The sequence below is a fragment of the Nicotiana tabacum genome, chromosome 21 (genome assembly GCF_000715075.1).
Source record: "Nicotiana tabacum cultivar K326 chromosome 21, ASM71507v2, whole genome shotgun sequence".
Lineage (NCBI taxonomy): Eukaryota > Viridiplantae > Streptophyta > Magnoliopsida > Solanales > Solanaceae > Nicotiana > Nicotiana tabacum.
This window is the reverse complement of record NC_134100.1, coordinates 88,084,322-88,156,410: the sequence shown is the minus strand read 5'-3', so window position 1 is coordinate 88,156,410 and position 72,089 is coordinate 88,084,322. Positions and strand designations below refer to the sequence as shown.

At 38.7% G+C, this 72,089-nt stretch overlaps 1 protein-coding gene across 3 annotated transcripts; it reads right to left on the bottom strand.

Annotated features, from left to right (window-relative positions):
* Positions 1 to 35,737: 35,737 nt before the first annotated feature.
* On the bottom strand, positions 35,738 to 66,568 carry LOC107790076 (vanillin aminotransferase-like). Of its 3 annotated transcripts, none has more exons than XM_075242044.1 (15): positions 66,441 to 66,568; positions 66,217 to 66,298; positions 66,059 to 66,131; positions 65,735 to 65,832; positions 65,549 to 65,641; positions 64,882 to 65,138; positions 64,541 to 64,629; positions 63,930 to 64,006; positions 43,092 to 43,166; positions 41,142 to 41,229; positions 40,969 to 41,047; positions 40,283 to 40,373; positions 40,105 to 40,183; positions 39,498 to 39,613; positions 35,738 to 39,160 (listed from the first exon to the last, which is right to left on the bottom strand). In XM_075242044.1, exons 1-15 carry the CDS (start codon positions 66,458 to 66,460, stop codon positions 39,065 to 39,067), a joined length of 1,413 nt encoding a protein of 470 aa, XP_075098145.1. In that variant the 5' UTR covers positions 66,461 to 66,568; the 3' UTR covers positions 35,738 to 39,064. The 3 variants fall into 3 exon arrangements, with proteins under 3 accessions (XP_075098145.1, XP_075098146.1, XP_075098147.1); XM_075242045.1 differs by having other exon boundaries at positions 39,567 to 39,613; XM_075242046.1 differs by lacking the exons at positions 35,738 to 39,160; positions 39,498 to 39,613; positions 40,105 to 40,183; ... (1 more) ...; positions 40,969 to 41,047; positions 41,142 to 41,229 and adding an exon at positions 41,670 to 41,802 and having other exon boundaries at positions 64,882 to 64,920; positions 65,065 to 65,138.
* Positions 66,569 to 72,089: the final 5,521 nt, after the last annotated feature.

The window sequence follows — 72,089 nt, the reverse complement described above, 5'->3', positions numbered from 1 at the left end:
GTCGATACTTATTGGGGGAGCAAGAAAACCAATGTTTCTGAAGATGCGTTGAGGTTGAGGCTATTTCCCTTTTCTTTACGAGGAAAAGCATTGGACTGGCTAGAAAGATTGCCCAATCATTCCATCCATACATGGGATGAGTAGGCTGAAATATTCATTGCTAAATTCTTCTCTCCGGGGCACATGGCTATACTATGAGATGAAATTCAAGCGTTCAAGCAAGAGCCCAATGAGCCATTGCACGAGATTTGGGAAAGATATCGTACCATAGTTAAAGAGTGCCCGAATAATGATATGACCGAGGCCATGATCCAACAAACCTTCTACAAAGGGATCAACACAACAAATCAATGTGTAGTAAATCAACTCGCCGGCGGAAACTTCATGAACACACCTTATGCCGAAGCTTGTAAAATTATGGATGAGATGGCGGATACCTCATCGGCATGGCAAAGTAGGGCCAATGTTCCACAAGGTGAACCCAATGTCATTCACCTACAGAAGGAACTACATGATCATGGGCAAGCTATCGCAGAGTTAACAACCACAATGAACCAATTGGCAAAAGCTCAGCTGCAACAAGTTCAAGGGCCGAAACAAGTGAATGCGATGGAATGCGTAAATAGGATAATGAAAAAGAGATGGCAAAAAGGTCAACAAGGGCAAAGCCGTCTGGAACAATTCATGCAAGATGATAGTGAGTATGACCAAGGTGATTCGTATAATGAGCAAGAATAAGAAGTGCAATACGTCAACAATTATCAAGGTCAAAGAAACAATGCTCAAAATCAACAACAATGGAGATCACAAGGAAATCAAGGAAATGGGAACAACCAAGGCGAGCAAGGCAATTGGAGTGGTGTCACCACCAATCAAGGCAATTGGGGAAATAACAATAATCAAGGCAATTAGAATAATAAAGGAAATCATGGCAATTGGGGTGGCAACAATCAAAGCAATTGGGGAGGTAATCAAGTAGGATGGAATAACAACAACAACCGGGGGTCGGGTTTTCAAACGCCCCCGATGTTCCAACAACCGAGCAATCCACCTCCATATCCTTCTCAAGGCCCGAGCCCTTCGAACAATGAGATGGGACGGATTGAGAATATGTTCAAATAAATGATAGAGAAAAATGCCGACTTTGATGCTCAATTAGCCTCCCACAACACTTCAATCCGCAATTTGGAGGTCCAACTTGGCCAAATCTCACAAGCATTGAACACTCGTCCTAAGGGGGCACTACCGAGTGATATGGTAGTGAACGCAAAGGGTGGGAATAATACGGGACATGCTATGGCTGTGACTACGAGAAATGGAAAAGGTGGAGATGCAACCACCTCAAATCAAAGAAGAATTGTGGATAATGATGTTGTAGTTCAAAAAGATGAAATTCCAAGCAATGTGATTCAAGCTATTGATGAAGTGAGAATTGATATTGATGAAAATATGGAGGAGACTCAAGAAGAGGTGAACCTGTATAGGGAGCACGTGATTGACATACCGGAACCGGTAGTGCCAAAGGCTAAGGCACAAATGCCAAGGCCTCCTCCTCCATACCATCAAAGGCTTGCAATGCAAAATAATGAGAACCAATTCAAAACTTTTATTAACATGATGAAGAGTTTGTCTATCAATGTGCCATTGGTTAAGGCGTTGTAAAAAATGCCGGGCTATGCAAAGTTCATGAAGGACTTGGTCACCAAGAAGAGGTCGATGAATTGTGAAACTATCAAGATGACACATCAAGTGAGTGTTATTGTGCACTCAATGGCTCCGAAATTAGAAGATTCGGGTGCTTTCATAATCCTTTGCACTATTGGGAGCGCCGACTTTGCCAAAGCTTTATGTAATTTGGGGGCAAGTATCAACTTGATGCCCTACTCTGTGTTCAAAACTTTGGGAATTGGGCAACCAAGGCCCACATCTATGAGGTTGCAAATGGTGGATCGGACTATGAAGAGGCCATTGGGAATTATTGATGATGTGTTAGTCCGTATTGATAAGTTCATCCTTCCAGCGGACTTTGTGATCCTTGATTGTGAGGTTGACTATGAGGTGCCTATTATCTTGGGTAGACCTTTCCTTACTACAGGGAAGGCTCTTGTTGATGTGGAAGCTGGTGAGCTCACTTTCCGGGTGGTTAACAAAAAGGTGGTTTTCCATATGTGCAAATCGATGAGGCAACCAAATAGCAACGAAGTTTGTTCATTCGTGGATTTAGTGACCGAAGTAATTGTTGATGATGCTAGTGCCACAATGAATGTTGAGGATAATTTGGAAGCCGTATTGCTCAACCTTGATGATGAGGAGGAGAAAGAACGCTATGTGGAGTGTGTGAATACATTTCAAAGGATGGGATCGTACACTTATGGGCCCCACAAGCTATCTTTGGATCTTGAAAACTGGAAGACTTCTCCAACAAAGCCCTCAACCGAGGAGCCTCCCTCTTTGGAGTTAAAGCCATTTCTTCTGCATCTCAAGTATGAATTCCTTAGCCCTTCTTCTATTTTACCGGTTATCCTTTCTTCTTGTTTGACTAACATGCAGGTAGAGTCCACATTGGAGGTGCTACAAAGGAGGAAAAGAGCAATCAGATAGACTTTGGCAGATATCCGGGGAATAAGCCCCTCCTTTTGCATGCACAAGATTATATTAGAAGAGGATGCCAAACCCTCCGTTGAACATCAAAGGAGGCTAAATGAAGCAATACAAGAGGTGGTCAAGAAGGAGATCATAAAGTGGTTGGATGCCGAGTTTGTTTACCCAATTTTCGATAGCTCATAGACTTCTCCGGTGCAATGTGTCCCAAAGAAAGGGGGCTCAACAAAGTCACTCGGAAAGATCATTTTCCGCTTCCATTTCTTGATCAAATGTTGGATAAGTTGGCTGGACTTGAATTTTATTGCTTCCTGGATGGATACTCCGGCTACAATCAGATTTTTATTTCTCCTGAGGACCAAGAGAAGACCACTTTCACTTGTCCATATGGTACCTTTGCATTCTCGAGGATTCCATTTGGGTTGTGTAATGCACCGACAACTTTTCAACGGTGTATGATGGCTATTTTCACCGATATGGTGGAAGATATTCTTGAGGTCTTCATGGATGATTTCTCCGTCGTTGGGAATTCTTTTGATGACTGCTTGAACAAATTGGACAAGGTATTGGCAAGATGTGAGGAAACTAACTTGGTTTTGAATTGGGAGAAATGGCACTTCAAGGTCGAGGAAGTCATTTTCCTCGGTCACAAGATTTCAAAGTATGGTATTGAGGTTGATAAAGCCAAAATTGAAGTGATCTCCGAACTCCCCCCCCCCCATCCGCGAAGGGAGTGAGGAGCTTCTTGGGTCATGCGGGGTTCTATCACCGATTCATCAATTTTTCCAAAGTGGTGTACCCTTTGTGTAAACTTTTGGAGAAGGATGCCAAGTTACATTTCAATAAAGATTGCATGGAGGCATTCGAGTTGCTTAAGTTCAAGTTGACTACTACTCCTATTATTACTGCACCGGATTGGATCTTGCCTTTGATCTCATGTGTGATGCAAGTGATGTGGCGGTTGGAGTGGTGTCGGGGCAACGTATCAACAAAATCTTCCATTCGGTCTATTATGCAAGCAAGACTATGAATGATGCTCAAGTCAACTACACAGTGACCGAAAAAGAGCTCCTTGCTATTGTCTTTTCTATGGAGAAGTTCCGCCCATACTTGAAGGGTACAAAGGTGATTGTTCACACCGACCATGTGGCACTTCAGTATTTGATAAGCAAGAAAGATTCTAAGGAAAGGTGGATGCAGTGGGTGCTTCTATTGCAAGAGTTTTATCTATAGATTCAAGACCACAAGTGTAGCGAGAATCAATTGGTGGACCACTTGTCCCGATTGGAGGAGGAGGGGAGGCCACATGACGGCCTTGAGATCAATGATTCATTTCCTGACGAGCAACTCCTAGCCTTTTCAATGACCGAGATGCCATGGTTCGCCGACTTAGCAAACTATCTTGTGAGTAGCATTGTACCGAATGAGTTCTATTCAAACCAAAGGAAGAAGCTCAAATGGGATTGACTTGATTATTATTTGGATGAGCCGTATCTTTTTCGAATATGTACCGATGGTGTGATCCGACGATGTGTGCCGGAGGAAGAATAAATGGGTATTCTTGAGGCTTGCGACTTTTCACTGTATGGTGGTCACCATGGTGGAGCAAGAACGGCGGCAAAAGTTTTGAGTTGTGGATTCTATTGGCCTACTCTCTACAAGGATTCTAGTAAGCTTGTCAAGCGGTGTGATAAATGCCAAAGGGCCGGTGGGATCTCAAAGAAGAATGAAATGCCTCTCACCACCATTTTGGAGATAGATATCTTCGATGTGTGGGGTATTGATTTTATGGGTCCGTTTGTTAGCTCTTGTAGGAACACCTACATTCTAGTTGCGGTGGATTATGTATCTAAATGGGTTGAGGCCATTGCTTTTCCCAACAATGAACCAAGGAATGTGGTGGCATTCTTGAAAAAGAACATCTTCACGAGGTTTGGTACCCCAAGAGCCATTATTAGTGATAGGGGTTCGCCTTTTTGCAACAAGGCTTTTGATACCTTACTCACAAAGTATGGTGTCACTCACAAAGTATCAACCCCCTACCATCCTCAAGCAAGCGGACAAGTTGAAATCTCCAACCGGGAGATAAAGAGTATTTTGTCAAAGACATTCAATGCCAACCAGACGGATTGGTCAAGGAAACTTGATGATGCTCTTTGGGCTTATAGAATGGCCTACAAAACACCGATCGGGATGTCTCCATACCGGTTAGTGTTTGGGAAGGCATGTCATCTTCCGATAGAACTTGCACATAAGGCCATGTGGGCTTTAATGAAGTTGAACCTTGAATGGGATGTCGCGGCAAATCTAAGGATGTCACAATTGAATGAGCTTGATGAATCGTCTATTTGCAAGGAGAAGATGAAGTATCTCCATGACAAGTACATCCACAACAAGGAATTTAAAGAGGGTGATCTTGTGTTATTGTTCAATTCCCGGTTACGGATGTTTCCAGGCAAGTTGAAGTCAAAATGGAGTGGCCCCTTTGAAGTGGTGAATGTAACCCCCTTTGGTGCTCTAGATTTGAAAAATAAGAATGATGAGGTGTTTAGAGTCAATGGGAACCGAATTAAACATTATATTGGCAAGGTTGATGATGGCCACATTGTGGCGGTTCTACATTTCAAATGATTGGTAATCTGCATCGTGTCACGACATTAAATCAGGCGCTTCTTGGGAGGCAACCCATGCATCTTTTTCTTTTTCTTGTTTTACTTATTTGTTAGATAGCTTTGTTTTTTGCTAACTAGTATTGAAGTGTATGTAGGAATGGGTGTGCATTGCAGGGTCTGTGCAAGAAAAATTGGCTAAGTATCACAGGAGTGCGGACTGCACAATCACTCTGCGGCCGCACAATTCTGTGTACGGTCGCACAACTGGAAGGTCAAAAATGCATGGTCTCTGAAGTTTGGCCTGTCAAATTTCCTTAACAATTTGCAGCCGCACACAAAATTGTGCGGTCTGCACAAATTTTGCGGCCATACTCATTTTTTTGTGGACCGTAGAAAGTCTTCCAAGGTACAGGTAAGGAGTGCGGATCGGACTTAAAATTGTGCGGCCGCACTCAGGTAAGTCCTGGGCCCGACGGGTCAACCTATAAATAGGGCTTTTCAAAACATTTCACACTTTACACTCTCTGAAAGCTCAAGCCCTAAGCAAGCAAGTGCATACCCCATTATCTCTAAATCTTCCCTCATTTCATCAAGTTAAATTCTCACCTGCATCATTCACTACTGGTATGTTCAGTGCATGTTAAATTTTTGTTCTTTCTTCTTAATTTGTGTTCTTATTTTCTTTGATTAGTTTAGTTATTTTTAGGCCTATAAATGTCAAATGTGCTTAATATGTGCTTCAAAATCATGTGGGTAGCCTCGTATGTGTTAATTAGGGACTGGGTAGACCACTAAGCTTGCCAATTTATGCAAACCATGTCTAAATTGTGAGTAATTGCATGACCCTAGTTTACTGTGCGTGAAAATTCAAATTGTGCGGCTGCACACATTTTTGTGCAGTCCGCAGTCCTTTAACTTAGGGCTTCTGTGTGCTTGAATTGTGCGGACCGCACTCAAAAATATGCGGTCCGCAGTGAAATTGTGCAGTTCGCAACAAACTTGTGCAGTCCGCACTAATGAATTATCAGAGAGCCCAGTATTCTGAACCTAGGTTTGTGCGGCCGCATCAAAATTCTGCGGTCCGCACTTTTGGCTGTGCGTCCGCACTCAATTTTGTGCGGTCCGCACTGCCTCTTCTGTTTTTCCACAACTGGCCTGCAACTGTCATGCATATATATGTGTCAAACCTGAACTCTAACTGATTCTTATTGTTATGAATTACAGACGATGGTTAGATCACGTGGTGGAGGAGATACATCAAAAGGGAGGGCAGAACCCTCCCGAGGCCGAGGTCGCGACAAGAGTAAACTACCACTTGCTATTCAGAGGACCATAGGCAAGAAACAAACCGCCAACAGAGTTCCTAAACCCTCCGAAACCAGTGAGTATCTCCCATCTGGGGAAGCTTCTGAGAGTAACTCCGTGCAAGCATAGCCGGAAGCCCAATCACAACAAGTCTCGGGTAGATTCCACTTGGTAGATGAGTCATCTTCCGCTGCTAGTTCTTCTGAAGGTTCGGAAAAGGGTAGCCCAGATTCTGAGCCCTCTTCCTCACATGCCCTGGCTGCACCAATCAATGTTGATGATGATGATGATGATGTCCCGGACGATGGTAGAGGGGGTGATGCTACTGTGTGGGGGTTTAGAGAGGTCGAGAAAAAGGGAGATGTGGGAAGATAGATTTGCCAACTTGACTGCCTTCAACAGATTTAGAGAGTGGTAGCCCCAGAGATCGCTCACTCTTGAGCGAAAATTCTTGAATAAGGATTTGGACAAGCACAACCCAAATATCCTCAGATAGTTCCAGGAGAGAAAAGGATGGAAATGGTTCACCCAAAGCGCCCTCGATGCAAATGATCAATTGGTTAAAGAATTTTATGCCAATGTGGCTCACATTAAGAAGGGTACCAAGGTGACAAAAGTGCGAAATCTGAAAATACGATTCAACTCATGTGCTTTGAACTCTTATGTGGGATTTGAAGAAGTGGAGGCAGCCCAATACTTGGAAAAGCTGGCTATAGGTGATGCAGCTCGCCCGTGGCTAGATGAGATTTTGGCTATTCGAGGATCAATGCCTCCGTGTCTTACAGCAGGGGTTCCTATAATTCGTGCCACCTTAAATTTCAAAGCAAAAGGGTGGCAAACATTTGTGTGCAGCCGCATTGATCCGTAATGAGAACAACCTCCCATTTCCCCGTGCAGTCCTGGTGGCTTCGATTATGGCTGGGTATCCGATTAATGTTGGTTCCATCATGTCCACCAACATCACATTAGCTGTCTAGAAAGATGAGAGATCATAGCCGTACCCAAACTTGCTCACAGAATACTTCAAAGATCAAAAGGTGGAGTTGAGGCAATATGATACAGAAGTAAAGGCCAAGAAGCCTTTTTCATGGTACCACCTGCAGGGTGCTGACAACCCGAAGTTCAAGGGTAAGGTAACTACCTCCGCTAGCCAGTCTAAGGAGCCAGCGTTAGTAGTTACTGATTCAGCTGCTGAGCCTTCCACAACAGCCGGTCCTTCCACCGAGACATCAGTCATGCCACCACTGTCGTCTTCTATACCACCAGCTTCATTATCAGTGCCAGCTTCATCCACTTATCCATAGACTACGCTGCGAGTCTCCCAGACATTGGCAAGTCTCAACAACTGGATACAGCCAGCCACTTCAAAGCTGTCTGACATATCCAATGCATTTGCAGCACAATCAGCATCCCCAGCAGCACCATAGGTACCTCCGTTGGTGGAGGAAACATTGAAGAAGATTTTGGACAACCAGAAGACCATTATGGAGACTCTAGTGGCGCATGGGGAGATCATTGAGGAGTTGGGAAAGAAAACAAAGAAGATGCGGAAGTCTCAGGCATCGAAGAGGTCAGTAGACAAGTAGAGGAAAGTGGTTGCCAAAATTGCATCTGCAGGAGATCTACCACTGGACTTACTTATGGAGGGAGCATCTTCAGCACCAACAGTACCAGAGGCATCACATATAGCAGTCGGCCAGTCTGAGGAGCCGGTTGCGACTGCCCACACCGCTGAGGAGATGATCCAAATGCTCAGCAAACCTGTTGTCCCTCAGCCGGGTGATGATGAGATACATCCAGAGGAGACTGAGGGTGTTGTGGATCCCATGCAGACTGAGACCACATAGGGAGTTATCTTAACTCTCTACCCTTCCCTGTTTTATTTTTGTTAAGCATTGGGGACAATGCTTATTTTTATTTAGGGGGTGGTCTATTTTGATTGATTGACATTGACGTGTGGCCTGTAATAACTCTCATACTATTTTTCCTTTATCTTTATTTTCTCTTTGGTATGTATATATTCTCCCATTCGTTTGATGTATATATTCAGTCTCCCTTATGTATATATTCATTTTACTTCGGTTTGTATATTCATTTATCTTGCTTTCCGTAGATTATTTCATAGCGTCTTTATTTTGTCTTTATTAGTAGTATAACTTCTTATTTACTTTAGTAGTTTGTTTTTGATTTGTTAGCTTCTTTTTACGTTTGAGTGATCAATACGTCTTTGGTTTTCTTAATGCCACAGTTCTTTCCAAAGGTGAATTATTTGTGAACCGGGTGGCTCTTTCCAACGATGGATGGCATGACAACCTTCTTAAGGGGTTGAGTCCGTTTTCTTTTATGTTTAGGCAAATATAGTAGTAATGAATAAAAGGATTTCAAGCATGCTTCACTTGGTACCAACACATTTACCTCCAACCTTATGGTTAAAAACAAAGTTGTTGGCATAAAATAGCTCTAGTTGTGACCTTTTGAGTCTTGTGCTGACTTAAACAGTCATTGAGTGGTTCAGTCGAGCCATTTGTGATTCTTAGTCTTAACTAGGGTTGTTGTGGGCCCTCGACTCCAGTCTCTTTTGCAATTCAGCAGCGTGAAAGGGGAGGTATTGAATTGCACGTCCAAGTTCCCGTGCTAATAGTCTAGAACTTGCCCCGAATATTTTTCTAGGCGAAATTCTAAGTGTAGCTTGGCTTGAGAAATGATTGTAGGCTCTCCTTGATTAGATTTGAAGTTTGAAATCTTCCATAGCCTACCAATGTGATATCCCTAGTCAACCCATTTGAGCCTAAATCTTCTTTCTTTCAATAACCATGTTACAAGCCTTTATCCGTTTTGTAATGACCCTCTCTTCGCACCCAATCTTTCCTTAGCATTATTGAGAAACAATTGGCAAAAACATAAGTTTGGGGGAGAGACGAGGAGTTTGAAAGTGAAAAAAAGGTACAAAAAAGAGAAGTAAAGGAAGAAAAGGGAAGGCAAAGAAAAAAAAGAAAGAATAAAAAGAAAAATGCCAAAAAGAAAGTGAATAAGGTAGAAAGTTGAAGGGATTCAAAGAAAACAATGATGAAGGGCATGGAGTAAATAGAAAAGGAGAAAAATGAATGTCATGACTAAGAAAGAGTGACGTTATGTCTCTCTAGTTCCCCCGAGGAAAAAGGAATTGACTCAAAGAGTCGACAAAGTATGAGCCAAAAAGAAAATGGAGTGCTTAAGGAAAGATGAAACCATTATATTCCAACAAGTCCTACCTTAGTCCAAAAGCCTTCATTACATCCCGCAAAAGCCCTACATGATTTCAAGTTGAGTGAGCTTACATTAATAGTGATTTACATAAGGGGCAAGCTTATGGTACTTAGACACAGCTTTTCACAATCCTTGCATCGAGTGTTACATTCTAAAGTGAGATATGCTAATGAAGAGTAGAGGAGGAGGAGTTTGGGATCCACAATGACATACATGAAAGAGCGAGCTTCCTTGATGAATAAAGTCAACTCTTGATGCTCTAGTGTCACATTAGAACTATTGTACTCAAAAAGTCAAATCATTGCATTGTTGATAATTCATACGTGTTGTGTGTAATTGTTGGTCCCAATTGATGTGTGATTTATTCACCTTAGGCCAGCTGAAATATCCTTTTTTCTAGTGGAGGTGGAAATTGCCTTAATTGCTTGAGGACAAGCAAAAGCTTAAGCTTGGAGGAGTTGAGAAGTAGGGATTTTGACCGCTAATTTGCTCTCTTTTACTTGCGTTTTAGCTCAAAAATGCTTAAAGGTATTCCCGGGAACAAATAAAATGTGCTTTCATGCAGGAATATTGGGAGACGAGCCAAAGAAGTGAAAATCAACTCAAAAAGGAGTCAAAATTAGACAAAGACCAAAACAACGCAAAAATGCTTACAGTGCGGACCGCACAATACTGTGTGCGGCCGCGAACAATGAAGAAGCCCTTTCAGATTAGCTTCAGAGTATGCGGACCGCATAATTTTGGTACGGCCGCAGAAGAGAGATTTAGAGAGTTGGAATTTTGGGCAAGCTGAAGAAATGCGGACTGTACCATTATTGTGCGGCCGCAAGATGCCAAGTGCGGTCGCACTCACTATTGTGCGGCACACAAACGATCAGAACCAGAGAGCCTTGATTGAAGTTGTGCGGACCGCACTATTATTGTGTGGCCACAGGATTCAAAGGTGCGGCCGCATTCATAATTATGCAGTCCGCAGAAGAAGGTCCAAGTCCCAGCCCAAGTCAAGTGTGCGGCCGCACTCAGAAATGTGCGGACCGCACAATTAGATGTAGTGCGGCCGCATCCCACTTTCATGCGACCCCAGAAGGCCCAGTTGACCAGTCAAGCTCAGAGTGCGGAGCGCACGCAAAATTATGCGGCCGCACAACCTCCGCAGGGGCATTTTTGTCAGATATTTTGAGCTTAGTATAAATAGAACTTTTTGTCATTTTTAAGGTAAGTTTTATTTTGGGAAAGCACCTTAGCCATTTTTCTTTACTGTTTTGACTAATATTATACTAGATTAGCTTCTAAACATTAGATTTTCTTTCCCTAATCAATTATTATGCATTCTATCTTAATTGCTTCTTGTATTTCTTCATTTTTCATGAGTAGCTAAATTTCTAGATAGGGCTGTGGTCTAACCCTAGTGTGGGTACTTAATGGGTGTTTGATTTAGGACTTGTTTATGAATAGGTTAGTGATATTTATCATAGTTCTTGCTTAAATTCAAGAATTAATGGTTGCAAACATTGATTCACGCCTAATTGACTTAGTCTCTACTTGAGAAAGAGAGATTAAGTCTAGGAAACCTTGGCTAACAGGAAATTGGGGCGAACTCAAGAAATTGATAGCCCCAATTAAAAGGTTGAATCTAGAGATAGTAAGACCTGACTTGAGCATTTATCACTTATTTTGTGCAATACCTATTTGGACTTGAGAAAGCCAAATTGGGCAAAATCACTCAAACTACCGAGAGGTATAGAGTGGGTAATTGCGTGTGATTGCTATATTACAACCCCGACCAATCAAATTTTCCCTATATTTTACAATCCATTAGTAACCACCTAGGTGGAAGTCACGACCCTAGATGTTTTATCATTTGGAAAACAAGCAAAACCAAAAATTTTGTCTTCTAGTTTTATAATTACAATCAATAGTTTAAAGTAGAAGTAGAAACAATAAACAAGAATGTGAAAGTGTAATCTAAGGCGTATCGTACAATTACACTAAGCATATACCTAAGCCCAATTCTAACTCCCTGAGGATTCGACCTCGACTTGCGTTGGCTTTAATTATTGCTTCGACCGCCTCATTAACTATATTTGTGGTGTGAGTTTGGGCGACATCAGCCACGTCCTCAAGAGGGCTAGTTTTGAGTGTGGTGACACTCGTCATATCATGAGGGATTGCTCCAGACTTAGGAGGTGTGCGCCTCCACAGATTTCTCAGGCCCCACCCATTCCACAGGGCCCTCAGGCTTCTCAAGCCATGATTACTGCACCAATTTCCACTCCACCTGCACAGCCAACTAGAGGTGGAGGTCGGACAGGTAGAGGTCGACCTAGAGGAGGAGGCCAGGCCAGATATTATGCCCTTTTCTACTAGGACAGAGGCAGTTGCATTCGATTCTTTTATCACAGGTATTGTTCTGGTCTGTCATAGGGATGCATCAGTCTTATTTGATCCAGGCTCCACTTATTCTTATGTGTTATCTTATTTTGCCTCGTATTTGGGCATATCCCATGATTCTTTGAGTTCTTATATTTATGTATCTACACCCGTGGGTGAATCTATTATTGTTGACCGTGTGTATCGGTCGTGTTTGATTGTTATTAGTGGTTTTGAGACTAGAACTAGTTTATTATTGCTCGGTATGGTAGATTTTGATATTATTTTAGGCATGGACTGATTGTCGCCCTGTCACGCTATCTTTGATTGTCACGCCAAGACGGTGACGTTGGGTATGCCAGGTCTACCACGGCTAGAGTGGAGAGGTACCTTGGATCATGTTCCTAGCAGGAATGTTTTATTTCTTAAGGTTCAATGAATGGTTGAGAAGGGGTGCGATGCGTATCTGGCCTATGTGAGAGATGTTAGTGTTGATACTCCTACTGTGGAGTGAGTTCCTATAGTAAGGGAGTTTCCTGATATATTTCCAGTGGATCTTCTAGGTACGCCACCCGACAGGGATATTGACTTTGGCATTGATTTGTTACCGGGCGTTCAGCCCATTTCTATTCTGCCATATCATATGGCCCCTGCAGAATTGAAGGAATTGAAGGAGCAGTTACAGGAGCTGCTTGATAAGGGTTTTTTTCAGCCTAGTGTATCGCCTTGGGGTGCTCCTGTCTTATTTTTGAAGAAGAAGGATGGTTTAATGCGGATGTGTATTGATTACCGCCAGTTGAACATGGTTACAGTGAAGAGCAGGTTCCAAAGTGTTCTCTAAGATCGACTTACGTTCAGGCTATCATCAGTTGAAGATTCGGGAGCTAGATATCCCGAAGACTGCCTTCAGGACGCGGTATGGTCATTATGAGTTCCTTGTAATGTCATTTGGGCTGACCAACGCCCCAGCAACATTTATGCACTTAATGAACAGTTTATTTCAGCCCTATCTTAATTCTTTCATCATTGTGTTTATTGAAGATGTTCTGGTGTATTCCCGGAGCTGGAGGATCATGAACAGTACCTGAGGACTGTGCTTTAGACTTTGAGAGAAAAGAAGTTGTATGCAAAATTTTCAAAGTGTGAATTCTAGCTTGATTCACTAGGATTTTTGGGTCATGTGTTAACGAACAAGGGGATCCAGGTAGATCTGAAGAAAATTGAAGCAGTGCAGAGTTGGCCCAGACCGTCATCAGCTACTGAGATCCGGTGTTTTCTTGGCTTGGCGGGGTATTATTGCCGATTTGTAGAGGGTTTCTCTTCTATTATTGCACCTATAAGCAAATTGACCCAAAAGGGTTCTCCGTTCAGGTGGACCAAGGAATGTGAGGAGAGCTTTCAAAAGCTCAAGACAACTTTGACTACAGCCCTAGTGTTGGTATTGCCTACAGGTTCAGGGTCTTATACTGTGTACTGTGATATGTCACGCATTGGTCTCCGCGAAATGTTAATGCAAGACGGTAGGGGTGATTGCCTATGCATCCAGACAGTTAAAGGTACATGAGAAGAATTATTTGGTCCACGGCCTTGAGTTAACAGCTATTGTTCATGCCTTGAATATTTGGCGGCATTATTTGTACGGTGTCCATTGTGAGGTTAATACCGATCACCGGAGTCTACAACATCTGTTTAAACAGAAGGATCTTAATTTAGCGTAGGTGGTTGAAGTTGCTTAAGGATTATGATATCACCATTCTCCATCATCTCGGAAAGGACAATGTGGTGGCCGATGCCTTGAGTTGTAAGGCGGAGAGTTTGGGCAACTTAGCATATTTACCGGTAACAGGGAGGCCTTTAGCCTTAGATGTTCAGGCCTTGGCCAACCAGTTTATTAGATTGGATATTTCCAAGCAGAGCCGAGTTTTGGCTTGTGTGGTTTCTCAGTCTTCTCTGTATGATTGTATCAGGGAGCATCAGTATGATGACCCCTATATGCTTGTCCTTAAGGAAACAGTTTAGCACGGTGATGCCAAAGAAGTCACTATTGGAAATGACGGTGTATAATAGATGTAGGGCAAGCTATGTATGCCTAATGTAGATGGTTTGCGTGAGTTGATTCTCCAGGAGGCTCACAGTTCCCGGTACTACATTCATCCAGATGCCGCGAAGATGTATCGGGATTTGAGGCAGCACTATTGGTGGAGGCGAATAAATAAAGACATAGTGGAGTATGTCTCCCGATGCCTAAATTGTCAACAGGTGAAATATGAGCATCAATGATCGGGTGGATTGCTTCAGAGGTTAGAGATTCCAAAATGAAAATGGGAGCGGATCACTATGGATTTCGTTGTTTGGCTCCCATGGACTCGGAGGAAGTTCAATGCAGTTTTGGTGATTGTGGATAGATTGACCAAGTTAGCTCATTTCATTCCTGTGGTTACTACTTACTCTTCGGATCAGCTGGCTCAGGTTTACATTCGCGAGATTGTTAGGCTTCATGGCGTACCAGTATCTATCATCTCTGACCGGGATAGGCAGTTTACATCATGGTTCTGGAGAGCCGTACAGCGAGAGTTGGGTACTCGGGTCGAGTTGAGTACAACATTTCACCCTCAGATGGACGGGTAGTCCGAGCGCACTATTCAGATACTGGAGGATATGCTTCGTGCTTGTATGATAGTTTTTGGGGGTGCTTGGGATAAGTTCTTGCCACTTGCAGAGTTTTCTTACAACAACAGTTTTCAGTAGAGCATTCAGATGGCGTCGTATGAGGCCTTATATAGTAGGTGGTGCCGGTCTCCAGTGGGTTGGTTCGAGCCGGGCAAAGCTAGACTATTGGATACGGACTTGGTTCAAGATGCCTTGGAAATGGTTAAATTAATTCAGGATCGGCTTCGTACAACCCAATCTAGAAAAAAGAGTTATGTGGATCAAAAAGTTCGTGATGTTGCATTCATGGTTGGTGAGCGGGTCTTGCTCCGGGTTTCGCCCATGAAGGGTGTTATGAGATTTGGGAAGAAGGGCAAGTTGAGCCCTAGGTATATTGGGCCTTTTGAGATTCTTGAAAGAATTGGAGAGGTGGCATATAGACATGCACTACCACCTAATCTCTCTACAGTTCATCCAGTGTTCCATATTTCCATGCTCCGAAAGTATCACGGCGATCCGCCTCATGTGTTAGACTTCAGCTCAGTACAGTTGGATAAGGATCTATCTTATGTTGAAGAGCCAATGGCCATTTTGGTTATACGGGTTAGAAAGGAAAGATCGAAGAGCATTGGTTCAGTAAAAGTACAGTGAAGGAGTCATCCGGTTAAGGAGGCGACTTGGGAGACCGAGCATGATATGCGTAGCTGTTATCCTCATCTTTTCAAAACTCCAGGTATAATTCTAAACTCGTTCGAGGACGAATGTTTATTTAAGAGGGGGAGGATGTAATGACTCGGCCAGTCATTTTGAGAGTTGTAGCCTTATTCCTCTATTTACTGCTCATTTTGTACTTTATAGCTATTATGCCACCTGTCGGGGTAGTCGTTTCAGGTCCGGAGAGATTTCAAAATGAATTGAGACACGTAGTCTCCAAAATAGAAACTTAAGTTGAAAAGGTTGACCTGATATTGACTTATGTGTAAACTACACCGAAATAGAATTTTGATGATTTCAACAGATCCGTATGGTGATTTTGGACTTAGGAGCGTGTCCGGAGTTTTATTTAGAAGTCCGTAGTTAAACTATGCTTGAAATGGCTAAAATAGGAATTTAAGTTTGGAAGTTTGATATCGGGGTCAAAATCCCGTTCTGAAAATTTTCATAGCTCTGTTATGTCATTTATGACTTGTGTGCAAAATTTGAGGTCAATCGGACTTGATTTGATAAGTTTCGGCATCGAATGTAGAAGTTGGAAATTCTTAAGTTTCATTAAGCTTGAATTGGGGTATGATTCGTGGTTTTAGCATTGTTTGATGTGAATTTAGGGATCAGCTAAGTTCGTATGATGTTTTAGGACTTGTTGGAGTATTTGGTTGAGGTCCCGAGGGACTCGGGTGAGTTTCAGATGGTTAACAGATCGAAATTTGGACTTAAACAACTGCTGGAATTTTTCTGATGCCTGTATCTGGTTTCCTTCATCAGTTCGCGATCGGGGGCAGGATCGAGGGCAAGATCGAGGGCAAGATCGGGGGCAGCGATCGGGGGTAGGATCGGGGGCAGCGACCTAGGGCAGCAACCGAGGGCAGCGCCTCGACAGAAACTTTAAGTTATAACAAGGGGACTTCGTCCCATTTTTCATTTTTGACAAATTAGAGCTTGGGGAGAGGCGATTGTTGAGAGATTTTAAGGAAAAACATCGTGATAAGTGATTCTAACTCGGATTTGGTCAATATGCACGAGTATATCATTGTTTACCTCATTGAATTAGTATTTTGAGATGGAAATGTGGGAAAAATTGTAGAAATTTCATAAATTCTATTTTGAGATTTCAATGTTGATTCGAAGTCGGATTTGAGTGAAACTAGTATGGTTGGACTCATAATTGAATGGGTTATCGAATTTTGTGAGTTTTGTCGGATTACGAGATGTGAGCCCCACTGGGCAATTTTTGAGTAAAATTTCGGATTGTTTTTGGAAAATTTATATTTTCATATGGAATAAATTCCAATAATTTGTATTGATTGAATCGAATTAATTGTGACTAGATGCGAGGCTTGAATAGGTACGAGGTAAGTGACTTGTCTAATCTTGTGTGGGGGAAATTTTCCTTAGGATTGATATTGATATGAAAATTGTGATGTGTGGAAAGTCATGTACGCGAGGTGACGAGTGTGTACACGGGCTAAATGTGAAAAACTCCGATTTTAAATTGTGTAGATCTTTGTTACACATTTATTAAATTATTTTATCCGATTATAATCATCATCATTGATCTATTTTTATATTTTAAACTAGCCTGACATTTTTCCTGCTAATTGTTTTACCTGTTTAGTTGAAACTTTGTTTCTTTTATTCTGTATTCAATATGTGAAAGTTGAATTTCTTAATTTAATTATTATTAATATGAATTATTTGACATTTTTAAATTTGATATTGATGCATTGTGCTAAAAATTGTTAAATATTATTTTTTTGCTGAGTTATTCATTCCCGAACATTTTATGAGATTTTTATACTCATTGTGATTGAGTCGTGAGCTTCTTATTGTGGAACAATATTGTTGTTGATATATTTTGGCAAGTTGAAATATTTTGGCACTTGAGGTACAAATTTTGATATATTGTGATATTGATACGCATGCGGTGGTATAAGGTCTGGGTGTTGAAACGCATGTGGTGAGATAAGGGTGACTTGATACGCGTGGCTAGTAGGGGAACTACTAGAAGTCATGCGGTGTGATAAGGGTAGCTAAAACGCGGGATGCTATTTCAGGAAAAATATTTTCTTTCAAATTAAATGTGAAGGCTCCCGCAGTGAGATAAGAAAATAATATATTGTGAATTTATTTATGATTTTGGACTACGAGGCGGTTCCTCGGGAGTGCCCTTGTTGATATTTCTTTATGGCTGCATTTGCCTTTGGTTATTTGGTGATTTTCTTAAAGTTGTAAATTTCTGTTTTTCCTTCCGCGAGGTATTGTTTGCCCTTATTCTGTGTAGTTAAATTGTGATATACAACTTACTTGGTTTATGCTAATTGTTATTTTTATTATTATATTATTAAACTTTCCACCCTGTCTTTTATTATTCCAGTAGGGCCTGACCTAACCTCGTCACTACTCTACCGAGGTTATGCTTGGCACTTACTAGGTATCGCTGTGGTGTACTCATACTACACTTCTGCACATCTTTTTGTGCAGATCCAGGGACTTTCTACCAGACCAGATATCAGTGAGTTACACTGTACACTGAGACTTCAAGGTATATCTGTCATCGTCCGCAGACCTCGGAGTCCCCATCTATCCCTATTATGTTATTTTTCTTATTCTCCTTAGACTCTGATGTATAGAGATACTTAGAATAAATTCTTAGAAGCTTGTGACTTATTCCTACTGGGTTTTGGGAGTTGAAATTGTTAAATTTGCAGATCTTATTTATTCGACTGTTAAGGATTAAATTTCAGTTTATATTCAGTTATTCCGCATTCATAGGCTTATCTAATCTTAGAGACTAGGTGCCATCACGACATCCTACGAAGGGAATTTGGGGTCGTGACAGAGGTCTCGCATTCATGAAGGAGAACTGGAGGCAGGCGAGTTTTGTTCTTCACCGCATTCGCAAAGGGCTGATGGCAGTGTTCATCGCGAACGCATGAAGGCATTCGCATTCGCATAGAAGGGCAGGCCAGGCCAGGTAATGGGCACTAAAGCTTCGCATTCTTGAAGGGGAGACCGCGTTAGCGAAGGCCAAGCTTGGTACGACATCGCGTTCACGAGGTTGCCTTCGCGTTCGCGAAGAGTAATTTTGGACAGCACAATTTTGTGCTTCGCGGGTTGAGTTGAGTACCGCATTTCATCCATAGATAGACGGACAATCAGAGTGCACTATTCAGATATTGGAAGATATGCTTCGCTCTTGTGTTATAGACTTTGGAGGTTCTTGGGATCAGTTTTTGCCACTTGCGTAGTTTGCCTATAATAACAACTACCAGTCGAGCATTCAGATGGCTCCGTATGAAGCATTATACAGGAGGCGATGTCGTTCACCAATTGGCTGGTTTGAACTAGGAGAGGCTCGATTGTTGGGTACTGATTTGGTACAGGATGCCTTGGATAAGGTCAAGGTTATTCAGGATCGACTTCGCACAGCTCAGTCTAGGCAAAAGAGTTATGCCAACCGTAAAGTTTTTGACATTGCATTCATGGCAGAAGAAAGTGTATTGATCCCGATTTTACCTATGAAAGGTGTAATGAGACTCGGAAAGAAGGGCAAGTTGAGCCCTAGGTATATCGGACCCTTTGAAATTCTTGAAAGGGTAGGTGAAGTAGCCTACAGGCTTGCACTACCACCTAGTTTATCAGTAGTTAATCTGGTGTTCCATGTGTCTATGCTCCGAAAATATCATGGTGATCCGTCCCATGTATTAGATTTCAGCTCAGTCCAATTGGACAAAGATTTAACTTATGAAGAGGAGTCGGTAGCTATTCTAGCCCAGCATGTCCGACAGTTGAGGCCTAAGAGTTATCCTTCAGTTCGGGTGCAATAGAGAGCTCAGTCGATTGAGGCATCTACCTGGGTGTCCGATATCCACACCTTTTCACCATCTCAGGTATTTTCTAATTCTGTTCGAGGACGAACGTTTATTTTAGAGGTGGAGAATGTGATGACCAAATATGTCATATTTAAATTTAATATTTATTTCTATGTTCTGAGACCTCAAATAGCACCATTCATCTTTTCTCGACTTGCGTGCGCAGTTCATATATTTTTCCGAAAAGTTTGAAATATGAAATAGTCCTTTAAAACTCACTTAAGTTGAGTTCGGTCAACATTTTGATAAAACGGACCCGAATCAGTGTTCTGATGATTCCAATAGCTCCGTATGGTATTTTGGACTTAGGAGCGTGTCCGGAAAATTATTTGAAAGTCCGTAGTTAAAATTAGGATTGAAATGGCTAAAATAGAAATTTAAGTTTGAAAGTTTGACCCGGGAGTTGACTTTTTGATATCAGTGTCAGAATCTGATTCTAGAAGTTTGAATAGGTCCGTTATGTCATTTATGACTTGTGTGCAAAATTTCAGGTCAATCGGACTTGATTTGATAGGTTTCGGCATCGAATGTAGAAGTTGAAAATTCTTAAGTACCTTAAGCTTGAATTGTGGTATGATTCGTGATTTTAGTGTCGTTTGATGTGATTTGAGGTTTCGACTAAGTTCGTATGATGTTTTAGGACTTGTTGGTGTATTTGGTCGAGGTCGCGGGGGCCTCGGGTGAGTTTCGGATGGCTAACGGGTTGAATTTTGGACTCGAAACTTTGCTGGAATTTTTCTGATCCACTGTCTGGTTTCCTTCTTTGCGTTCGCGAGAGAGGTCTTGCATTCGCGAAGGGGAACTGGAGGCATGCGAGTTTTGTTCTTCACGTTCACGAAGAAGTGACTGCATTCGCGAAGGGCCGATGTCAGTGTTCATCGTGAACGCGTGAAGGCATTCGCATTCGCGTAGAAGGGTGAGGCTAGGTCGGGTAATGGGCACTAAAGCTTCGCGTTCGTGAAGGGGAGATTGCGTTCGCGAAGGCCAAGCTGTGTAAGGCATCGCATTCGTGAGGTTGCCTTCGCGTTCGCGAAGAGTAATTTTGGACAGCACAATTTTGTGCTTCGCGAACGCGAGAGTCCTGTCGCGTTCGTGAAGAAGAACTCCCTAGACAGCAGAACTTAAGTTCTGGAAATGGGATTTCATCCCATTTTTCATTATTCACGATTTTGAGCACAGGTAAGGCGATTTTGGGCAATTTTCACGGAAAAAGATTAGGGTAAGTGTTCCTTATCTTATATTGATTATATTTCATGATTCAATTCTCATTTACATCATGAATCCATGAATCTATGGAAGAAAATCAGATTTTTATAAAATCTTCCAAAAATATAAAATGAAGATTTGAAGGTCCACCTGATGTCGGAATTCGATAATTTTTGTATGGTTGAACTCGTATCGGAACGAGAGTTCGGATTTTGTGAGTTTTTTTAGGATTCGAGATGTGGGTCCCACTGTCAATTTTTTAAAATGAATTTCAGATTTTAATCCGGAAAATTAGTAAATTCATATGGAATTAATTCCTACGATTCGTATTAAGTATATTGAATTGTTTGTGACTATATTTGAAGCTTTCGGATACGGATTCGCGAGGCAAAGGTTTATTGGAATCTTGAAATTAGTTGCGAAGCGAGATAAGTGTCATGGTTAACCTTGACTTGAGGGAATAGAACCCTTGAATTATTTGTTATGTGAAATTCATTTGAACGACGTATAGGCGAGGTGACGAGTGTCTATACGTCGTTAAATTAATTATTTGTATAATTATTTAAAAATCATAAATTATTTTAAATTATGAATTAATTATTATATTAATTGATTCTCTCATATTTCTTGCTCAATATTATGCCTTGAATCCATGCTATAATTGCTACATGCTTATTTAATTTATGTGACTTAATTGCTACTTGACATTTAGTATACTAATTATTAAATTGTCTATTTCCTCCTTAATTTCCATAATTAATTGCTACTTGTCATCACTTATTTCTAAATAAATTATTGTATGCTTGTTGTCTTATAATTATTATTATTATTATTATTATTATTATTATTATTATTATTATTATTATTATTATTATTATTATTATTATTATTATTATTATTATTATTATTATTATTATTATTATTATTATTATTATTATTATTATTATTATTATTATTATTATTATTATTATTATTATTATTATTATTATTATTATTATTATTATTATTATTATTATTATTATTATTATTATTATTATTATTATTATTATTATTATTATTATTATTATTATTATTATTATTATTATTATTATTATTATTATTATTATTATTATTATTATTATTATTATTATTATTATTATTATTATTATTATTATTATTATTATTATTATTATTATTATTATTATTATTATTATTATTATTATTATTATTATTATTATTATTATTATTATTATTATTATTATTATTATTATTATTATTATTATTATTATTATTATTATTATTATTATTATTATTATTATTATTATTATTATTATTATTATTATTATTATTATTATTATTATTATTATTATTATTATTATTATTATTATTATTATTATTATTATTATTATTATTATTATTATTATTATTATTATTATTATTATTATTATTATTATTATTATTATTATTATTATTATTATTATTATTATTATTATTATTATTATTATTATTATTATTATTATTATTATTATTATTATTATTATTATTATTATTATTATTATTATTATTATTATTATTATTATTATTATTATTATTATTATTATTATTATTATTATTATTATTATTATTATTATTATTATTATTATTATTATTATTATTATTATTATTATTATTATTATTATTATTATTATTATTATTATTATTATTATTATTATTATTATTATTATTATTATTATTATTATTATTATTATTATTATTATTATTATTATTATTATTATTATTATTATTATTATTATTATTATTATTATTATTATTATTATTATTATTATTATTATTATTATTATTATTATTATTATTATTATTATTATTATTATTATTATTATTATTATTATTATTATTATTATTATTATTATTATTATTATTATTATTATTATTATTATTATTATTATTATTATTATTATTATTATTATTATTATTATTATTATTATTATTATTATTATTATTATTATTATTATTATTATTATTATTATTATTATTATTATTATTATTATTATTATTATTATTATTATTATTATTATTATTATTATTATTATTATTATTATTATTATTATTATTATTATTATTATTATTATTATTATTATTATTATTATTATTATTATTATTATTATTATTATTATTATTATTATTATTATTATTATTATTATTATTATTATTATTATTATTATTATTATTATTATTATTATTATTATTATTATTATTATTATTATTATTATTATTATTATTATTATTATTATTATTATTATTATTATTATTATTATTATTATTATTATTATTATTATTATTATTATTATTATTATTATTATTATTATTATTATTATTATTATTATTATTATTATTATTATTATTATTATTATTATTATTATTATTATTATTATTATTATTATTATTATTATTATTATTATTATTATTATTATTATTATTATTATTATTATTATTATTATTATTATTATTATTATTATTATTATTATTATTATTATTATTATTGCGTACAGGTTAATGTAAGCGACCTGCCTTAGCCTCGTCACTACTTCGTCTAGGTTAGGCTCGGCACTTTCAGAGTACATGGGGTCGGTTATTGTCACGACCAAAAACTCTAACCTTTCGTGATGGCGACTATCGATGGTACTAGGCAAGCCGACCTTTCAAAATACTTCAATATTTCATAAAAAGGATAATTCAAAGCTTTTTCATACTAGAAATTTTTACAAAAATAGGAGTTGAATTCAAAATAAAATGCGGAAAGATAGCCCCAAACATCGGGGTGTCACCAAGTCATGAGCATCTAGATATCCAGTCTCATAAAAACAGTGTCTAAGAATCAATACAGGAAAGAAAGAAAACATAGAAGGAGAGACAAGGTCTGTGGACGCCGACAACTACCTCTTAGTCTCCGGTACTCGATCGCGCACAAACTCAAAGACCTCTGTGATCAAACACACCTGGATCTGCACATGAAGTGCAGGGTGTAGCATAAGTACAACCAACTCAGCAAGTAACATAAATAAATAAGGAACTGAGAAGCAGTGCCGAGCTATACAATTACAGTTCATTTTCAATAATTCCAGCAAAGAATAGACATGCTTTCGCATCCGACAGTTTAAGTCCAATCAGTTTTATACAGTTAAAGTTCAGGTAATCCAGATATAGAATCTTTTAGGAATTTCACAACAATGACAGATAGCAACTAAGTGCAGCAACAAATGAAAAAGCAAGTACAGCCTCTCAGGGCAACAGTTACTCAACTCATCACAATAGCTCAAATCACTCGGCTCTCAACCCTCAATACTCACACTCAATAGGTACCTGCGCTTACTGGGGGTGTGCAGACTCCGGAGGGGCTCCTTTTAGCCCAAGCGCTATATCCGCACGGACAACTCAAGTGTTGCACGAATAACTCACGTGCTATAATATCAATATGTGGAACCGCACGGATAACTCACATGTTGCACAGACAACTCACCTGCCATAGTATCAATACCTCACAGACAGGCCCTAGGCCTCACTCAGTCATCAACCTCTCTAGTCTCTCGGGCTCTCGGAAATCATAAAGATCGGCCCAAAAAATGATAACTTAGTGTATCAACAAGAATCAAGAAGAGGTTGAGATATGATACACAAGTAAAACCATGACTAAGTACAAGACAACAATTAGAAAGTAATTCAACAAATACGCGACCTCTGCGAGTCCCAACAGTACTATCACATAGCCTAAGCATGATTTCTAACATGATTTGCAGTCAAATTTCAATAACACAGGGAGAGCATATAGCTAGCAACAAGTTATTCAACTTTACAGTTTCACGGAATGGACCAAGTCCCAATTCCTACGGTGCACGCTCATACGCTTGTCACCTAGCATGTGCGTCACCCACAAAATACTCACATAATCCAATAATCTGTGTTTCATACCCTCAGGACCAGATTTAAAATTGTTACTTACCTCAAACCGCGCAAAATCCTACTCTGTAATGCCTTTGCCCCTCGAATCAATCTCCAAATGCCCCGAATCTAACCACAAGCAGTACGATATAATTAATATAGACCTAAAGAATCAATCCCACAAGAAAAACACAAATTATAAGCCAAAATCTGAAATAGGCTGAAACCGGGGCCCGGGCCCAAGTCTCGAAATCCGACAAAAGTCAAAAAAATGTGAACGCCCATCCACTCACGAGTCCAACCATACATGAATTACTCGAATCCAACCTCAAATCACCTTCCAAAACTTAAAATTTTAGCCTATGAAGTTTCTACCATTTTTTCCCCAAATTTACAACTCAAATACCTCATTAGGTGATGAAAATAGCAATAGATTCATGAAATATAGTCTAATCCGAGTTAGAATTACTTACCCTAATAATGTTCTTGAAGAAACCTCAAAAAATTGCCTCACACCGAGCTCTCAAAGTTCCAAAATCCAAATGGGAATCAAACCCTCGAAATCCTATTTTTTTCTGCCCAGGTCTTCCGCATCTGCAGACCTACAGTTGCACCTGCGACGCCGCACCTGCGGAATTTCCCTCGCAAGTGCAAAAATGACTTAAGATAATGGGTCCGCATATGAGAGCAAGTGGTCTCACCTGCGTGTGCGCACCTGCGGACAAAGGTCCACTTTTGCGATCTTTCCCTCCATCTCACTCTCCGCATCTGCGGAGCTTCGAGCAAATCTGCGGGCTCGCAGATGCGGAAATGTCCTCGCACCTGCGACCCCTGGCCATCTCCTCAACTCCTGCTTCTATGCTCCTTCACCCACACGTGCGAGTATGCACCTGCAGTCTCCCCACCGCAGGTGCGAAACCACCAGATATCAGAAAACTTCAGCCATTGCCTACGTCCAAATTCAAACCATTAAGCATCCGAAACACCCCCGAGGCCCCCGGGACCTCAACCAAATATACCAACAAGTCCTAAAGCACCATACGAACTTAGTCGAGCCCTCAAAACACATCAAACAAAAACAAAAACATGAATCACCCTCCAACCCAAACTTAATGAACTTTGAAATTTCCACATTCTACAAAGGATGCCGAATCATACCAAACCACGTCCGATTGACCTCAAATTTTGCACATAAGTCATATATAACATTACAGACCTACTCCAACTTCCGGAATCAGAATCCGACCCCGATATCAAAAAGTCAACCCCCGGTTAACTTTCCTAAAATTCGACTTTCGCCATTTCAAGCCTAAATTAGCTACAGACCTCAGATTCACGGTCCGGACACACTCCTAAGTCCAAAATCACCTAACAGAGCTAATGAAATCGACAAAATACCATTCCGGAGTCGTATTCATACAATTCCGACTACGGTCAAACTCCTAAGACTTAAGCTTCCATTTTAGGGACAAAGTGTCCCAAAACACTCGGAAACTAAAAACAAGACCTCCCGGCAAGTCACATAAGCAGAAACAGAGACGGGAAAAGTAGTAAATAGGGGATCGGGGCTAATACACTCAAAACGACCGGCCGTGTCATTACAGTTATACTCATACTATACTCTGCACTTCTTGTGCATATACCGGAGTTGGTCCCAGCAGCGTACAGTAGATTTGCTGGGATTCAGCTATCCAATAGAGACTTGAGGTATAGCTGCATGGCGTTCGTAGCTCTGAAGTCCCCATCTACTTTATTTTAGTTGTGTATTTTTATCAGACAACTTTATTTTCATTCAGACCCTTATTTGTATTATTCTAGTAGCTTGTGCACTTGTGACACCAGTTCTAGAATGGTATTTAGACATCGCTATTATTATGGATTATTCACTTTATTTCAGACTTTATTTCCGCATTTGTTTCTTTGTTATTAATTAATTTAAAATTATTTAGAAATGGGTAATATTATTCTAACATTGGCTTGTCTAGGAAGTGAAATATTAGGCGCCATCACGGTCCCGAAGGTGGAAATTATGGATCATGACATAACCTTACTGATAGAATGGCCAGGAGTCCCTTTCCACTCTATTTGAGGTAACCCCAGCATGGCTAAGGTCGCCATTTTGGCGTGATAGTCCAATACAACATGATAGGGTGACAGCCAATTCATACCCAAGATGACATCAAAATCTACCATATCAAGAAGTAAAAGATCTATGCTAGTCTCAAGACTACCAATAGTAACCACACACCAATGATAGACATGATCTACAACGATAGAATCCCCCACCGACGTGGACATATGCACAGAAGCATTCAAAGAATCACGGGGCACAACCAAATATGAAGCAAAGTAGGAGGACACATAAGAATAAGTAGATCATAGATTAAATAGAACTGAAGCATCTCTATGGCAAACTGGAACAATACCTGTGATCACGACATCGGACGACTCGGCCTCAGGCCTAGTTAGAAAAGCATAAAATCGGGGCGGGGCCCCACCACCCAGAGCTATATCTCTGGGACGGCCCCTAGCTAGCTGGCCTCCACCTCTAACAACCGGACCACCACCTCTAGATGTCTGACCCCTGCCCCTACCTAGCTGGGCGGGCGGTGGAGCACTCGTTGCCGGCATGATGACAAGACAATCCTGCTGAGTTCTTTTGCTCGACAACCTAGGGCAATACCTCCTGATGTGACCAATGTTCCCACACTCATAACACCCATCCTGTTGTCGTGGCTGCTGAAGTTGAAGCTGACTTGAATGGGCTGGATAACTGCTGTAGTGACTCTGGAGTGGTGGTGCACTGATAGGAGTTGAATGTGCACTAAATGCTGGCTGCCTAGAATAAGACATAATAGGATCATGACTCCCTAAAGCTCCGTGAGATGCCTGAAATGCTGAATAAAATGGCCTGGGAGGATGACCCCTACCATATGTACCCTTGCCTCCAAATGAGGCACCTCTGAAATTACTGGAATGACGGAGCCTCTTATCTGGTACTGGCCCTCTCTCCTGAGCACGAACTAACTCGATCCGCCTAGCAATATTTACAGCCGTATGGAAGGAAATATCACTCCCTGTCTCATTGGCCATCTGAAGCCTGATAGTCTAAGTGAGTCCATCAATGAATATCCTCACTCTCTCATTTTCAGTAGGATGCAAGACGATGGCATGATGTGTTAAGTCCACGAATCGGGTCTCATATTAGAATAAACTTCTCCAGAAATAGCTGTGAGAACTGCTCCCAGGTAAGTGCAGGCGAATTCACTGGTCTAGCAAACATAAAATCTCTCCACCACCTCTTGGCGGAACCAGTCATCTGAAACACAACAAAATAAACTCTGTTGCTTTCAACTATTCCCATGTTCCGCAGCACCTCATTGCAACGGTCAAGATAATCCCGTGAGTCCTCAGTAGGTGTACTACTAAAGTGAACTGGAAAGAGCTTAGTAAACTTGTCAAATCTCAATAAGGCCTCAGAAGACATGCCAAGCCTATCACCGGCCTGTGCCGCAACAATTGGCTGAACTATCCCAACTTGCGGGACTGATGGAGCTTGATATGTTGGATCTATCTGCCCCGGAGCAGGAGTAGTGGGAGTTTGTGCTCCTCCCCCAGCCTGTGAGACGGCTGGTGCCACTGGAAATGTACCATACCGGGCCACACCCTCCATTTGGCTCACCAAACAGACTAGAGCGTCCTGAAGTACTGGAGTAGCTATGAATCCTTCCGGGACCTGGACTGGTCCAACAGGTACAGTCTAAGCTGGAACCTCTACTTCCAAATCCACCCAAGGTTCTGCAACATGTGTTATTGCTCGAGCTCTAAACTGAGCTCTACCTCAGCCTCTACCTCGGCCTCTGACGCGACCTCGGCCTCTACACCTGGTCATAGTTTCCACCGGGGACTCTGGCCCCTGTCCGTCGGTAGAGGTATTACGCGTTCTCGCCCATCTGCAGGAGAATAAGAATAGAATGTTTCAATCATCAATGATAGAATAAATATCTCACGACAGAATAAGAAAGAAGTGATATTTTTTCTAAACTTCATAGCCTCTGGAAGATAAGTATAGACGTCTCCATACCGATCCTTCAGATCTACTAAGCTTGTTCGTGACTCGTGAGACCTAAGTAACCTAGTGCTCTGATACCAACTTGTCACGACCCGAAATTCTCACCTTCGGGACCGTGATGGCGCCTAACATTTCACTTGCCAGGCAAGCCAACGTTAGAATTATTTTAATCATTTTTAACAATTTATTTTAATTAAATAGTAAAGAAACCAAACAACTGGAATAATGTCTGAATTAAAATAAACAAACCCAAATGATAACGATGTCTAAACACCAACCCAGAACTGGAGTTACAAGTGCACGAGCTTCGAGAATAATACAAACACGGGTCTGAATAAAATAAAGATGTCTAAAAGAAAGCACACAACTAAGATAAAATAGAAAGAGACTTCAGAGCTACAAACGTCGTGCGGTTGTACCTCAAGTCTCCTTTGATAGATGGATCCGCAAATCTACAGAATGTCGCTGGTACCAACTCCGGTATCTGCACAAGAAGTACATAGTATAGTACGAGTACAACCGACCCCATGTACTCTGTAAGTGTCGAGCCTAACCTCGATGAAGTTGCGGCATGCAACCCGTTCCAACAACATAAACTTAACATAAATCCGTTGCGGCGTGCAACCCGCTCCAACAATATAATTTAACAATTCTTAAATGTAAAAATACTCCAATAAATACCACATTTAATAAGAAGTTATTAGGCAACAAGGCATACAAAATATATGATTTATTTAGGAAATAAGTAATGACAAGTAGCAATTAATTGTGGAAAATCAGGGAGAAAATATGCAATTTAATATTTAATATGCTAATTGTCAAGTAGCAATTAAGACACATAAGTCAATAAGCATGTAGCAATTATAGCATAAATTCAAGACATAATATTGGACAAGGAATATGAGAGAAATAATTATTATAATAATTAATTCATGATTTAAATTAATTTATGATTTTCAGATAAATATGCAAACAATCAATTTGACGACGTATAGGCACTTGTCGCCTCGCCTATACGTCATTACGCATGAAATTCACGTAACAAATAATTCAAGGGTTCTATTTCCTCAAGTCAAGGTTAACCACGACACTTATCTTGTTTTGCAATTTCAATTGATCACTCGACCACAGCTTTTCCTTTCGAATTATTCTCCAAACCAATCAAACCTAACAAATTATTTACCAACAATTCAATTTGAGCTTTAGAAATTATTCACAATTCAAAAGAGACTTAATTTGAGTCATTTTTGGAAAAGTTAATGTGAGGCCCACTTTTCGGAACCTGACGAAAAATCACGGAATTCAGATTCCGATACGAGTTCAACCATACTAAAATTATCGAATTCGTATATCGGATTGTCTTTCAAATCCTAAATTTTTATTTTTTGGAAGGTTTTACAAAAACTCCAATTTCTTCCATCTAAATTCGAAATAAATGATGAATACAAACATGGATTTATGAAATATAATCAATTTCAGATATAGATCCGAGACTCAAAACTCAATTTTGGATATGAAAGTGGGAGCTCGCATTTGCGATGCCAGGCTGCCAGGTGAAGTTCCGTATCTGTGGACATTCCTGTCACATTTGCGACTGCGCATAAGTGATGATGGAGCCGCAGAAGCGAGAGTTTCCGCATTTGCGGTCCTCCGTTCACAGAAGCGGTCGCGCACCTGCGCGAATCATATCTGCAGAAGCAAAGCAACAGCCCAAGGCCTAAGTCGCAGAAACGACCAGATTCTTGCAGTAGCAGTTGCGCACCTGCGGTTACCATTTTGCAGGTGCGATTACACTAGGTTCTGCCAAGAACTAGCTTCTTTAAACATGCTCTAAACAATCTGAATTTCGTCTGAAACTCACCCGAGCCCCTTGGGACCTCGTCCGAATATTTCAACAAGTCTCGTAACATAATACGGAGTTACTTTGGGCCTCAAACCACGTCAAATAACATCGAAATTACAATTCACACCTCGATTCGGACTTATAAGTCTCAAGCTTTTCACTTTACAAAACTCGTGCCGAAACGTACTAAATGAATCCAGGATAATTTCAAATTTGGCGCACAAGTCATAAATGACATAACATAGCTATTCCAACTCTCGGAATCAAAATCCGAGTCCAATATCAATAAAGTCAAATTCACGGTCAAACTTTGAAGTCTTTAAGCTTTCAAACTTCTAATTTTCAATAAATGGCGATAACTCCAGCTAGGGACCTCCAAATTAAATTTTGGGCATACGCCCAAGTCCCAAATTACGATACGGACCTATTGGAATTGTAAAAATACTGATCCGGGTCCATATTCTCAAAATGTGAAGTCAACTTAAGCGAGTTTTGAAGCACTATTTCATATGTTTATCAATTTTTCACATAAATATTTTCTGAAAAAATTTACGGACTGTGCACGCAAGTCGAGGAATGCTAAAAGGTGCTATTCAAGGTCTCAGAATACATAAATGAATGTTTAAAATTAAATATGACATATTTGGTCATCACACAAATAATATAGAAGCTTCCATGTGGCACACTGAGACAATACATGTGATCACTGGTTCTGAAGCAACAACATCTGGCCTGGCAGAAAAAGCATAGAATCGGCCGTGACTGCCACCTGATCGGCCTCCCCCTCTTAGATGACCCCTAGCTGACTAACCCCTACCCTGAGCTGGCTGGGCGGGTGGCGAAGTAAGTGGTGCTGAAGTCGTAGTCTGACTCCTCTGCTGCACTGGACCTCCTAGGCGACGAGGACACTGCCTCCACATATGCCCAAACTCCCCGCACTCAAAGCAACTCCCCGGTGCTGGTGCTGGTGGGGACTGAATCGGGCCACGAGAACCAAAATAACCGCTAGAAGCACCCGGTGCAAATGAACCCTAAACTGTAGGGGCACAGGATGAACTCTGGAATGGAAGGGCACTGAGAGATGAATAACCCTGATGAGAACTATATGAACCATGGCTGGATAATGCACCACAGTGAACTGGACGACCCGTCTGAGCATGCCTGTAAGGACGACCCCTGTCATGGTAAAACTGGCCTCCTGAAAGAACACCGCTGAAAACACTCAATCCACGAGGCCTCTTGGCCTCCCTCTCTCCTCGCTCCTGACTACGGACCATCTCTATCTGCCGAGCAATGTTAACTACCTCATCAAAAATAGCACTAGAAGCCCTCTCCCGAGTCATAAGTAACCGCAAATGATATGTGAGGCCATCAATGAACCTCCTAATCCTCTCCCTTTCAGTGGGAAGCAACCAAACTGTGTGACGATCCAACTCAGAAAACCTCATCTCGTACTGCATCACAGACATGCCCTCCTGATGTAATTGCTCAAACTGTCTACGCAACTCCTCTTTGTGAGACTGCGGCACGAACTTCTCCAAGAAGAGAACGGGGAACTCCTTTCCATGTAAGTGGTACTGCACCGACCGTCCTGTGCCTCTTATAAGCCTCCCACCATCTGAAGGCAGCCCCAGAAAATGGAAAAGTAGTGAACGAGACCGCGCCGGTCTCCAGAATACCTGCTGTCTGAAGCATCCGATGGCCCTTATCCAGAAAACCTTGAGCATCCTCTGACTCAGCACCGCTAAATGATGGAGGTCGAAGCCTCCCAAATATCTCAAGTCTCCTCTGCTCATCATCTGCCATAAAGGGGACTACCGGGGCCTGAGCAGCTGCAACCGGCTGGGCTGGTAGTGCCCCCGATATTTGAAGTCCCTGCACTACCTGCTCTGGAGTATGGGTAACAGGGGTATGAGTACCTCCCCTAGCCTGAAAAGTGGCTGGTGCGGCCTGAGTCTAAGCCAACTGAGCAAGGCATGTGCAAACAGTAAATATATGTGCTAAAGCCTCCTGAAGGCCTGGAATCACAATAGACATAGCTGGTGCCTGAGCAGGTCCCGCTGGCTCAACTACATCTGGAATCTACTCATGAGCTGGAGCAACTGGTGGTGCTACAGGTGCTGCTCCAACTGCTGTGCGAGCTACACCTCGACCTCTACCTCGGCCCGACCTCTCACGGCACTAACTGGTGGCATAAGTGGCTGACCGTCTGATCAGGTAGTACGTGTCCTCGTCATCTGTGAGAGAATAGAATAACAAAAATTTAGTTTACGGAATCAACAAATTCGCACGACAGAATATAAGAAAGTGAAATTTTCCTAAGGGTTCGGTAGCCTCTCGAAGATAAGTACAGACGTCTCTGTACCGATCTGCAAGACTCTACTAAACCTGCTCATGACTCGTGAGACCTATGTAACCTAGGCTCTGATACCAACTTGTCACGACCCAAAGTCATACCTGTCGTGATGACGCCTATCTTAATACTAGGCAAGCCGACAATCTCAATAAACCACTATCTGAAAACCCCACACATACTGATATAAAAACACTCCCAAAACCCGGTGTCACTGAGTACATGAGCATCTAAATGATAACAAAGTCTGACTGCTAAAAACACTATCTAAAAATATAGAACAGTACAAAAACTAAAAGGAAATAAAGTCAAGGTCTGCGGACGTCAAGCAGCTACCTCGATAATCTCCAACAGATAAAACTCCGAGAAACTAGCAACCGCCGTGTCCGGAAGTACCTGAATCTGCACACAAGGTGTAGGGTGTAATATGAGTACAACCAACTCAGTAAGTAACAATACTAAATAAAGAACTGAAAGTAGAGACGAGCTTCACGGCTAAGTTCAATTACAGTAATTTCCAACATAAGAAGGTAGGCATGCTTTCAAGCTCAACATTTAAGACCCAAACAGTAATTTCATATCAAGTTCAAATGAAACAGAAGATAATATCTCTCAGAAATTTCCAAAATAGTGATATATGACAGCTGAAGTGCAAAATTAATGAAATCAATGCATTCTCTCAGAGCAACAGTCACTCAGTCCTCCCATTCACTCCAAACTCACAAACACTCTTTCCTCACAGTCACACATTCCTCTCAATCACTCAGCACTCGGCACTCGCACTCAGTAGATACCTGTGCTCATTGGGGTGTGTACAGACTCCAGAGGGGCTCCTTCAGCCCAAGCACTATAACAAGGCAATCATGGCATATAACAATGAAACATTGTGCGGCGTGCAGCCTGATCCCATAGATATTCTCACAATCAGGCCCTCGGCCTCACTCAGTCATCAACCTCTCCAGTCTCTCGGGCTCTCATAAATCATGATAAGCAGCCCAAACAGCAATGATATAATGCATCAATAATGAACAATAGAGACTGAGATGAAATATGCAAGCAAAACTATAACTGAGTGCAAAACAATAATTTAGCAGATAATTCAACAAGTACACGACCTTTGTGAGTCCCTACAGTGTAAACACATATTTTAAACATGATTTATAGATTAATTTCTCTAATACGTGAAAAATATACGGATATCAACAGATTATTCAACCACACAGTTCCATGAAATTTATCAAGTCACAATTCATACAGTGCACCCCCACACGCCCGTCACCTAGAATGTGCGTCACCTCAAAACCAATCACATATCACAGAATCGAGGGTTTCATACCCTCAGTACCAATTTTAGAACTGTTACTTACCTCAAACCGTGCAATTCTTTATTCTAATATGCCTTTTCCTCGCGAATCGGCCTCCGAACGCCTTGAATCTAGTCACAATTAATTCGATTCAGTCAATATAAATTATAGGAATTCCAAATGAAAATACTAATTTTCCAACAAAAATCTAAAAATTGCACTCAAAAATTGCCCGTAGGGCCCACGTCTCGGAACCTGACAAAAGTTATAAAATATGAACGTCCATTCAACCACGAGTCCAACTATATTAATTTTACCAAATTCCGACATCAACTCGACCCTCAAATCCTCAAATCTTATTTTCAATTCTCTAGGCTCAATTCCTCAAATTTTACCTCAAAAACACGTAATCTAGTTGGAGTAATCAATGATAATTCAATATTATTGACTAACAATGATCACATGTGACTTACCTTGAGATTTCCCGTGATTTCTCGCTCACGAATCGCCCCAAAACCGTGTTGGAAATGTCCAAAAATGGCAAAATATGGAACCCCTTCGAAATGTATACTGTCCAAGGGTTTTGCACCTGCGACTCACTTAGTCGCTTCTGCGGTCTCGCAGGTGCAAGAAACCAGCCGCTTTTGCAACTGCCTCTGCTTTTGCGGACAAGAAGTCCGCTTCTGCGAAGAAGCGTCCTCTTCTGCGGTTTTGCCCAGCTTCCCTTGCCTCCGCATTTGTGACCTCGGTGTCACTTCTGCGAGCGAATTTCCGCAGGTGCGATTGCATTAGTAGGCAGCAGCAAGTTTCAATTGTTTTAAGTCCAAATTTGATTCGTTAACCATCCGAAACTCACCCGAGGCCCCAGGGACCTCACCTAATATATTAATAAGTCCCAAAATATCATACGAACTTAGTCGAACCTCTAAATCACATCAAACAACGCTAAAATCACGAATCATACCCCGATTCAAGCTTAATGAAACTAAGAATTTTCAACTTCTACATTCGATGCCGAAACCTATCAAATCAAGTCCGATTGACCTCAAATTTTGCACACAAGTCATAAATAACCTAACGGACCTACTCCAAATTCAAGCATCGGATTCCGACGCTGATATCAAAAAGTCACCTCCCCGGTCAAACTTCCAAGCTTAAATTTTTATTTTAGCCATTTCAAGCCTAATTTAACTACGGACTTCCAAATAATTTTTCGGACATGCTCCTATGTCCAAAATCACCATACGGAGCTATTGAAATCATAAAAATTCTATTCCGGGGTCGTTTACATATAAGCCAACATCCGGTCAATCTTTTCAACTTAAGTTTTTATCTTGAAGACTAAGTGTCTCAATTCATTTCAAAACCTCATCGGAACCGAATCAATTACCCCGACAAGTCACTTAACAACTGTAAAGCATAAATTAATCATTAAATGGAGGAATGAGGCTGTAATACTCAAAACGATTGGTCGAGTCGTTATATTTTGACTGGAGTCAAAGAAAGTAGCAGAAGTAAACAAATACCGTACTTATTCGATTGCAATTACAGAACTAAAAAAACTAGTACCTTTGGTAGTATCTTTGAACTTTGGAAAAAGGCCCAGCTCGAACAAAGCCCTGCCCAGCCCCACTGACTAGATTAAAAACATCTCTCCCCCCTCTCTTTCGTTGCTGAGCAAATGGAAGATTTGCTGGGGGTTGTCGGTGCACGAGTTCCTCCAGAGTTCTTGCGGCCATTGGAGCCAATTCCAAGCAATGAAAATGAACATTTAATGAGCTAAGTAATCCAAGACTCCCCTGTAGCCAGAATATATGGCACTTATGTCTCTGTTTTCGTTTTTTTGAGAACTCCTTTTTACCAAGTTTGCTTTTATAGATTGTCTTGTGTCATTTTGTTTGATTATGATTTATTTGAATATTTTATTCTATTTAAATCAATATTTGAATGTTCTCGTAATCAGGTACATTTTTGTTCACTCAGTTATGCACTTGTTGATAGAAATACAGTGTTTTCTGATAGAGTATCTTTTTGGGGTCGTTTGGTTGAAAATAAGTTATTCTAGGATTATTTATCCCCGGATTAGTTATTCCATCCTTTTATAGGGATAAAAAAATACTACATATCCCGGGATTAGTTATACATAATTTTATCTCAATCAAACATGGTATAAACTCATATTAAATTTAAAACCGAGATTAATTATTCATTATCCCTCCTACCAAACAAGCCCTTAATGTCCCTGTAGTTCTTGTATTCACTTTTTTAGAAAGACTTATCAAAAATGTGGTTCCTAAGTTAGATTTGTTGTTTTTGTGTGAAGTAAAGAGACCCAGATAGTGAATAGTATAATATATGACCTTACAGCGGAGCTTGGTTTTGCTAGTTTGGATAAAGTTAAGTGGCATTTTTTGTAGTGAGGAAATAAAATGCCAGGAGGACTAGACACAATTATAATGTTTTTCATACTATTCTTCATTGGTAAATCTACGCCTTTTGCTCTAAATTTCAGCAAGACTAGATGGAAATTGTGGGTTTTGATTCTCTGAGCAAGAAAGGCATTGGATATATGAGTTGGCAGGGCTTTGTCCAAGCCGGAGCTTATTTCAGCAAAAAGATTTCTTTTTAAATTTGGTCAAATCTGAGTTGGAGGTCTGTTAGGAAAGAGTGGTATATGTGCTCCATTTGACTAATGGTAAGGGTAATTTTGTGCCCAAAAGCAAACAAAGAGCATTATTGCTCTATTTCCTATAATTTAGGGGCGTTTTTGGACCTTTTCCGTTTGAACTTTAATTTAGGAATTGTGTAATTTGTACGCCAATATTATAATTTGTGAGTTTAAGTTTTGTAGAGAACTCCCTATGGAGTTGAACTGTGGATCTGTTAATAGGTAAAATTTTAGTTTAGCAATTAAAAAATCTTTTAGTAGAGAACATTTTTAGGAATGACGACATTCAGGACAAGGTGGAGTGGCATGGTTCGGGCATGTGAAGAGCAAAGGCACAGATGCTCCAGTAAGAAAGTGTGAGAGGTTGTCCTTGGAAGGTATAAAGAGATATAGAGGTAGGCCAAAGAATTATTGGGGAGAGGCGATTAGACAGGACATGGTGCTGCTTCAGCTTACCAAGGACATAACCTTTGATAGGAGGGTATGGAAGTCGAGCATTAGGATAGAAGGTTAGTAGGTAGCCGAGCGTTGATTTTTTCCATACATGTGGTTTTAGTATTAGTCTAGTATTTTTCTTATTTTTACATTGCTATTACTATATGTTGTTTTCTTATTATCTTTCGCTTCGGATTTCTTAGCATTTTGTTGTTGTTGTTGCATGTTGCCACTGCTTCTTTTCATCTTTCTATCAGCCAAGGGTCTATCTGAAACATACTCTTTCCCTTCTTAAGGTAGGGGTAAGATCTATATACACACTACCCTCCTCAGACCGGACTTGTGGCAGCTCCATGAAAATCATAGATTTTGCATCAGTACTTATGGCAACTATAGCACTAAATACCACCAAACCTATGGTAGTATCTTTGAACTTGGAGAGTTGTTTAATCTGTACACCAACATTATAGTTAACGATTTTAAGCTTTGTATACTGATCATTAGTGTCCCGACCCAAAACCATTAAGCTTTGTATACTGATCATTAGTGTCCCGACCCAAAACCCATAGGCCGTGATCGGCACACTTGATCCATGATTTGCTAAGCACCAGATAATTCACAAACAGCTAATCGGATGCATGTACAGTTAAAATGGAAAGTAGACACAGAGTAAGAACATATAACTTCTAGTAGGATTAATGTCAGCCTATTTCCTAAAGCTGAACGGGAATAAGAGATAAATGAATGGAATTGCATAAAAATGAACTAGCAAATAAATAACAGAGTTCAATTTTATTCCAAAACTAAAAAGTGTCACATACATTGGGATAGAGGAATTACTTATTCAGTTGTTGCTTTGTGATTTTCCCACGTCGCAGAGAAAGTGTGTATAGGAACTAGGAAACTGAGCATTGACCATGAGCTTCATAAGACAGTGCAATATTGTTTAATGATATATGCCATCAAATGTGCAGGTGCACGAAGCATCCCGCAAGTATTCATTGCAATACAGGCATCTAGATGGACCAAAGAAGTCGAAATTTTTTAGAATATATCATCTGTGGGAAGCTTCAAGTAACTTGTACATGAAAAAAGATACTTTGAAGGGAATTCTATTATGCCAAATTTCAGAGTTTGCTTGAGAGTATTCTGATTCAGTTTGATTTACAGGTACAGAAACCAGCCGGATCAACAGTCCAAATTGGAGCTACTGATGCTTTCGGCTACTGGACTTTCGCTATCTAGGTGCTGCATTAGGGCTTGCTTCGCCTAGCAGCAAGATACTTGCTTTGCTCTCCCATAACCCTGTTTTTCATGGTTTAGGCTGCTCCCATTTCGCTCGCCTCTTTTGAACAGACTCCTTCAATAGAAAATTTGGTGTGCAAAGCTGCCCGGTTCACTAAGCTCCCGCTATGCGCGGGGTCTGGGGAAGGGCCGGACCACAAAGGTCTATTGTACGCAGCCTTATCCTGCATTTCTACAAAAGACTATTTCCACGACTCGAACCCGTGACCTCCTGGTCACATGGAAATAACTTTACCAGTTACGTCAAGGCTCTCCTTCAAAGCTCCAACCAACATTATTACTAAGTAGCAATAAGAAGAAAGAGTAGAGCAACTTGAAAATGGAAAATTTTCTGAATTTATTTAGCAAAGCTTAAGCAGTTTAAAGCACAGAGTTTACTAACAAGTCGATGTAGACGACCAGAGTAAAACAAGTCTAACTATGATAAATCCTCCAAATAAATATAGAGGATTCATAGAAAGGATCCCAGCTAGTTTCGGATTCTGGCCTAGTTAATATTTTGATCTAAATTAGACATCTAAGAGTAGCTAACAGAGTCTGATTAAATGGACTTAGAAATTTTTTTGTTCCTCTTTTCTTCTTCTGTTGTTTTCAAGCTTTTGCCATCAGCATTTCCTTCTTTTGGGACTTCAGTTCTTCCACTCTCTTTTCAGTATCCTTCAGTGATTTCCCATATATGCTTATCAACTGCAAAAATAAGAACGGTTTTTTCAGTTTGCATGAAACGAGAATGTAATCTGAGAAAAATTGATAATAAAAACGTTCATGGAAACCAACAACATTCAAATGATCACAAGAAATGAGTCGCCACATAGGTGAAAAGATGAGTCATTGAGACTTCCCCCTAGTGACTCCTTAAATTCGCCATGAAAACCCTTACTTTTGCGACGACTAAAGGAGTCTCCACTAAAAAGTCGATCACCATTGGAAAACTTTATTTTTTGTAGTGAATATAAATGTGATTCTTAATATATTTGTAACAAATGCAAAGTAATACTATCAAATGCATTTCCGAGGAACTTACCTCGTCAAGTTCGTCAAGAGTCAAAGTAAATGGAGGAGCCATATTTATGTAATCACCAGCACAACTTACCAACATCCCGTACTTCTCACATTGTGCTCCAAAATATGGACCAACACCTAAGTAAAGAATGAACAATTTCTCAAATTAAGCTTAGAATTTACGAAAAAGTACCAAATATACGCATGTACTATGATAAATAGTTTAAAATGACCTTCCACTTGAGCATCCGTCGATAGATAACCTCACCGGTATACAATTGCTCAAATTTACTCCTAATGCTAACTTAGGAGACACGTGACAGGCCAGAAACTCAAACCCACCCACAAAATATAATATCCGGTTCTTTTACAAATCCACTCCTTAATTTAACTCATTATCCGACCCATCCCCTTCCATTACATAATAATATGGACCAACAACCCCCATGTGTCCCCTCCGTTAGTATTAGGGGCAAATTTGAGTAATTGTATAACGGTGAGGTTATCTATAGACGAATACCGAAACTGAGGGGTTATTTTAAACTATTTCTCATAGTACAAGAATATATTTGGCCCTTATTCATAGAATTTAACTTAACCTCAGATAAGACGAGAGATATTAAACATACCCCATTCAGGAGGAAAGGGATCATTAGGAGATTTGTTATCTGCAAACTCTGTAGAAAGTACCAAATCAATTCCCCTTATCTGAAAAAAAAAAAAACAAAAAATATTTGATAAAAATAAACAATTAATAGGTAATTAAGGTGTTTTAATTAGCTACTTCTACCATGATAATTACCATACCTCCCCGATTATGGGACTGTCAGAAAATGCTTTCAGACCTTCTTGGAACTTTGGTGATATTTTGTTCACTATCTCAATAATATTTCTTTCCCTGAAAAATAATTTGAATCTTTTTCAGTGCTTAAGCGGTATGTAAGTTCAATATGCAAGTTGGGAAACTACTTTCCCTCCATTTCAATTTATATATGTCGTAGTTTGACTCGATACACAGTATAAGAATAAAAGATGAATGTCGAAACTTGTAATCTTAAACATGTAATAACATTTGTGTGGCTATAAATAACTTCTCACTAAGGATAAGTTGAGAAGTTTAAGTTAAATTTTTTCTAGTTTTAAAAAGGAACCATTGTTTTTTAAATAGACTGAAAAGAAAATAAGGTTATTTATAAACTGAAACAACAACAACAACAACAACAACAATAAACCTAGTGTATACCACAAGTAGAGTCTGGGAGGATAATGTGTACGCAGACCTTACCCCTACCTTGTGAAGGTAGAGAGGCTATATTCGATAGACCCTCGACAAACTGAAACTAATAGAGTATTTTGTTAATTACTGATTATCAAGTCAAATGCCGGGTCACTCAATTATACAACCAACAACAAGCAGTGATTGTTGAAAGTAAATTAGATGGGGAATTTTTTTTGAAAATAGATTTTCAGTCAGAAAAAGAAAGGTTACATACTTGTAGATCTTCAGTGCTTCCAAGGCAACCGCACACGCGACTGGATGCCCAGAATACGTAAATCCATGGGGAAAAGAACCTAGTTGCAAATATAAAAATAAAAACAAATGAAGAAGATTTGGTTAACAAAAAGAAGAGGATTTTATATCCTATCGAATTGATATTATCCTCACCAATTTTATTGCTTTCAGAATGTATAACATCAGAAACTTCAGGGCTTACAAGGACAGCACCAATTGGCATATATCCAGATGAAAGTGCCTGAAAGAACATTTAAAGGGAGACATATTCGGAATTTAGATATATGTTTCACTTCTACGCATCAATAGTGTAAAAGATTATCGGTAGCGGAATCAGAAATTTATACAAGGAGATTCAAAAGTAGCAATTCTTTAACCCTCGTTTTACTTCACTAGAATTTTATCTTATGGTCAAGGAAATTTAACGGCTTATACTTCACCAAGAAAATTATTTTTATCCTATTTACACAGTATAATTTTTCATCAAAGTGAATTCAACCTCCCTTCTTCAACCTAACTCCAAAATTGAAGATGACCTACAACAAAGAGTAAATGTCTATAATAATTCTAATTGGTAACTCAAAAATTGCATTCATATTATACAGATTCTTGAAATTTTCAGTATTTTTGAATTAAAAGTAGGTTGTAATTTGCATAAATTGAACATAGTTATTTAATCTACCTTTGCTAAAGAGACAAGATCAGGTTTGATGTTGTACTTATCACAGCCAAACATTGTCCCAAGCCTTCCAAATCCACATATGACCTCATCCGCAGTAAATAGAATGTCATACTTCTTGAGAACAACTTAGATCTAAAAAGGAGTAGGAAGAGTTATTGCTTCAGCTATTTGTAAGTATAAACACTAGGACAGTAAATGGATTATATGTTGATTATATATAATTACACATTTTATACATATATTATATATATATATCTTATACCTGTCTTTATTTTAAGTGGTTGAGCGGGCTTTTAAGCTAATTCTTCAATTCAAAACAAGACACCAAAAACACTTAGCCCAAACTCATTCTTCCATCTTTTTTATTTAATGACAAAAAACATATCTAACTAAAATAGAAAACATTTTATTAAAAAAATAATCTCAAAACAAAAACCAAACATTAGCACTACAAATTAAAATTAAACTAAACACAAAATAAATAAGGAAGTCCTAAAATCACTTGGAAAATTAGGAGGGTCAATATTTAGATGTTTACACTTTGAAATTAAGTTAATACCCTAAAACCCCCTTTCACTATCAACTTTTTGTGAGTTACCTACTTAAATTATAGGGTGTCCTCAAAACCCCCCTAAACTATTTTTTCCTTCATATTAAAACCCCCTCGGCATAATGTGTGTAATAACTCGCCAAAAAGCGCGTGAAGGCTAAAAAAAAATGCCATCAAAATGGCCCATCTGACAGTGTGTAATGAGTAATTAGCCATATACGTTTTAAAATTTTCTCCTCATTCGCTTCATTTTTTCACCTTTTATTTCATTTTTTTTATCTTTCTTCCTCATTTTTTCATCTTTCCTCGTCCGTTTTCCATATAGATTTCCTCTAAAGAAAATCCAACTCTCTTGTTCTTCTAAAATTATTTATTCTTTTTTTTAGTCTTCTTTTATTTCTTACCTATATTATTGAAATAACACCTACTTAAATTTTCTAATTAAATCTAACACTTTGTAGAGAATAAAGTTGGCCGATTGGTTTTTTTTTTTCGGGGAATATAGTTTAGGGGGTTTTGGGGACACCCTATAATTTAAGTAGGTAGCTTACAAAAATTTAATAGTTAAAGGGGGTTTAGGGTATTAACTCTTTAAAATTTGGTCAAAAATCAAATATCCCCAAAGTAAGCCATAAATCGGAGATTACTGACCTATGACTTTTAACTAATTTTATCTTACAAACATTTTTAATGTTTACAATAACTTAAATCCTTCTATCATGCATTTTATTAATCAAATATCAAAGAAAAGGCAAAGGGGAGGTGATGTATTGTTGTTCTATTCAAAAATCTTTGTTAATACAAATTAAAAAGCTTGTAATTCTTAATTATTGTATATGTTTCTCTCTATAAAATGAAAAGGAAATCTGACCTTATCAAAATAGCTTGCTGGAGGAGGTATGACACCTCCTCCCCCCATGACTGGTTCGGCAATGAAAGCAGCAACCTAAGTTAACAAGTAAATTAATCATCATCATTTCACCATCTATATATAGTAACAATTTATATGCATCCGTTATTTTCACCAAATTAAACTGTATCAATTTACCATGGTTAAGTTATTTAATAAATATACATTGATATATTAACGATAATTGAGCGAGAGAAACCTATGTATATACACATATTGTAATGACCCGGCCAGTCGTTTTGAGAGTTGTAGCCCCGTTTGTAACGATCCAACCGGTCGTTTTGACTTTTCGAACCCCGTTACCCTAAATAAAACTTTTCGTATATGCTTTAAATAATTTATTATTTATGGGATGGTTGGTTCGGGATTTTGAAGTGTTTGGGTTGAAATCGGAACACTTGGTTCCTTAAGTTGGCTTTAAAAGGTCAAATTTAACTTTGGTCAATATTTTTGAACAAACGGACTCGGATTACTATTTTGACAATTTCAGTAGGTCCGTATCGTGATTTGGGACTTGGCTGTATGCCCGAAATCAAATTCCGAGGTCCCTAACCCGAGATATGGAATTTTGATAAAAACATTAAAATATTTAAGTTCAAATAGTGACCGGATGTCTAATTATATAAAAACGACCTCGGAATAGAATTTTGATAATTCGAACAGCTCCGTATGGTGATTTTGGACTTAGGAGCGTGTTCGGAATTTTATTTGAAAGTTCGAAGTTAAATTAAGCTTGAAATGGCTAAAAACAAGAATTTAAGTTTGGAAGTTTGACCGAGGAGTTGACTTTTTGATACCCGAGTCGGAATCCGGTTTCGAAAACTTTTATATCTCCGTTATGTCATTTATGACTTGTGTGCAAAATTTGAGGTCAATCGGAGTTGATTTGATAGGTTTCGACATAGAATATAGAAGTTGAAAATTCTTAGTTTCATTAAGCTAGAATTAGGGTATAATTCATGATTTTAGCTTTGTTTGATGTGATTTAGAGGTTCGACTAAGTTCGTATGATATTTTAGGACTTGTTGGTATATTTGGTTGAGGTCCCGAGGGCCTCGGGTGAGTTTCGGATAGTTAACGGATAAAAAATTGGACTTAAACAACTGCTGCAATTTTTTTTCTCTTCTGCTGGAAATTCTGGACTGTGATCGAGCCCAAGATCGAGGCCCAAAATCGAACTCCCAAGATCGAGCTCCCAAGATCGAGCTCCCGAGATCGAGCTCCCGAGATCGAGCTCCCGAGATCGAGCTTCCGAGATCGAACTGGGCAGATCTGTAAGTTATAAAAACAGAGGCATTCGACCCATTTGCTATTTTTGACAAATTTGAGCTTGAGCAGAGGCGATGTTTGGCAGATTTTCAAGGAAAGACATTTGGGGTAAGTGATTCCAATTCGGATTTGGTCTATATATACAAATATATCATTATTTTCACCATTTAATTAGTGTTTTGAGATTGAAATTTGGAAAATTTTAGAAATCTCATAGAAACGAATTTTTGGGATTTCGATATCGATTCGGAGTCAGATTTGAGTGAAACTGGTATGGTTGGACTCGTAATTGAATGGGTTATCGGATTTTATAACTTTCGCCGGATTTCGAGATATGGGCCCCACGGACGAATATTTAATTAATTTCAAGATTTGTATTGAAAATGTAGTATTTTCTTATAGAATTGATTCCTATAAATTTTAGTGATTGTATCGAATTATTATTGGTTAGATTCGAGTCAATCAAAGTTGGATAATCGAGGAAAAGGCATACTAGTGGATTAAATTGGAGCAAGACGAGGTAAGTCTCTTGTCTAATCTTGTGAGGGGAAATTACCCCATAGGGATTAAATTGAATAATTGTTGCTAATTGCGGGGGCTACGTACGCACGAGGTGACGAGAGTCCGTGCGTAGCTACTATTAATGCTAAAGTCCGGGTAGTTTAAGACTCAAAGCATGAATTACTTGTGTGAATTGTATTCTTTATTAATTAAAATATTTGATGTATATATTGTGAATTGTTATGAAAAGTAAAAAAATATAAAATTTTCATATGCTTAATTTTTATTTAGATTAATTAATTGTTGAAATAAATTGTTATCCTCTCGAATAAATTTTACAATAAATAATCTTATTCCGGAGGTACATAAGAAAATATCCTACTTTCTTGTGGATCGGGCCGAACGCCTCGGCAGGATAGATGCATCTATGGATCGTGCCGCACGTCCCTCGGCAGTGTACACGAAATTCTAGATCGGGCCGTAAGACCTCGGCAAAAAATCGTGCTTAATAATAATAATAATTACACGATACTTGGACAGTTTATTACAACTTGTAAAGCTATTTGATAAATTAGAAATTTATTAAAACTGAATTGCAGCTTGTAAAGCTATTTGAAATTGAAAATTTATTGAAATTGAATTGCAGCTTGTAAAGCTATTTGATAAATTGGAAATTTATTAAAATTGAATTGCAGCTTGTAAAGTTATTTGATAAATTGGAATTTGTTTTACTGAAATTGAAGGATTCAATTAATATATTGAGAATTATTGGAATTGAGGGAATTTAATTACTTATGCTGGTTCAATAAAAATATTGTTAACTCTTTGAATCACGATGATATAAATATTTCTATTTTCATGATTATTTAATATTATTGACCCATAGTGAGTGTCATAGTCGGCCATCTCGTCTCTACCTCTTCGAGATTAGGCTTGATACTTACTGGGTACACGTTATTTTCGTACTCATACTGCACTTGCTGCACATTTTATTGTGCAGGTACATATATGTATAGCGGCCTTGTGGGCGCAGAGGTGTGATTAATAATTGTGGGGACATAGGTGAGCTGCATTCTATATTACGATCTGCAGCTAACAGAGTCTCCTTAGAGTTATTATATTTTCCTGTCTAATTTGTATTCTAGACAGATGCTGTATTTTATTTTAATTTCCTAGTAAATGCTCATGCACTTGTGATACTGGGTTTTGGGATGATTATGGGTTGCACTGTATTGGAAATTTTTAAAGATATTAGTACGTATTTGGTAAATGTCATCTTCTGCTATTTAATTGAGGGGAACAACTATGACTTCAAAAATATTAAACTGAGAATTTATTTAGTATTTATTGTTGGCTTGTCTGACAGCGGTGTCCGGCGCCATCACGACCTATAGGTGAAATTGGGTCGTGATAATATGGTATCAGAGCACTAGGTTCACTTAGGTCTCACGAGTCATGAGCAAGTCTAGTAGAGTCTTGAGGATCGGTACGGAGACGTCTGTACTTATCTTCGAGAGGCTACATGGCTGTTAGGAATACTTCCCATTTTGATTCCTCATCGTGCGATATTCCTTTGAGGCTTATGCCTACATTTCCTTCCTATTTAATCTTATGCGACGTGAAGCGCTTGTTATAAATTGGGGATCGAGAAAAGTTTTAATGCTACTACAGATGTAGTACATGATGCTTCTCCATGTGTAATTAATTGGGCTATTGTCGTCGCTTTGCGAAAGGCCGCTCTGTCATTTCAAATTAAGTATCAGTACTACCTAAGGTTTTGAGATTTGGCATTGATCGTTATGATGATTCGTGCGTTATTATCGCACAGTGTTTATGAAATGGTAAAATGTCTGTCTATGTGTTAGGGCAGTAAACGACTTGAAAGAAGGTTTTCCTCAGTACATGATTCAGAGGTTCCATGTTTTAATTCCAGCAGAGAAAAGGCAATCGGACTATGAATGTTCAGGTTTGGGGTTGATGGAGTAATGAAGCTTGATATTTTCGAGTGTGGTAGAGTTCTCAATTTTGATATAGTGTCATCGCCTTGTAAAATGCGTTAAGGTTTGCCAGTGTTATGGTTTTCTTCAACTCGCCTTCACGACGGGGTGTTAGGAATTGGTATAGGGGAGGCAGTCGTTAGAGATCGCGGTGTGCAGTAATTAAGGATCGAAGCAGCGTTTCTAGTATTGATGTCACGAGAAGGATGATCCTTAGAAAGGTTTAAAGATGGTAACGAGCTATTGGTTCAAGTGCTACAGAGACGGATTTTGAGTTAAGGCAACAACTGGGCAGCGAAGGATGAGGAAGTACATGTGGAAGGTGCCTTGCGATGGTTAGGTTCTGAAAAGGCCAAGTGTAAGAAAACAGAAGCAGAGTAGTTGCTTAAAGGAGATGGTTGGTTGATCAAAATGGGAGAGTGGCAAGGTAGCACATGGGATACGTGGCAGGACGATTAAATGTCTTGAGGAACGTTTGGAGTGATTTGGGATGCAAAATGGATAGTGACTAGGTCTACAGAATTAATTTAGAATATTGGCTGCTATATTGAGGAAGATCGGATACAACATGAGGGAGTTTCTTGATATGAAGAAGGATACAACATGACTTTGGATTGGAATGTATTGTCGCACCTTTAGTTGACGTCCATGAGGAGTGAATGGATTGGTGCAGCTAGTGAATGAGCTCGGACTCAGGATGATCTACTGATTTCGTAGTAATTGCACCCAGTGCAGCGACTTTAGAATATGTCGGCATGTAATTTCCACATGTGGGTTATCTCCTATGAGCAGGTTAGCGGTCGCGTGGTGTTGACGAAGCTTCTGCGAAGAATTCTACTGCCTACCCGGTAAGAGATTTAATATGTAAATGTGGCTAGTGGTTCAGAGTGTTTATTAAAGGTTAATAGAAGGATTTCGAGAAAATTTGGCGAGTTGCGTGTGTAGGATCATGTCAACAATGAAGAAAGAATCTCGGTGGATTCCAGAATTTTGTAATTATAGCTTCAAGCTAAGTGGGAGAGCCCCATCGTCTATGATTGGATTGCATAGTGTTAAGTTGTGCGGTTTTTGGTTATCGGTGTATTGGTGGGTCATTGAAACTAAGGAAAGAAAACATCAGTGGTAATTTGAGCAAAGGATTTGGGGAATGTGTGCCATATTTGGCCTTATCAATTCATATTCAGGTTTTTGGAAGACTCAGAGTTTATGCTTCGTGTAGATGTAATGCACAGGAAAGTGAGACAGTCGGATGTTTCCTTGATAAAGTGTCCATGTGCTAGCAGGGCCTTGGAATTGATCATGTTTGAGAATAAGTCAGAGCAAGTGACTCTCAATAACGGTCTTAGCGGGTTCAAAAATTTAAAGTGCAGTGTCTAAGGATCTCGACTTCGTAGTATGGTTGAGTATCGAGCTTTTGCAGCAGATTATGAAACAGGACTTGGAGTACTCTGCGTTATCTTTAGGTTGTGGTGTAGCATTTGAGAAACAGAAGAAAATAACTTTGGATTCATAAAAGAAGTATCAGAATTGGTGTAACAGTTGAAGACGAAAAAGTGCGCACAAGAAGGGATATGAGATAATTAGTGGGTTTTGAAATAAAGTGATTTCGTGAAATAAGGTCACTTGGGATGAGTGCGGATTTGAGTATGTGATGTAATGAATGGAGCTATTATTATATTCTAAGTCAAGTTGAGAGTAAATTGAGAAAAGACGGATCGGCTAACAATGGTTGAATCGGCACGATGGTGGCAATGATCAGTTTCTTCAGCGCATTGAATTATGCATGTGATTTGTGGCGGTACGTGCGAGGCTTGACGGCTGCCTTAATTGATTTTATTTAGAGGAATTCAAGTATTATGACATGTTATGTGTAGAGGGATCCCAGAAGAGTTATGGTGGTTTAAACCCCTACCTGAGGCCGATATTTTCTACGGATATGGGAATTCAGCCACGTCTTGCAATGGTTCTCTTAAAATGAGTTAAGAAGAAGGTTTCTATCTGATAAAGTGTTTACCCTATTAGTAGTTCGCGAGTTATGATGGAATTCTTGTACTCCTGCGCATTGGCGTGGTTAAGTGCACTAAGTAGCATGGGATTCGAAAGTTGAGGATTTAAGATTTCGGTTCGGTATTGACAAGGATGTCATGAGCTCGGATAAGCAGGAAAGGGATTTAGATGTTTAAAGTAAAATGGTATTGTTTTTGGCATCATCTAAGGTCGATGTCAGGTGTACGAGATCTTGTGTATTGATCTGTGGATTCTGGATATGCTTTACAACATTGGTGTTACCGGTAGCATGTATGTGCAGACTTGTTACCTGGTGCGAAAGGTCGTGGGAGCGTGTCTCACGGAAAGATTATGTAAGAGTGACATGTAGTCACTTGATTGAGTGAATATTTAAACCAAGTATGAAGATTGTGGTAATATCGCTGATTTGAGAATTTATGCCTGGAGGGCGCTCGGTTTATTTGATTTTGGACTGTGGAAGTTTGTTCCGATTATGATGGCTATTCTTGTGTGTTATGGGAAAAAGGGTATTATGGATCCTTGAAAGGTTATTAGCCTAGTACGGTGTGATCAGAATCGGCTTGAGGTCTGTGGATGGATTTAAATATGAATACGGGCTCTATATCAGGCCGGATGTGTTCATTTTAGCATAAAAGCTCCCTATGGAGTAGTATTCGGACGTTGAATGTCGTTTCGTCATCGGTTATTTCATGTAATACTATATTTTGTCGTGTGAGTTATGAAATGGCTTGATAAATTTCTTATGTGATGAGATTCCGCGTAGCGATGGTGTTATGTGAGCAGGATGGCTCTCGAGATTCAGATCATATATCGCACCTTAGTTGTGCTTGAGTTTTGTAGCATATGGCGCTATCGGTCCTTCTAGGGATGATATTATGCACTGATCGTGCTTGTGTCCGATATTCGGATATTTTGTAGTAATGAGCATTCTAGCTCGGTAAGTATTTTCTTATAGATTCTTTTCGTGCGGATCGGATGGCACGCCGCCACGGGTATGTTGTTTGGATCGGCTTGCACGCCGCAACGGTATCATGTGTGGATCAGGTTGCACGCCGCAACAGTGTGATGTTGAGTACACTCTTCTTATTCTATTTTGTATGTTTGTGTCCCATTTTCTGAGGAATATTCATGACACCTTTTCAGTTGTCTAATTAGTCACGTGGGTTGAGTAATCCTTTCCAGAGTTCATTTTTTTCTTATATATCGCAATCGAGTCCGTAGCTTATTAGCTCATTGTGGCATCATATGAGGCTTTTTGATCGCGTCTGAGGTGGTTTATTTCCTGAGCAGCTTATACTTGGTGAGACGAGATTATTGGATTCGGGATCAATGCGATCGGATTATATGAAGTGTAATAAAGAGCAAATACCATTATTTGGTTATAATGAGGCAATGGTTCTTGTTAGAAGGAGAAACTCAATAATTGTTGACTCGGCAGTTGGTTATGAATTTCTACACATTTTTTTCCATCGTGGAAGCATTTCAAGAGTTGGAACAGGACTTATATGTATCATGAGGTGTGTTGTGAACATCAGATTCGTTGAATTTTGGCTATTGTTATCGGAGGATGTTATTATACTCATGTGAATGATGCGGCGCATGGTCTAAATTCAACAAAGGTATGCAATCCTGTATTGGCGTATCGTGTAGTGATTGATACGACATCCATAGGTTGGAAACAGGCACGGTGGAGAATTCTGGATGTTAGAATTGAGCTCTAAGGCTTATTTGCCTAAATAAAGGGGAGAATTTTTAGATTGGCTCGAGTTAATGTGCTCAACTGGGTGTGATAGCATGGGTAGGTACACGAGGTGTTAAACAATGATTTTGGATAACTCCGAAACACTCTTTAGCACGTTCGAGGACGAACGTATACTTAAGTGGGAGAGAATGTAATGACCCAACCGGTCGTTTTGACTTTTCGAACCCCGTTACCCTAAATAAAACTTTCTATATGTGCTTTAAATAATTTATGACTTGGTTCCTTAAGTTGGCTTAAGTTGGTTCGGGATTTGGAAGTGTTTGGGTTGAAATCGGAACACTTGGTTCCTTAAGTTGGCTTTAAAAGGCCAAGTTTGACTTTGGTCAATATTTTTGAGTAAACGGACTCGGATTACTATTTTGACAGTTTTGGTAGGTCCGTATCGTAATTTGAGACTTGGGCGTATGCCCGAAATCAAATTCCGAGGTCCCTAGCCCGAGATATAAAATTTTGATAAACAAAATTAAAATATTTAAGTTCAAATAGTGACCGGATGTCTAATTATATGAAAACGACCCCGGAATAGAATTTTGATGATTCCAATAGCTCTGTATGGTAATTTTGGACTTAGGAGCGTGTTCGAAATTTTATTTGGAAGTCCGAAGTTAAATTAGGCTTGAAATGGCTAAAAACAAGAATTTAAGTTTGGAAGTTTAACCGAGGAGTTGACTTTTTGATACCGGAGTCGGAATCCAGTTCCAAAAATTTTTATAGCTCCGTTATGTCATTTATGAGTTGTGTGTAAAATTTGAGGTCAATTGGAGTTGATTTGATAGGTTTCGACATCGAATGTAGAAGTTAAAAATTCTTAGTTTCATTAATCTTGAATTTGGGTATAATTCATGGTTTTAGCGTTGTTTGATGTGATTTAGAGGTTCGACTAAGTTCATATGATGTTTTAGGACTTTTTGGTATATTTAGTTGGGGTCCCGAGGGCCTCGGGTGAGTTTCGGATAGTTAACGGATCAAAAATTGGACTTAAACAGCTGCTGTAATTTTTTTTTCTTCTGCTGGAAATTCTGGGCTATGATCCAGCCCAAGATCGAGGCCCAAAATCGAGGCCCAAAATTGAACTCCCAAGATCGATCTCCCGAGATCGAGCTCCCGAGATCGAGCTCCCGGATCGAGCTCCCGAGATCGAACTGGGCAGATCTGTAAGTTATAAAAACAGAGGCATTCGACCCATTTGCCATTTTTGACAAACTTGAGCTTGAGCAGAGGCGACGTTTGGCAGATTTTCAAGGAAAGACATTTGGGGTAAGTGATTCCAACTCGGATTTGGTCTATATACACAAATATATCATTGTTTTTACCATTTAATTAGTGTTTTGAGATTGAAATTTGAAATTTTTTAGAAATCTCATAGAAACGAATTTTTGAGATTTCGGTATCGATTCGGAGTCGGATTTGAGTGAAACTAGTATGGTTGGACTAGTAATTGAATGAGTTGTCGGATTTCATAACTTTCGCCGGATTTCGAGATGTGAGCCCCACGGACGAATATTTAATTAATTTCGAGATTTTTATTGAAAATGTAGTATTTTCTTATAGAATTGATTCCTATAAATTGTAGTGATTGTATCGAATTATTATTGGTTAGATTCGAGCCAATCAAAGTTGGATAATCGAGAAAAAGGCATACTAGTGGATTAAATTGGAGCAAGACGAGGTAAGTCTCTTGTCTAATCTTGTGAGGGAGAAATTACCCCATAGGGATTAAATTGAATAATTGTTGCTAATTGCGGGGGCTACGTACGCACGAGGTGACGAGAGTCCGTGCGTAGCTACTATTAATGCTAAAGTCCGAGTAGTTTAAGACTCAAAGCATGAATTACTTGTGTGAATTGTATTCTTTATTAATTAAAATATTTGATGTATATATTGTGAATTGTTTTGAAAAGTAGAAAAATATGAAATTTTTATATGCTTAATTTTTGTTTAGATTAATTAATTATTGAAATAAATTGTTATCCTCTCGAATAAATTTTACAATAAATACTCTTATTCTGGAGGTACATAAGAAAATGTACTCCTTTCTTGTGAATCGGGCCGAACGCCTCGGCAGGATAGATGCATCTATGGATCGTGCCGCACGTCCCTCGACAGTGTACACGAAACTCTAGATCGGACCGTATGACCTCGGCAGAAATCGTGCTTAATAATAATAATAATTACACGATACTTGGACAGTTTATTACAGCTTGTAAAGCTATTTGATAAATTGGGAATTTATTGAAATTGAGTTGCAGCTTGTGAAGCTATTTGATAAATTGAAAATTTATTGAAATTGAATTGCAGCTTGTAAAACTATTTGATAAATTGGAATCTTTTTTACTGAAATTGAAGGATTTAATTAATATATTGAGAATTATTGGAATTGAAAGAATTTAATTACTTCTGCTGGTTCAATAAAATTATTGTTAACTCTGTGAATCACGATGATATAAATATTTCTATTTTCATGATTATTTAATGTTATTGACCCATAGTGAGGGTCATAGTCGTCCATCTCGTCTCTACCTCTTCGAGATTAGGCTTTACGTTATTTTCGTACTCATACTGCACTTGCTGCACATTTTTTTGTGCAGGTACATATATGTATAGCGGCCTTGTGGGCGCAGAGGTGTGGTTAATAATTGTGGGGACATAGGTGAGCTGCATTCTATATTATGATCTGCAGCTAATAGAGTCTCCTTCAGAGTTATTATATTTTTCTGTCTAATTTGTATTCTAGACAGATGCTGTATTTTATTTTAATTCCCTAGTAAATGCTCATGCACTTGTGACACCGGGTTTTGGGATGATTATGGGTTGCAATGTATTGGAAAATTTTAAAGATATTAGTACGTATTTGGTAAATGTCACCTTCTGCTATTTAATTGAGGGAAATAACTATGACTTCAAAAATATTAAAATGAGAATTTATTTTGTATTTATTGTTGGCTTGTCTGACAGCGGTGTCCGGCGCCATCACGACCTATAGGTGAAATTGGGTCGTGACATCGTTCCCCTATTTACTGCTCATTTGGTACTTTATAGCTGTTATGTGACTTACCGGGATAGTCGGTTCAGGTCTAGAGAGATTTCGAAATGAATTGAGACATTTAGTCTCCAAAATGAAAACTTAAGTTGAAAAGGTTGATCGGATATTGACTTATGTGTAAACGACCCCGGAATAAAATTTTGATAATCTCAACAACTTCGTATGGTGATTTTGCATTTAGGAGCGTGTCCGACATTTTATTTGGAAGTCCGTAGTTAAATTAGGCTTGAAATGACTAAAATAGGAATTTAAGTTTGAAAATTTGACCGGGGAGTTGACTTTTTGATATCGGGGTCAAAATTCAATTCTAAATTTTTTTATAGCTCCGTTATGTTATTTATGACTTGTGTGCAAAATTTGAGGTCAATCGGACTTGATTTGATAGGTTTCGGCATCGAATGTAGAAGTTAAAAATTTTTAAGTTTCATTAAGCTTGAATTGGGGTATGATTCGTGGTTTTAGCATTGTTTGATGTGATTTGAGTTTTTAACTAAGTTCGTATGATATTTTAGGACTTGTTGGAGTTTTTGGTTGAGGTCCCGGGGGACTCGGGTGAGTTTTAAATGGTTAACAGATCGAAATTTGGACTTAAACAGTTGCTGGAATTTTTCTGATGCATGTATCTGGTTTCCTTCATCCGTTCGCGATCGGGGCAGGATCGAGGGCAGCGATCGGGGGAAGTGATCGGGGGTAGCGACCGGGGGAAGCAACCGAAGGCAGCGCCTGGATAGAAACTTTACGTTATAAAAAGGGGACTTCGTCCCATTTTCTATTTTTTGACAAATTGGAGCTTGGAGAGAGGCGATTTTTGAGAGATTTTCAACGAAAAACATCGGGGTCAGTTCGAGTCCGGAGAGATTTCGGAATGAATTGAGACCCTTAGTCTCAAAGTTGAAAACTTAAGTTGAAAAGGTTGACTGGATATTGACTTATGTGTAAATGACCCTGGAATAGAGTTTTGATGATTCCAATAGCTCCGTATGGTGATTTTGGACTTAGGAGCGTGTCCGAAATTTTTTTTGGAAGTCCGTAGTAGAATTTGGCTTGAAATGGCGAAAGTTAAATTTTTGGAAAGTTTAACCGGGGAGTTGACTTTTTGATATCGGGGTCGCAATCCATTGCTGAAAATTTTCATTGCTCCGTTATGACATTTATGACTTGTGCGCAAAATTTGAGATCAATCGTAATTGATTTAATAGGTTTCAACATCAAATGTAGAAATTGAAAATTCTTAAGTTCCTTAAGCTTGAATTGGGGTATGATTCATGATTTTAGAGTTATTTTATGTGATTGGAGGTTTCGACTAAGTCCGTATGATATTTTAGTACTTGTTGGTGTATTTGGTTGAGGTCCCGAGGGCCTCAGGTGAGTTTCGGATGGTTAACGGATCAAAATTTGGACTTAAACAGCTGCTGGAATTTTTCTGCTAGAAATCGAGGCTGAAAAAAGAAAATTCGAGGCTGGAAAATCGAGGACAGGAAAATCGAAGTAAGGAAATCGAGGGCAGCGCCTGGACAGAAACTTTAAGTTATAAAACGGGGGCTTCGTCCTATTTTTCATTTTTGACAAATTGAAACTTGGGGAGAGGCGATTTTTGAAAGATTTTCAAGGAAAAACATCGGGGCAAGTGATTCTAACTCGGATTTGGTCAATATACACGAATATATCTATGTTTTTATCATTTAATTAGTGTTTTGAGATGGAAATTTGGGGGAAATGAGGAAGAGTTCTTGGACTAGAATTTTGAGGTTTTGAATGGGATATTGTTATCGGATTTGAGTAAATTTGGTATGGTTAGACTCGTGAGTGAATGGGCTTTCGTGTTTTGTGACTTTTGTAGGATTTTGAGACGTGGGCCTGGGGGCGGGTTTGAGTCGATTTCTGATTTTTGGCTATAATTTCGTATTTTCTTGTGAAATTGATTCCTTTAGCCTATATTGATTGTACTGTTCTGCTTGTTTCTAGATTCGGAACGTTTGGAGACCAATTCACGAGGCAAGGGTATAGCGGAGTAAGAAATTATGCGGTTTGAGGTAAGTAACACTTCTAAACTTGGTTCTGAGGGTATGAATCCCCAAATTGGTGTTATATAAATTGTTTGGAGGTGATGCACACGATAACTGACGAGCGTGTTGACGTGCACAATTGGAATTATGACTTGAATAAATTCTGCGAAGTTGTAAAAATTAAAGAACCATGTTATTATCCGTGTATCCTCCACGTGCTAGAGAAATTGAGATGAGGCTCTTATTAAAGATCACGTTTAAGGTACGTGCCGATATTTTGGGACCCATTGGGTCGTGTTGCTATTGAATTGATTATTTTAAAAATGTACATTTCACACTCAGTCATATTCATTTATTGTGAGGATATTCATGGGATCAAGTTGAGCGCCGCAGCATGCCACATTGGCTTTATATATTATTATTATTATTATTATGAAATCGGGCTGCAAGCCGTAGAAGGCCTTATAGACTTTATTGTTCTGGATCGGGGCTACACGCTGCAGCATGCCTTATAGGCTTTATTATTATATGGATCGGGGTTGCCCGCCTGCAGCAGGCCTTATAGGCTTTATTATTATATGGATCGGGATTGCCCGCTACAGCAGGTCTTATAGGCTTATTTATTATACGGATCAGGACTGCCCTCCTGCAGTATGCCATATCGGCTTTATATTACGCTTGGATTGAAGGAGCCCTTCCGGAGTCTGTACACACCTCCACTGAGCGTAGATGATTATATATTCAGGATGGACTTCCCAAGGTATGGACTTGCCTTACTTATTTATATTGTGATGAATTTTTCCTAGACATGGATCTTGTCTGTATCATTTATATTTGGGGATAAATTACCCCAGGGCTGGATTGGCCTTATACGGTACTGAGTGATTGACTGTTAGTCGATGTGTATATATATACGAGATGGAATATCCCTGGGCTAGATTGGCCATAAACAATACCGAGTGACCGAATAATTAGTGACCAGTAGTACATGAGGACTTTCCACTGAGATGTCACATTCCTCATATCATGCAGAATTGATCTATTTTGCTAGTACTGAGTTTAACTGTTGAACTTGAAAGCATGCCTACATTTATGTACCATTATTTAAGTACTGGAATGTACCAGCGAAGCTCGTCACTAATTTCAGCTTGAAGGTTAGTCTTGTTACTCATTGAGTTAGTTGTACTCATACTACACCTTGCACCTCGTGTGCAGATCCAGGTGCTTTCGGATACGACGACTGTTAGATCTCAGAGTGTTATCAGTTGGAGACTATCAAGGAAGCTGCCTGGCGTCCGCTGACCTTTACTCTCTTCTTTTCAGTTATTGTTCTTTACTATATTTTCAGACAATATTTTTATCAGTCAGACTTTATTATCATTTAGATACTCATGTACTCAGTGACACCGAATTTTGGGAGTATTTATATATGTATTTTTGAGATTTCTTCCGCTGAATTTAATTATTATATTTTTAAACATAAAAGATATGGTGGTTTATTGAGATTGTCGGCTTGCCTAGTATCGAGATAGGCGTCATCACGATAGGTGAGATTTTGGGTCTTAACAAGTTAGTATCAGAGCTTTAGATGACATAGGTCTCACGAGTCATGAGCAGGTTTAGTAGAGTCTTGCGGATCGGTACAGAGACGTCTGTACTTATCTTCCATGCATTCGTGTGTGCATGTGAGCACTCAGTAACAGTCGTGCATCGCTGGCTTATGATTTCATGAACGAGGTTCGAGATGTGTATTCTGTGTTTTGGTGATGGACCAGACTAGAGGACTTGAGGCTAGGGTTATATCGCGACTTAGGCTTGGTAGTTTTGGATGCGAGAACTTGTGCGTTTGGACTTATGCGTTGGTAGTATCCCTATAAGTAGAATTTATGGCTCAATGGGTGGTTGAATGACTATATGATGAGTATGATGTGAATGCGCGATGTGTCAGGTGGGTTGAATGAGATGAATAAAGTATACTTCTGACTCAAGAGTCTGCTATTGCGTACTTGATTCCTGTTTTGCTGTGACGTACAGTCTTGAGTTATGAGTATTTCGAGAGATCTGTCATGTTGTTTAATTGTGGAGCGAAGTAGATTTTCATGTCGTGTTCATGAATTCAAACTCAGAAATATTAAGTGATTCTGTGGTAATTGTGGTTGCGAAAGGGTATAGCAATGTGCCAATTTGAGGCTAAGCAGGTGGATTATCTCATGCGGAGTAATCTACGTAGGTGTGTTCCTTATAATTTTAAATGGAGAGTTTCTTTTCTACCAGCGGGGCGTATGTGTTGAGATTTGAGTTTGAATCTGGTTAAGAAAGTTGACTTGACTGTCACGAGAATAAATGCGAACTTAGTGGATGATTGAGGTATTTTATGGTGGGTGTTGCATGAGCTTGAGAAGAATTTTCGTTGAACTGACTGCAGTATTATGGCAGTAATAAAGTATGGGTATTGTGAGTTATCGAGTGTTTTGTTCTATGGCTTTGAGCCAAGTGGGGGAGTTTTCTATTGACCATTCAATTGCATGGATATATGTTAAATTTTAGTTTTGGTCTGAGGCATACTTGTGGGTTAGTTATGACTTGCAGAGGTAGAGATCAAGGATGATTCGGGTAAGTAAATTTCTGGATACGGGTTACTTTGCACTATATGAAAATATAAAAATTATGGAATGATTAAGTTGTTATTTTAAAGGACGTAGTGCACACGAAGTATGAATTTGATTGGTCGTGTTAAGGTAGGGTTACTTCTTTGAGTGTTGTTAAGCTAAGAGAACACATGTCTTTCGGCCCGTTTGGGTGGTGCAATTTAGATTTGAGCAGAGTGGATGACTCTCTAGAAAGGTTCTAATGAGTTCGAGATTTATATATAGCAATTGAGAATTTTTTCGAATTTGTGTATGGATAGAATTTGAGATTTACATTTGATGGTGCCGGGACTTACGGTAATTTTGTATGACTATGGATTCTACATTCCAGTATAGGAAAGGTAAAAGAATAATTTTTAATTCACATAAGGTATTTTCAGAGTGGGCGTTTCAGTTGTGGTACTTATGGGGGTGCTTAAGAAGAATACAGTGGCTTATGGGCTTTATAGCGGTGTGGTTTTATCTTAGGATGTCTTGTAGTGAGCTTTGGGTAAGGATAGTAGTGTTCTGACAAGTAGAAATGTCAACTTGAGGGTAATTTAGAAGAAACTCGGAGAAAATAGGACAAATGGGTAACATGCTGGATCAGTATGGTAATGGTATGCTCGGTTCTTTTGGTTCTTATGATGAGGTGGGTCTTTACGGGTATTTTGTGGCAATATTCTTGGGTGACCTGCATGGCTTGATCGAACTAGAGGAATTCAGTTCTGATAGCTTGATTATGTGCAAATAGATTTCAAAGTGTTCTTGATGGTTTCTATCATGATTCGAACCAAATATTTTCTACCGGCGTGGAGGACATGTTGTGTATCATGATTTCCTCCTGGATGAAAGCAAATGGAAGGTTTTTAACTAACCGGGTATGTAATTTGCTGGTGACTCAGAGTTGATAATGAGATTCTCGTAGTTTTCACATGATTGTATGATAGATGCGGTGTGTTGTGCGTGACTAAAATTTACATGTACAATATGACAGTTCAGCCTTGAAAGGAAGGTCCCGAATTTTGGACAACATAGTCAGTTTGAGATATTTAGATGAATGTTATAACTGCTCGGTAATTCCTGAGAAGGGTGCGCATATCAGAAGGCGCATTGTGTTTTGACTTACGGATGTTCATTGGTTTTGTGGTACTCACCTAGTTGATAGACTGCTGATATTCAAATTAGTGTTATTTGGCACGGAAGAATTATGAAAGTATTCCTAGTGGGATGATCGTGCATGAAGGATGTGATAGTCATTCGAGCGCTGGAGTTGTGATCAGTTACGATGGTTCATATGTTCTATTAAATTGGGGGATTGGGAGTTCTCAGAAGCAAATTGTTTCAGGGCTACAGCCTGTTGAGGTGAGTATTTTATTTAAACTCAGTGGAGGCACTAATTGCGTTAATTATTTGTGATAGTTGCGCGCTACGAGTGCATATTTATGTGAGGTTTGAGCCTTGTGCGGGTATCGGGGAAAGTATTCATACTCGGAAGAATGCTTAGGCAAAGATATGCCTAGAGTTGACTGTTAAGCGTAAAGTTATAACGTTTCTCGTATTCGTACCTTTGTCGAGAACTCTCTGGGCTACACTTGAGGTTACAAAGAGGATAATTCCCTGAATAAATTGGGTAGTTACTAATTCTACATTAACTTGCCGATTTGAGTGGTGATAGCACACTTTGCACGTGCCTACTCTATGTCATGTTATTTATACTAGTCCAGGAGCATGAGAATCTTAATTCATTTATCATATACATGTGTACTTATTTGATTGCTCATGTATGATATGATTGTACTGGAGGCCTGTGACCATGCCAACAGATGATATTATTGGCACGTGAGTTGTCCGTGCGGGTCCAAATATTGATACAATAGCACGTGAGTTTTCCGTGCGAGTGATGTTAATGTGAGCTCTAGCAGAGCTGGTTACTGTTATTAAATTCGTGTGTCTTAGTTTTACTACATATATGAGCTTATAGCATTGCAGTTATGGCAGTGCTTGTTGAACTTGCAATACGGTTCTCTACTTTGAGGCATCTTCCATTTTGGGTACACGGTTGCGCAGTTGTGGCTTAAGTTGTATTGGTGTGGCATGTCAGTAGGATAGTTGTGTTTAATAATATATTTTCATTGGACCTATAATGGCTACTATCTGATTTTATTTCGGTATATTGGGAGGATAATATTGAAAGTTATCTTAGAAAGTGATTATGGTTCTGGTTGGGGCGAGAGAGCTCCATGACTTGTTGATATGATAAGGAGTTATGAGATTCCACGTGTTTCTTTTGTTATCAGTAGTGTACGAAGGTTTTGGAATGAGGTTTGGCTTGATACAAGTTATTCAGACTCATACAGTGTGTAGATGTGAGATTCGTGTCTTGAAAAGAATTCTGGATGTTGGAAATTTGGGTTCTAAGTTTTACGGACTAAAGTTAAAGTAATGATCTTCAATTATGTTAGATTGTCAGGCCTATATGGAATAGGGTAGTATGGGATCACCCACTGGTATGTGCGTGGTAAGATGGAATAGTGATGTGATGGCTTGGAAACAACTCTTGTACGTTCGAGGACGAACGTATGTTTATGTGGGGGAGAATGTAATAACCCGGTCGGTCATTTTTAGAGTTGTAGCCCCATTCCCCTATTTACTGCTCATTCAGTACTTTATAACTGTATTGTGACTTGCCGGGGTAGTCAATTCGAGTCCGGAGAGATTTCGGAATGAATTGAGACCCTTAGTCTCAAGATTGAAAACTTAAGTTGAAAAGGTTAGCTGGATATTGACTTATATGTTAACGACCCCGGAATAGAGTTTTGATGATTTCAATAGCTTCGTATGATGATTTTGGACTTAGGAGCATGTCCAAAAAAAAAATTTGAAAGTCCGTAGTGGAATTTGGTTTGAAATGGCGAAAGTTGAATTTTTGAGAAATTTGATCGGGGAGTTGACTATTTGATATCGGGGTCAGAATCCAGTTCTGAAAATTTTCATAGCTCTGTTATGTCATTTATGACTTGTGTGCAAAATTTTAGGTCAATCGGAATTGATTTGATAGGTTTCGACATCGAATGTAGAAGTTAGAAATTCTTAAGTTCCTTAAGATTGAATTGGGATATGATTCGTGATTTTAGCGTTATTTTATGTGATTTGAGGTTTCGACTAAGTTCGTATGATATTTTAGGATTTGCTGGTGTATTTGGTTGAGGTCTCGAGGGTCTCTGGTGAGTTTCGGATGGTTAACAGATCAAAATTTAGACTTAAACAGCTATTGCAATTCTTCTGCTGGAATGTTTCGGCTAGAAATCGAGGCTGGAAAATCGAGGCTGGAAAAATCGAGGCTGGAAAAATCGAGGCTCAGGAAATCGAGGTCAGGAAATCGAGGGCAGCTCCTCGACAGAAACTTTAAGTTATAAAACGGGAGCTTCGTCCCATTTTTTATTTTTGACAAATTGAAGCTTGGGGAGAGGCGATTTTTGAGAGATTTGCAAGAAAAAATATCGGGGCAAGTGATTCTAACTCGGATTTAGTCAATATATACGAATATATCTATGTTTTCATCATTTAATTAGTGTTTTGAGATGGAAATTTGGGGAAAATGAGGAAGAGTTCTTGGACTAGAATTTTGAGGTTTTGAATGGGATTTTGTTATCGGATTTGAGTAAATTTGGTATGTTTAGACTCGTGAGTGAATGGGTATTCGGGTTTTGTATCTTTTGTCGAATTTTGAGATGTGGGCCGGGGGGTTGAGCCGATTTCTAATTTGTGTCTATAATTTCGTATTTTCTTGTGGAATTGATTCCTTTAGCCTATATTGATTGTACTGTACTGCTTATGGCTAGATTCGGGACGTTTGGAGACCAATTCACGAGGCAAGGGCATAGCGGAGTAAGAAAATATGCGGTTTGAGTTAAGTAACACTTCTAAACTTGGTTCTGAGGGTATGAATCTCTGAATTAGTGTTATATAAATTGTTTGGAGGTAACACACATGATAGTTGACGAGCGTGTGGATGTGCACCATTGAAATTGTGACTTGAATAAATTCTGCGAAGTTGTAAAATTTAAAGAACCATATTATTATCCATGTATCCTCCACGTGTTAGAGAAATTGAGTTGATGCTATTATTAAAGATCATGTTTAGGCTACACGCCGATATTTTGGGACCTATGGGGTCGTATTGCTGTTGAATTAATTGTTTCAAAAATATACATTTCACACTCAGTCATATTCATCCATTGTGAGGATATTTATGGGATCGAGCTGCGCGCCGCAGCAGGCCATATTGGCTTTATATATGTTATTATTAAATGGATCGGGGCTGCCCGCCTGCAGCAGGACAAAATGGCTTTATACATTATTATAGACTTTATTGTTCTGGATCGGGACTGCACGCCGCAGCAGGCCTTAGAGGCTTTTATTATTATATGGATCGGGGTTGCCCTCCAGCAGTAGGCCTTATAGGCTTTATTATTATACGGATCGGGACTGCTCGCCTGCAGCAGGCCTTATAGGCTTATTTATTATACGGATCGGGACTGCCCGCTTGCAGTAGGCCATATCGGCTTTATATTACGCTTGGGCTGAAGGAGCCCCTCCGGAGTCTGTACACACCCCTAGTGAGCGTAGATGATTATATATTCGGGATGGACTTCCCAAGGCATGGACTTGCCTTACTTATTTATATCGTGATGAATTTTTCCTGGACATGGATCTTGTCCGTATTATTTATATTTGGGGATAAATTACCCCAGGGCTAGGTTGGTCTTATACGGTACTGAATGACTGACTTTTAGTCGATGTGTATATATATACGGGATGGAATATCCCTGGGCTGGATTGGCCATAAACAGTACCGAGTGGATTAGTGATTAGTAGTACATGAGGACTTTCCACTGAGATGTCACATTCCTCATATCATGTAGAATTGATCTATTTTGCTAGTACTGAGTTTAACTGTTGAACTTGAAAGCATGCCTACATTTCTGTACCATTATTTATGTACTGAAATGTACCAGCGGAGCTCGTCACTACTTTCAGCCCAGAGGTTAGTCTTGTTATGTATTGAGTTAGTTGTACTCATACTACATTATGTACCTCGTGTGCAGATCCAGGTGCTTTTGGACACAGCGACTGTTAGATATCAAGGTAGCTGCATGGCGTCCACTGACCTTAACTCTCTGTTTCTCTCAGTTATTATTCTATTCTATACCGTCAGACGGTATTTTTATTAGTCAGACTTTATATTCATATTAGCTACTCATGTACTCAGTGACACCGGATTTTGGGAGTGTTTATATATATATTTTTAAGATTTTTTCCGCTGAATTTAATTATTATATTTTCAAACTTAAAAGATATGGTGGTTTATTGAGATTGTCGGCTTGCCTAGTATCGAGATAGGCGCCATCACGACAGGTAAAATTTTGGATCGTGACAACATTCTACGGATGAAATTTGGGGTCGTGACACATATAATACGTATATTGATTTGGTGTAAACATTCACTGCAGTTAAATTTGCAAAGGAAACACAATAAGTGATAAAAGTAGATGAAAATTACTGTTTCAGGTCCCTCTTTGAGTATAAGATTTTCCAAATTATTGGCCAACCTTGTCGAGAACTCCTCTTCCGTCTCACCTGACATGCAACATGTTAGTGGATACTTCTAGCAACTTACACCATAGACAGAGGTGGACTCAGGATTTGAAATTGTAAATTGGCGGGGGCAATACTACCGAATAAAAATTTAAGCAAATGCTAGAGTGAAAATTGAAGCAAGACAAAACACTAAAAGTCAAGACGTGCCCGTGCCCCTCTCCCTAAATCGACTAATATAGCTGACTAAGATTTGAATCTTAGGATACCAATCAAAATATATACATGTTATTTAAGATATATACATATATTTTTTTCAGAAATTACCGGGCGGGTGACCCCCTTACCCAAAGTGTAGGTCCGCCTCTGACCATAAAAGATCAGCAGAGATGGACTCAAGGTTAAACTTTATAGGTTCTAGATCTTAGAATAACGTTCTCATGTGTTAATAACTAAGTTTTAAATTTAATTATAGTGCAAATTTAGTTAATTTCTCTAACACATATTGATTTGCACCAAAATTACTGATTTCTCCAAAAGATTAGGGTACAATAAGAAATAAGGATAAATAAATACCTAGCAGATGATATCGCCAATAGTGAGGGCAGTCAGTGTGCAAAACAAATGAAGCTGGCAAATCGAATTTGTGATGTAGTGCAGGAATACTGCAAAATAAAATATTAGTATAAATAATTCTGGAAACAAATAATACCTTCCTTCCATTTTATACCAGGTTCTTTTCTTTTAACTTTTTCATTTTATCCTTAATAAAATACTCTTAATTAAAGCAACAGAAATGTCATAATATCTTTTTAAGACCACAAATCTAAGGATACCTTTCAAAAACACCAAACTTTTTTTTCAATAAACTCCGTGTCAAATCAAATATCTTCATATAAAATAAAATAATATATTACCCAGAGAGACTAGCAGAAATGAAAGTGGCCCCATGATATCTGTTTAAAGGTGACGTATGAAGAATATTATGCAAGCCAAACAAAAAAATATACAGAATACAGCCAAATAATAATAATAATAACAATAATAATAATAATAATAATAATAGTAGAAGTAGAGCATGGGTTGAGAAATCAGAGTACGCTTTTGCTTGAGCAATAAATTTCTTCTTCTTTGGTCTCCCAAGTGCATTGTTGTAATACCAAACTAGCTTCACCTACAGATTGACATGTAAGGGTCAAAGATTATTTAATATCCTCGATAATCTTTCCACAAAATGTCCTTGAGTGCAATTGAAGGGGAGTTTGGGCAAAGGTCAAGTTATCTCCACGTGACTTATGAGTCACGGGTTCGAGCGTGAAATCAGCAACTGATGTGTGCATTAGGGTAGGCTGCCTACATCACCCCAGGGCCGCACCTTACGTGAACGCGAAATACTTTGTGCACTGTCTCTTTTTTTTTTTTTTTTTTTTTTTTTGCAATTGAAGGTAAGGGTCAATGACATATCTCGCCACCATAGGATAGCTTTTTATAATAATAATAATAATAATAATAAAATAATAATAATAGCAGCAGTAGTAAATAGTAATAGTTGTAGCAGTGATATCGGAAGGCAATAACCAAAACCTGAGTGTCATTGGCTTCTGATCCACTATTTGTGAAAAAAGCTTTCGCCATTTTATTTGCAGTAAACAAATCTATGAGCTCCTTTGCAAGATTCTGTATGTTTGAAAAATAAAATTAGCCTGTAATCTAAGTAAAACATAATAGCCAAATCTGGACAGTAATTGTTGAACTGAGAGTTCGACATACCAAAGAAGGTTTTGTTGTACGATTCCAAAATGAATGGTAAAATGGCAATGTGTTGAGTTGTTTATTTGCAGCTTCAACAAGACGAGGCTCATTTCCCCCTACAATAAATAAATAAATTAATTAAATATACTCTGTTAAACTTTTATCAAATCAGATGATCACACATTTCAATGCGGTATCAAAGGAAGGTCCTGATTTCGAATCTCGCCGCTATCCATCACGAAAATGAATTTGAAAAAAAAAACAACCCATACGTAAAAGACATACTGAAAAAACATAATTAAATAAATAAAAGTATACTCTATCTAAGGGATGGTAACGTACCTAAGGGATTGCACCACAAACCAGATAACGTATCAAGGTACTTCTTCCCATGTATGTCATAAACATAGGAACCCTATGCCAAAATTACACAAATATTGTTAAATCAACACAGAAGAAGTTCTTCAATTAAATAACCAAAGAAAAGACACAAATCTAACCTCCGACTTTTCTATAATTAAAGGACCCATATCACTCTGCCACCCAGCAGTGAAGGGTGCCAACATATCATGTCCTCCAAATCTGCAAATGTAAATACATTCATAAAATAATTTTTTTGCATTGAAGCAACTGAACTTTATGTACTATAATAATAAGATCACCAAATTTTATCGTAAAACCACAAGACTATTTTTAACACATTAAAGTGACTGAAGAACTTTACCCATTAGTAATCTTGGCCATTCCTTCAAGATTTCTTGGAAATTATAACTATATAAAAAGAAACTATATCTTTCTCTGCTCTCTTCCTTTTTCAAGCAAAGATTTATTTAGCCATATTTTACCCAAAGTCTGGAAAAAGTTGAGAACAAAAACAAGAGAGAACGATGAAGCAAGCAAAGAAATAAAGAACGAGAGATAGAGAGGTTGACAATCGATATGTCCAAAGAAGGTAAAGATACATATATATAATAAAAAAAAGTTGTGAGGGTCCATTGATGAGTTTAACTCATATTCACTACAACATAAAGATTTTTACATTATTATATTATATTTACTGTTGTAACAAGTAATTTGCCTTATTTTAAAAAATATCAAATCTAGTTTTTTATGGTTAGTTAAACTCCCATTGATATCACAATCCACTTTCAAACCTGTAAAAATTCTTTTACCTGCTAGTGTATATTTCCCATTGATATCACAATCCACTTTCAAGTTTCAACCACTAATTGTTAAACTAAATTTAATTATTTCAATACTAAATGTTTAAAGACTTAGGAGTGTGTACGGAAAATTATTTGAAAGTTCGTAGTTAAATTATGCTTGAAATGGCAAAAATAGGAAATTTAAAGTTTGAAAGTTTCACCGGGAGTTGACTTTTTGATATCGGGGTCGGAATCTGATTTTAAAAATTGGAATAGGTCCGTTATGTCATTTATGATTTTTGTGCAAAATTTGAGGTCAATCGGACTTGATTTGATAGGTTTCGGCATCAAATATAGAAGTTGGGTTTTGTTAGTTTTCATTAGGCTTGAGTTGGGGTGCGATTCGTGGTTGAGGTCCCGGGGGCCTCGGGTGAGTTTCGGATGGTTAACGGATCAAAATTTGGACTTAGAACAATTCTGGAATTTTGTTTTTCCAGTTATGGTGCAATCGCACCTGCGATGGAATTGGTCACTGGTGCACGACTGCAGAAGCAACAAGACGATCGCAGAAGCGGATAGGGGCTGATGAGGCAGTAGTCGCAGGTGCGAGGGACTTTCCGCACCTGTGTGATCACAAATGCGGATGGAAAACTGCAGAAGCGCAAAGTCCTCAGAAGCAGACTGGGCCTCGCAGAAGCGGACTGGGTCTCGCAGAAGCGGCTTCAAGGACGCAGAAACGGAGGCAATGAAGGCCTTGGCAAACCGCATAAGCGGTTGGTTTCTCGCAGCTGCGAGACCGCAGAAGCGACTAAGTGAGTCGCAGGTGTGGAACCCCTGGGCAGTATACATTTCCAAGAGGTTCCGAGCTTTTGTTATTTTTGGACCTTTCAAGCACGGTTTGGGGCGATGTTTAAGAGGGAATTCACGGGAAAACTTGAGGTAAGTCACTTGTGATCATTGTTAGTCAATAATATTGAATTATCATCGAGTATTTCTACTAGATTACGTGTTTTTGAGGTGAAATTCGAGGAATTGGACCTAGGGATTTGAAAATAAGATTTGAGGATTTGGAGGTTAAGTTGATGTCGGAATTTGATAAAATTAGTATGTTTGGACTCGTGGTTGAATGGACGTTCATATTTTATAACTTTTGTCGGGTTCCGATATGTGGGCCCCACTGATAATTTTTGAGTTGAATTTCAGATTTGTTGGAAAATTTAGTATTTTCATATGGAATTGATTCCTATAATTTGTGTTGACTGTATCGAATTAATTATGACTAGACACGAGGCATTCAGAGGCTAATTCGCGAGGCAAAGACGTATTGGAATAAAGAATTTCACGGTTTGAGGTAAGTAACACTTCTAAACTTGGTTATGAGGGTATGAATCCCTGGATTTCGTGTTATATGAAATGTTTGGAGGTGACGCACATGCTAGGTGACGGTCGTGTGGGCGTGCACCATAGAAATTGTGACTTAATTGATTCCGTGGAGTTGCATAATCAAATAATCATTTCATTATCCACATATCCTCCACGTGTTAGAGAAGAAATTGAGCTGAGACTCATGTTAAAGATCATGTTTAGGCTACGTGCCGATATTTTTGAAACCCACAGAGGTCTTATTGCTATTGAATTACTTGTTTAAATTTACAATTTTATACTCTGTCACATCTATCATTTGCATATCTTATCTCAGTCCCTATTGTCATTCATTGATACATCATATCATCATGTCGGGTTGATTTTCGTGTCATTGACAGCCCAAGAGACTGGAAATTTTGAGTGATATTTATAGAATCGGGCTGCACGCCGCATTATATTTTATTTATTTATATCTGGATCTTGCTATTATAGCGCTTGGGCTGAAGGAGTCCCTTCGGAGTCTGCACCCCCCACAGTGAGCGTGGTTGATTTTATATTGAGGGATGGATCTTCCCTCGGCATGGATCTTGCCCGAATCATTTATACTTTAGGATGGATTTTCCCAGACATGGATCTTGCCTAATTATCTATATTTGGGATGGATCTTCCCTGGACTGGATTGGCCTTACACAGTACTGAGCGACTGATTGTCAGCTGATATTATATTTGGATGGATCTTCCCTGGGCAGGATTATCCCTATACAGTACTAAGTGATTGAGTATTTTAAGATTGTGAGTACACGAGGTTTCCACTGAGGTGCATCACATACATCATGTACATTAGCATGTAGATATAGAGATGTCATATTTCTCATATCATTCAGAATTGAAGGTGGATCCGAAGAAGAAATAGGTAGTTCAGAGTTGGTCCAGGCCATCTTTAGCTCCTAAGATTCAGAGTTTTCTCGGCTTGGCCAGGTATTATCATCGCTTTGTGAAGGGCTTCTCATCTATTGCGGCACCTATGACTAAATTGACCCAGAAAGGTACTCCATTCAAGTGGTCGGATAAGTTTGAGGAGAGCTTTCAGAAGCTCAAGACTACCTTGACCACAACTCCAGTTCTAGTTTTGCCTTCAGCTTCAGGCTCTTATACAATGTATTGTGATGCTTCTCGGATCGGTATTGGGTGTGTCTTAATGCAGGAGGATAGAGTGATTGCTTATGCTTCACGCCAATTGAATCCACATGAAAAGAACTACCATGTTCATGAATTTAGAATTGGCAGCCATTGTTCATGCATTGAAGATTTGGAGGCACTATCTCTATGGTGTGTCTTGTGAGGTATTTACAAATCATCGGAGTCTTCAACACTTATTCAAATAGAAGGATCTAAATTTGAGGCAGCAGAGATGGTTGGAGCTGCTAAAGGACTATGATATTATTATTCTGTATCATCCCGGGAACCGATGCCTTGAGTGGAAAGGCGGTTAGTATGGATAGCCTTGCTTTCATTCCTATTGGGGAGAGGTTACTTGCATTAGATGTTCAGGCCTTAGCCAACCAGTTCGTGAGGTTAGATGTTTCGGAGCCCTGTCGGGTTCTAGCTTATCTGGTTTCTCGGTCTTTCTTATATGACCGCATCAGAGAGCGCAAGTAGGATGATCCCCATTTTCTTGTCCTGAAGGACAAAGTTCAACACAGCGATGCCAAAGATATTACTATTAGAGATGATGGAAGCTGAGGATGCAGGGTCGGATTTGTGTACCAAATGTTGATGGACTACATGAGTTGATTCTTTACGAAGCCCACAATTCGCGGTATTCCGTTCATCCGGGTGCCACTAAGATGTATCAGGACTTGAGGCAGAATTATTGGTGGAGAAGGATGAAGAAAGATAAAGTGGGGTTTGTAGCTCCGTGTTTAAACTGTCAATAGGTGAAGTATGAGCATCAGAGACCGAGAGGATTGCTTCAGAGAGTTGAAATTCTGGAGTGGAAATGGAAGCGTATTACCATGGACTTTGTAGTTGTACTCCCACGGACTTCGAGGAAGTTTGATGTTGTTTTGTTGATTGTGGATCGGTTAACCAAGTCCGTGCATTTTATTCCAGTTGGGACTACTTACTCTTCGAAGCATCTGGCTGAGATTTATATCCGTGAGATTGTTCGCCTTCACGGTATGCCAGTGTCCATCAGTTCAGATCGGGGCACGCAGTTTACATCACAGTTTTGGAGAGCAGTGCAGCGAGAGTTAGGCACACGGATACAGTTGAGTACAACATTTCACCTTCAGATGGACGGGAAGTCTGAGCTCACGATTCAGATATTGTAAGATATGCTACGCGCTTGTGTTATAGATTTTGGGGGTTCTTGGGATCAGTTTCTGCCACTTGCAGAGTTGGCCTATAACAACAGCTACCAATCGAGCATTTAGATGGCTCCGTATGAGGCTTTGTATGGGAGACGGTGTCGGTCTCCGGTAGGTTGGTTTGAGCCGGGTGAGGCTAGGCTATTGGGTACTGATTTAGTCTAGGATGATTTGGAAAAAAGTTAAATTGATTCAGGATCAACTTCGCACGGCGCAGTCTAGACAAAAGAGTTATGCCGACTGGAAGGTTTGCGATGTTGCATACATGGTAGGAGAAAAAGTACTTCTCCGAGTTTCGCCTATTAAAATTGTTATGAGATTCGGGAAGAAGGGTAGTTTGAGTCCTCGGTATATTGGGCCTTTTGAATTACTTAAAAGAATTGGAGAAGTGGCTTATGAACTTGCATTGCCGCCTAGTCCATCGGGTGTTCATCCAGTGTTTCATGTATCTATGCTCCGAAAGTATGTCGGAGATCCGTCACATGTTTTGGATTTCAATACGGTTCAGTTGGATGGTAATTTGCCTTATGACGTGGAGCCAGTGGCCATTTTGGTCCGGTAGGTTCGAAAGTTGAGATCAAAGAACATAACTTTAGTGAAAGTGCAGTGGAGAGGCCAACTAGTCGGAGAAGCTACCTGGGAGACTGAGCGAGAGATGAGGATAAAATATTCACACCTATTTGAGACTCCAGGTATGATTCTAAACCCGTTCGAGCTTAAATATTTATTTAAGAAGGGGAGAATATAATGACCCAGTCAGTCATTTTTAAGTATTATAGCCCCATTCCCCCATTTACTACTTATCTTGTGTTTAATTATAATTATGTGACTTGTCGGGGAGGTCTCAGAATGAATGGGAACACTTAGTTCTTATATTTAAAGCTTAAGTTGAAATAATTGACTGGATGTTGACTTATGTGTAAACGACTCCAGAATATAGTTTTGATGATTGTAATAGCTCCGTATGGTGATTTTGGACTTAGGAGTGTGTCTGAAAAACTATTTGGAAGTTTGTAGTTAAATTTGGCTTGAAATGGAAAAAATTAAAAATTTAAAGTTTGGAAGTTTGACCGGGAGTTGACCTTTTTATATTGGGGTCAGAATCCGATTTTGAAAATTGGAATAGGTCTATTATGTCATTTATGTCTTGTGTGTAAAATTTGAGGTCAATCAGACTTGATTTGATAGGTTTCGGCATCAATGCAGAAGTTGGGATTTGTTTGTTTTCATTAGGCTTGAATTGGGGTGCGATTTATGATTTTAGCGTTGTTGATATGATTTGAGACCTCGACTAAGTTTGTATGATGATTTATGACTTGTTGGTGTATTTAGTTGAGGACCCGGGTACCTCGGGTGGGTTTCAGATAGTTAACGGATTGAAATTTGGACATAGAACAATTTTGGAAATGTTTTTCCTGTTCTGGTGCAATCGCACATGCGATGGAATTGGTCATAGGTGCGCGACCGCAAAAGTGAAAATACGATCGCAGAAGC

What these genes read in the sequence shown, in the direction of transcription:
- LOC107790076 (XM_075242044.1), bottom strand. Translation starts at nt 66,460, where the DNA reads ATGGCCAAGATTACTAATGG. An exon ending in TAATTATAGAAAAGTCGGAG is followed by an intron (nt 66,132 to 66,216) that starts GTTAGATTTGTG and finishes ATTTTGGCATAG; the next exon opens with GGTTCCTATGTTTATGACAT. An exon ending in TTGGCGATATCATCTGCTAG is followed by an intron (nt 64,007 to 64,540) that starts GTATTTATTTAT and finishes GTTGCATGTCAG; the next exon opens with GTGAGACGGAAGAGGAGTTC.